Source organism: Leiobunum rupestre, chromosome 3 (assembly GCF_980474605.1).
Source record: "Leiobunum rupestre chromosome 3, qqLeiRupe1.1.hap1, whole genome shotgun sequence".
NCBI classification, from domain to species: domain Eukaryota; kingdom Metazoa; phylum Arthropoda; class Arachnida; order Opiliones; family Sclerosomatidae; genus Leiobunum; species Leiobunum rupestre.
Genome location: NC_143386.1, coordinates 17540604 through 17612692, shown reverse-complemented (window position 1 = coordinate 17612692; position 72089 = coordinate 17540604). Strand labels below are relative to the sequence as shown.

Sequence of the window (72089 nt, the reverse complement as noted above, 5' to 3'; positions counted from 1 at the left end):
CGGTACGGGAAACTATATAGTGTGCGAAAGCCTTTAGTACTCAATGTACTTTCCCGCCATCTTGAAATCTGGTCGCTGTCCTAAGACGGTAAGACAATATAATTAAATAAGCTATAAATCCGATTAAAATGTGGCAACGTCAATACAGATTATTATGTATTAATGCTTAGGGAGGATGACAACCTTGAAACGATTTCTTAGTACAGGAAACTCTTCCCTGCCGAATTTTAGGAGTTTCTTTCGAGGATTTACAGCTTCTTTGGTCCGACTATGGAGAGTGGACCCTTTTTAAAGAGTCCGCTTGAGGGGGTGGGCGTTCAAGCTGGGCAGGATTATAAGGGCGCGCAGATTCCGAAGTGGTATTTTCGGTTTATTCCCAGAAACTTGCCATACCTTAACCACCGGATTCTACGTGGGCAATTTTCGTCTCCAGCTTGTTACAATGATTTTACTTGCGATACAAAAATGGGTATAGACTCTTTTTTTTGGAATTTTGCTGGGCGCGTCCATGTTGAGTTTACCCCCTTAACCCCCATTCTCCATATCCTGGGACCAAAGACCCGAGCCTAGACCCCCCAACGGTGGTTCCAGGTAATGGCCGACTATAGGGGTCGAAAAGACCGCGATAAAGAGTGTATAGGCTTTTAACAAAAACATAAAAATGAATTATTTACAGCATATACATTGAATTATTTATTCTTTACATTTATTTAAAAAAAAACACACACACATATACTAACAACAACTAATTATAATAATTTCAATTATACTAGTAATTTACTGAATTAATAATAATAATATAATAAGCTACGCTAATACCCAAGGCACCACCCTAGGTCTAAGTCATCAAGCGACTTTGAAAGCCATTAATTCAGGTGGCCGAGTTACAATGCGTAGGAGGGTGGTGGCAAGCCCTGCATGCCACGCGAACCAACAGCTCCCTACACTAATTATTACCGTTAACCTCAACAAGTTTGTATTGAAGGGGAAACCGAAGAGCTTGGGGGAAAACCGCTTAAACCAGTGGGGAAAGAACTTGCAAGCTCAACGCAGGAGTTGTTCCGAGTTTTAACCCAGTGCTTCAAGCTGGGAGCGAACCCGGTTCCTCTTGCTGCGAGACGAAAGCGCTTACCACTACGCCACCCCACTTCAATTAATTTTATTCTTATTTAAATTGAAACGCGTTTTTCAACATCCACATTAGAAAATGAAATCAGCCCAGAATCTTATGGGTTCCCAGAAAGTTACCGCTCGCTGGTGACGATTTTTCTTCCCCCTCTAGTGATGGGGGACCACTTTTGGGGATAATAGATCATGGTGCCTGCGGATCATTTTAACATAGGGAATTCTTCCTAAGGAAAAATACAGAACATTCTTATTTCGTGGCTAGATTATTTGAAATAATACCAGATAAAACATATTTACTTGAAAATAACTCTATATTGACTAAATATGACAATCTCTTAAATAAATTAGTCTTCATTTCTTCATATATTTTAAAATCATTCATTTAAAATGTAATAACTAATTTCTACTTAGCAAAAAGTGGCCAATGACTCTTATTGAATCCGATGTCTTTCGTAGCTTATCTCGGAATTTTCTGCACCCATTAGAAAATAACAACGCACACTGAAAGACTGTAACACATTATTTAATAAATACATGTCAGGGTCTAATACACACACTTAATAGAAATATATTTTTTAAATGTTTGAGAGGCACTTAACAAGAGTGAATTTTTGTTTATACCTTGTACATTCATTTTAGACCAATTTATATTATCTTCCGAGTTGTATTATTTTATATGACTGTGGTTACCACACGATTCGAACAACTCATGTTTAAGTCCGTTCTGGGCCGTCATCTTTGCCGTTTATTTGCACTTTCTGGCTATCTTTAAAATATCCCATGATTTGATGAATATAGTAACTTTTCAGCCCAGCCAGTGAAACATTCACAACATCAATACACAAAATTTACCAGGTGTATCTACGAAAAATTTAAAAATGACACTTTTTATGAAAATTAAGGTATTAAAAATTTACTTATTTTTTCTGCTTTTATAGCTTGCGACATTTGTTTTTTTTTTGTAAATATCGCCTTGTTGTTTTTTTTTTTTTACAAATTTAGATTTGAAAATTAGTCGGATACTGCGAAGGTATTTTTTATTACATTATTGACGGAGATCGGGCCACTTGAGCATAGATTTATTTACATTTATTTTTAAATTAAAAATTAAAAATCCAGTATGGTTAAAACCGGTTGTAACCGGTGGTTAAACGACTATTAAAAAATGCTCAAATTGCTTATATCAAGCCCTCATTACTTCGAAAGTGCTAAAATGGACCAATTTCAAAATTACGTTTTTTCGCCGCTTTGCGCGTGACAATACCTTTGCATTGTGAGGTATAGCAGACTTATTTACCTGCTTTTATACCCTAACACGGCGGCGTATTTTCACGTGCAAAATGTATTTTAAGATCCCCAATTGCTTATATCTAGCCCTCATTACTTTCATGAGACGAAAAAATGTGAAGGTTAAGTTTTAGTTTCGTCTTGGAATAAAAAATGCAGAATTTTATATTCTGCATTTTTATTTGAAATAAATAGTATTTAAATTTTCAATATTTCTAATTCATTTCTCAATATTGTATTGATAAACAAGACGTACGACGGTCAGAATACACACAATCCTTCTAATGTTTTAAGTTTGTTTGAGCTATTCACAGCCACCTGCAACGCCGATATCACAACCAAAATATATCCACGGTCACACGTGACACATATATACATATTTACACTTATTTGTTACTTCTAGTCATACTTTGAAAGCATTCCTTCGATCAGTGTCACTCTTATTTTTTACTTCTGATCAAACCTATTTGTTACTAATAGTCAGCCGTTGAGTGTCACACTTATTTCTTCTGGTTAATAATAATAATAATAATAATAATAATAATAATCAGCTAAGCTAATACCCAAGGCACCACCTTAGGCAAAGACTAGTTCGATCAGTTTCATTCTTATTTGTTTATTCTGATCACACTTATTACTTCTGGTCATACTCCGAAGACTAGGTCGATCAGTGTCATACTTAATTGTTACTTCTGGTCATACGTTGAAAGCGCGGCCCACTCTGAACGGCCTTGAAAAACGCCAGAGGGAAACAGGCGAGTGGACCTCTATAAACACGCGGATTTACAATGTTGGAAATTGCGGGGCTCCGTATACGCTGCCCAAAAAACCTTACTTAGAATTAAAATTAAGGAACGTATTTGCCACTCTTGGTTATATGTAAACCACACTTATTTGTTACTTCAGGTCACACGTTGTAAGCATCGCATATTACTCCGATAAGTGTCACACTTATTTGTTACTTCAGGTCATACGTTGGTAAGCGTATTACTCCGATAAGTGTCACACTTATTTGTTACTTCAGGTCATACGTTGGTAAGCGTATTACTCCGATAAGTGTCACACTTATTTGTTACTTCAGGTCACACGTTGTAAGCATCGCGTATTACTCCGATAAGTGTCACACTTATTTGTTACTTCAGGTCATACGTTGGTAAGCGTATTACTCCGATAAGTGTCACACTTATTTGTTACTTCAGGTCATACGTTGTAAGCATCGCGTATTACTCCGATAGGTTTCACACTTATTTGTTACTTTGGGTCATATTAGAACGGCCTTGGAAAATGACACAGATAAATTCGCGTAAAGTCTCTATAACCACACGTATTTCCAATGTTGGAAGTTGAGGGGGGTCCGTATACGCTGTCCAAAAACCTTACTAAGAATTAAAATTAAGCAACGAAATTGCAATTCTAGGATATATGGAAACCACAGCTTGTCAAAAATATAACTTTCATGAAAATCGGACTTAAATTAAGGAACGTTATGTCGACTTTCAGGCGGAAATATAAAACCACGCACATTGGGGTCCCGTAAGTAACCCCGAAAACTATACTTAAATTTAATATTTACTGATATAACCGAAGTTGTAGTTCAAATGAATCCTAACCTCTCCAATAATATTTTTTTATCGTTACTGGACTTAATTTTTAACAAAATATAAACCACACAAAGCCAAACTACCGAAAACGGTAATTTGGACAAATGCCCAACTTTTTGGGCTTCGATTTCAAAACTTTATGAAAGGATCTCTATGGCGATACATGTACATTCGAACGAGATATCATTGGCTCTTGTAGCCTTAACCGTTGAAGAGGTATGCGCGACACGGCGGCATCGGCATCGGCCACACTGTATACGTGAGACTAATACACACAAATCCTTAGGATTGTGTGTAAAAAGTGGTTTCAATCATGGATTTTTTCGGTAGTTCTTGCCCCCCCCCGGGGGGGGGGGGGTGCGCGTAGCTTTCACTAATATCGATTTAGCCCGTAATAAAATTTTACAATGGCTGACAACGATACAATTTATATTTCCTCCTAAAGTACCTAACATGTAATCTAACTTATCTTTAGCAGGGATAATTTCCAAAAATATTTTAGAAATTGAGTGGGCGTTGGGAAGCCTAAGATTGACCGGCTTATATTACGACAATTCCGTAAATGCAAGTTTATTACAACTATATTTAAAAGTTGCGGCATGGCCTTTCAAAGTAAAAAAAAATGATCAAATGAAATCTATCATGACGAAAAAGATCTTATAAGATAGTCTTCTTATCTTGGTTTTCCACGAAAAAGCCCTGTTCCTGTGCCCAAAGACACCTTTTTATAAAGGGTCCCCCTTGGATGATGCTTCCGATCTTAATTGTAATCTGAGCTGGATCCTATAGAGCATTAGGAAGCTTAACCCAGCCCTTAACCCTTTGGGTTTTTCGCCCAAAACCGCGAGAGAACTCTCTGAAGTTAAATACATTTAAAACTGTCAATTCGGTCTGGTGACACTGCTGGTTCCCTTATAATTTCACAAAGATGAAAATACTATTGGCCGATAGATAATTTTGGGTACAGCCTTACATAAACTTCATGCTTTAGCCGGCGTGCCGCTCCCGATTTAAGATTTAAAAAATGACAAATTGGGACCCTTATTTAATCAAATAAAATCAAAATCCCCAAAAAAATTATTAGTGGCTTAAATCATTATATTGTACAAATTTTGTAGGTCTAAGTTAACATAGTGACTTGTGAGCCCTTTGCCTTATTAAGTGTAGATAAAGAAAATTAAACAATTGGTAAACAAAACCAAAAGATTCGCAATACATTGAAAACCAAATTGTCTCAATCGAGGGGCTAACCACTCTTAGAAAGTCTGTACACCGGATTACGCTTAGATTAGCATTACCAAAGGCAGGGACTTCAAAGACTACGCGTAATCCCATTAGTACAGTCAAAGGTACGGCTCTGTACACCTATTACGCGGAGTGATCAGCCCCTTGGTCTCAATAAGCGCAATAATTATGAGTAAAAAAAAATCTACAGAATTTAATATTTTTTTTAATGTACAAAAATGGGGTGACGGAGTGGTTAGCACTTTCATATCGCAGCAAGAGGAGCCGCTTTCGATCTCAGCTTAAGGCACTGGGTGAAAACTCGTAACCACTCCTTCTGTGTTGAGTTTGCAAGTTCTCTCCCCACTGGTTGAAGTGATTTTCCCCTGAGCTCTTTGGTTTCCCCTTCCATAAACTCTTTTGGAGGTTAACGGTAATAGTTAGTGTAAGGAGCTGTTGGCTCGCGTGGCATGAAGGGCTTGATGGCTTAGGCCTAAGCTGGTGCTTTGCTGATTATCATTAAATAAAACATAATAATAAAATTTAGATTTCATTATTGGATAACGTTATTTAAAATTAGCGATTGTAGTTTCCGTTTATAATTATTTTCCATTTCTTCGATATCAATATATTCTGCTGTAGAAATTAGTAGGATGACACCGTTGTAAAAGATTTATGTAAATATCTTGGTTGTTATACTTTTCGGGAGTTTAAAGATACATTTTAATGTAGTATTTACATTTGGGCTGTGGGGTTGGTTATTCGATTTTTACTATTATAGCCTCCGTATAGATGCATAATCATTGTATATTTAAAATATTTCCTTTTATAGAAAAAGATCCTTTGTATAGGCTAAAAATGGCACATTATTTACTCATCTTATAATTCGTTTTTGTAGAACATTAAGTATATTCTTATTATGTGCTGATGTGTTACCCCAGATACTGAGACCATAGCGCACAAGATCTCGTGGTATAATTCTATTAGGATTTTTTGAGACAGTAAATTTTTACATATATATATATGCAGCTACATATTTTTCTAAAAGAGTTGCATAATATTTTAATATGGGAGTTCCAATTCAAATGCTCATCAAATATGATTGCCTGATATTTATATTCATTTACTCCAGTAATTTTTTTATTAATATGTAGGACTATAGAAGTAGTCGTAATCTTTCCTATATTTCTAAGTATAACTTATTCAGTTTTTGCTAAGTTTAAATAAAAGTTATTTCTTTAGCCATATATTTATTTTATCTAATATTGTATTAGTTATTTGGATCACCAAATCAGGACATTTACCACCATGGAGTAATAGGGTATCGTCAGCATAAAGATATAGACAATTATTAATAATAGTAGTTAAATCGTTCATGTACAAGTTGAATAGTAAGGGCGATATAACTGACCCCTGGGGGACACCATTTTGAAGAAATTTTGTATCGGAGAGCCTCGAGACAATTCTAGTTTGACATGGTCAATTACATATGTAACTTCGAATCCAGTCACCTGGTACCCCTCTAATACCCATATCATAATTTTCTTTTACAGATTTTGATGTGGAATGCCTTCTTTAAGTCAAGGAAGACTCCTATACATATTTGGTTTTTGTCCAAGTAGTTTAGAATTCGCTATAGGCTTTATTTTTATTGTTTATTCTAAATTTCTTTAAGTTATTTCTGTTTAAATATCGCGTTTGTAATTTATTGTTTTTTATTGGGGTTTTCCCTCCCGTTAAATATTTAGGGGAGTGATCGATAATGTCCCTGTTGAGGACAGAGGGCTTGGCTTAAACTTTTTTAAATACGTTATCAATACACTTCTTTGACACTCTAGTCGGATCGTTATTTGTACGTGTTAAGTTGTAATAATAATAATAATCAGCTAGGCTAATACCCAAGGCACCACCTTAGGCCAAAGTCATCAAGCGACTTTGGAGCCTTTAGTTCAGGTGGCCGGGTTACTTGCCAATTTGAATACAATAAATATTTCCCCAGACATCTATGCCTTAAAGGGGCTCAAAGGTTCGGTGTCACAGGGGGGTTGAAACTTCATGGAGAGAGGGGAAAGTATACTAATTTTTTTATTTTTATGCGTGGACATCCCGCCCTTTCTTTCCCTTCTGAAGTTTCCCCCCCCCCCTGTTCCATCGAACTTTTGAGCCCATTTAAGGCATAGATCTCTGGGGAAATATTTATTTTATTTAAATTGGCAAGAAGAACGGGAAAATTTCGGTGTGTATTTCTAATATTTGCATAAATAACGTTCATAAAAGAAAATGCTATTTATCAGTTTTTTTAAATCTTTACATTCGACTTCATTTGTTAAGTCATTGTAGGAGTATTTTAGGTTGCCAATTTGAATTACAAAGTTTGATAGAAATTTACCCTGTCCGTTACCATTTTTCTTTAAATACTGCCTTAAGTAGTATCTCGCTTTTTCTTGATTGGGGGTGAAATCTGGTGAAATGAAAATTTTAAATCCCGCTAGTTTATATCATTGTTTTAGGATCCTTTGTTGATTAAGTTTGACAACTATACGCCAGTAGAACCTGTTTTTTTTTATTTGATAGAGCTATACTCGCTTTAACATTGCTAAAGCTTATGTTACGCACTCTTATTCAAGCTGAACTATCCTCCTAACATCTGCTAACGGTTCTGCAATTAGCACAAGTAGGTAGTATAGCGCGTAGGCCATTTTTATTTTGTGTATTCAGTTCCTTTAATTTAATTTATTGTACATTTTGTTCATTTATTTATACCCTTCAAAGTATTATTATTTTGTCTTCTGGTAATGAATAAAAATATTGAATACATATTTTCATTTTACTTAGTTGTATCAAATGTCAGTCTTCTTCCAAGATGGAAACAAAAGTACATTAAGTTAGTTCAGGCTCTTTAACAACGCCGGCGATGATATTAATGCTACGCACTATAGTTTAAAGCAATGCTACGCACTATAGTTTAAAACAAGTGGCGGCTCTATCATGGCCACCTGTATTATGAAAAGGCCCCTGTTATTAGAGATGGCCCTGAATCTATCATATTCTTTAAAACACGCGACTATACTGGAGAGCGTGGTGCCATCTATTTATGGCATAGGAAACTAAAATTCAAAAAGCCAAAAGATACCGTCGTCAGAAAGCAATAGTAGAGCATTGTAGTTAGACAACTTAGTCCACTATTTAGTGGACTTTAATCGGAATTATAAATCCCATGTAACAATTTTGTTTATAATTGCTGTAATTTTTGTTGTTGACCAATTTACAAACGATGAAATAACGCGAGGAGTACCTTTAAGTAACGCCTTTTTCATTTCGACGCTAGCGACATCTATTGAAAAAAATAGCTACTTCAGGTCAAGCCGCCACTTGCTTTAAATATAATCTACTTGTGCTAATTGTAGAACCGTTAGCAGATTCTAGAAAGATAGTTCAGATTGAATAAGAGTGCGTAACATAAACTCTAGCCATGCTAATTAAGCGATTCTCGACTCTATCAAATTAAAAAAAATAGAAGGCTCTTCTAGGTGGCAGCACCTTCCAGCGAATTGAAACGAAAAGCTGGCAATGTGTACTAAAAGAACTGAATACACAAATTTAAAAATGGACCAGAAATGTGTTGTAGAATAGAATGGCACTATACTAATTTAACTTTAACCTAAATTTTACTTAATATATACAAATACCATAAGTAACATCATATACACTAGTTCGAAACTACGTTTTCTCCCAACTCTTAATTATTTAATGATAGTCTGTTTCGTCAATGACCATATACATCATTAACAGGCTAAGGACTCAACTTTCGAATAGTTAAATCGGAAAGTATTATATGCATTCATTTTGTTTATGACGGAACGTATATTCGAATTTGAGATCTAAATATGTTTAGATGTGTATATAATGCCACTAAAGAATCAGCAGTGCCAAATTTCTTTTTCCAAATTCTCAGATTACGCTGCTCATGCAATCTTTTTGTGAAAGAGTGTCATTAACCGATGTCATTCAATATCATACTTATGTTTATTATGTAAATTATGCACATACTGATTAAAAGTAACTAATTTACGTTAACGCCACATTCACCAAACGATTACCAGTAGCGAGGGCACCTGATTTTAGTAAAAACAATTAGAAGGCTCTAGGTGGCAGCACCTTCCAGCGAATTGAAACAAAAATCGAACTAACAACCATGCATTGCTGGCAATGTGTACTAAACGAACTGACTACACATATTGATTAAAAGTAACTGTAATTCATGTTAACGCCACATTCACCAAAAGCTAATCAGTAACGAGGGCACCTGATTTTAGTGGCGAATTGAGTAGCTTGTTTCCAAAGATATTCTAGGGCTAACACTTAGCACATAAATTTAGAGATTTTTACCGCTATTTGATAAGTTATTTAAAGAATCAGGGAGTTGTAAATACAAAATGAATTTGATATGTTGTATATGGAACCCTTTTCTTTCCAGTGGTTATACAGATTTTAGTAATTTTAGTTTCTCACCAACCCGAAATCACAACTAAAGACGGCTTCGATTTTTCGATTTTGCAATTATTGAAAAAGGTCAATAAATCAAGTGTCGTATCTCCAGGGGTAAATTTCAAAGCCGGTATCTCTAGAGCTGTATCAGGAATACAAAAATTTACGAATAATACATGTTTTTTAATCGTTTTCCGAAATATTAACTGGTAAACTTCTTTGTTTACATTTTTTCCCAAAAAAATCAATTTAATCATGGATAATGATTAACCGTTACCGACCTCTACTTTGCTATCTAACCGCGATAGGCACGGCTAGAAGATGTTCGGTGTAAAGAATGTAATTTCCTAATTTACTAATGTTTATGAAGTAGAGTATACGTAATAGACATAACAGGTATTTAAATAACAAAAAAAATAGAAAATATAGAATCGAAAAATTACGTCTACTATTTAGGAATGTCCATTTGAATTACAAAACAAATTTTCTGCACACCATTTCATCGATGGTTATCGTGAAGAAACCGGCTAGTTTTTTTATTTATATTTAAGATGAATGATTAAAGTGAAATGCTTGATCATTTTGACAAACCATTCGTCGTTTTTTATAAAATAATATCAGACCTTAAATTTTACACATACTTTTAAAAACATACGATAGGATAAACAATATTTATTTTTAATTGACTATTCACAAATTTGTGATAAACAACGAGTCTGAACACCGTCTTACCGATATTGATAAAAGTTTAATATTAGGGGACTTAACGAACATCTTCGGTGAGAAAAATAATTCAATTTTAATGGTTTGAAGACGAAGTTATGGTATTTTGGTCACAAAAGCTTTGGGTTCAAAATTTCCGTATGATTAAATCTACCTTTTTCGATTCTCCGCGATCAATTCAAGCCTTATATTGAAAAACAAGATACACAAATGAGAATGGGTACGTCCACTGTTGGAATAATTGTTCTCGACCTTTGTCGAGCTGTTACCGAAAACCTCACCGAAAATTATATTACGCGTTTCGTCATTGGACCATGTATTACCACGTTCAGTCATCGTGAATACGAACAACTCAACCACCGATAAGTTTAATTTGACGACTTTTTATATTATTAAACCACGAGATTGCTTAAAAAACATTCATTTACCTTAAAACATAAACATAAAAAAATGTGCTTAGCACTAGCATTTATAAAGAAATGACCGAGGGTTATTAAAAAATTGTTGTATTATTTAAAAAAATAGCTCGATAACTGATATTTATTTTAGATAAACGTTCACCTTCATACAGTATATTATTATTATATTTAAATATACTTAATTTTAAATTTTTTAATATTTAATTTGTTAGGTAACCAAAAGTCATATATTACTAACGTTATTCGATATAAATATTTTATTTAAAGATTGCAAAAGAAATACTTTTAATAAAATGTTACTGGCACGGCTGGTGCGTCCACACGCACTTTAAAAATGACGGAAAGCGCGCCGAATACGGTTAAACCGGGTCGAGACTACCTCTAAGTGGGTAAACACCATAGAGATAGAAAATAAGTAGAGGCCCAATGAAATCTGAGGGTTTGTTCCGCGTTGCTATCCCCCTTCACGAGCTATGCGTTATAGGGAAGAAAATACGTGGCGCCACAAACGGCCATCTAAGAAACTAAACTCCCTTTGTGGTAACCAGCTGGGCTCTACGACGTCATTGCAAAATGTAAACTACGTCGATACTTCGAGAGAAAAAACGAGGATACTGTATTTGATTAAATTCAATTATCAATCATAATAATATATTTCTGATAGACTGGCATTGCATACAAAATTGTCCTTGGAAAAGGATTATAGTGGTTTTTTTCGAACTGCTTCTTTTGACTATATCGTTGTGTATCTGCTGATTTTTCTTAATCTTATATTTACAAGTATCCTATGGGGACTTTCCAATGGCCGTTGATAGCCACAGCCATAAATACAAGGGCTGGTGTGTCTTGAGTTTTCGAATCCGGAAAATTCATTTCCTGTCCATTCAGTATGTTTCTTGATTGACGTTTCATCAATAGATAATGCTATTAAGAGTTAATGATCTGATTTGTCACTCACATTTTTAATCTAGTTAAAACTTGGAACGATTTTGTATATCCATTCTTGTAGAGGGTTGGGATGTGGTAAACAAAGGTGTTTTCTCAAGAAATCGAATGCTTTCGGAGAATAAAAATGAACTGTCATGGCAAAGCTTCGTAGTAACCGAGGGTATTGCTGATTTTTTATTCTTCAATCCAGTTTGGTGTAAAAATTTAAACAGTTCTATTGAAGTTGGACCAAATCTTTCGTCTAAAATCAATAAAAGCTTTCGTTTTCTCATTTCATGAAGAGTTTTTTTAAAGATGAATCATCTTCAATCTCGTCCATTTCAGATTCAAAATCCATCCATACTGACTACAAATTTTAAATAAGGTAAATCACGGAATATTAATTATTAGGGCAACTATTTTCTTCTGTATATTCTTTATCTGAGGATGACACTTCTAACTCTAGCTGGAGTGTCGAGACCATAGAATGTTTTATATTGGACATCCTAAGACTTTTTGGGAGTTTCAATGCTTCCGTGCAAATAACTAATATTATTAAACCCTTTAAATTGTATACCTTTCTCCCAGTTTTGTTGAATCTCAAGGGAAAATACAATTTGGAACTTCACAAGCTTCAACTATTTTCAGATTTATTTAAATTTACATAAGTACTATAATTAAATTATTATAATTCATTCAAAATTGTATGTAAAACAAATAATATTTCAAACTTCAAAAAAATTTACTTTATTTATGATAATAAAGCATATTACAAGTTGAAGAAACTTCCTTAGAGCCTAAAAAGTTTGGCTTTCAAAAGCTGTAGTTAGTTTCTCACGCCTATTTCGTCGCCTGAAAGCAAAATCCACGTATCTTCTTAAGACTTGTGTATATAGTTACGTGGATTTTGCTTTCAGGCGACGATTTCGAGTTCCTCCAGAACGGTGTGGTGGCGCTACGTGCTTCTTCCCTATAACGCATGCCACTGGGGGGATGAAATTTCCATAACAGAAAGCAGCTCTTTTTTCCCCTGTCTGGGCCTCTACTTATTTTCTATCTCTATGGTAAACACCCACTCTTCAGCTTGCTCAAGCCTACGCTCTCCTTACGTATAAGTATACAAGTCATAATGATATTGGGTAGCTCAGCTTCGTCCGAGCTGAATACATCGAAGGTAATAGATATTGTAAGTGTTTTTGGCGGGGAAACATTGTTTGAATTAAAAAAATATTAAAATGATGTACCTCTTCGCTGTTCCGCGGTGTTATATGCGCCATATATTAAAATTTAAATTTTGATAAAAGTATAGGGTCCTTGTTATTAAATTATATAATTTTGGTAGTGTATTTATTTTAATTATTTTATAGTATATTTATTTTATATATTTTAAAGTATATTTATTTTATGTATTTTAAAGTATATTTATTTTATATATTTTCAAGTTTATTTATTTTAATAATTTTAAAGTATATTTAAGAGGAGCCGGGTTCGATCCCAGCTTGTGCATGAAAACTCGGAACAACTCCTTCTGCGTTGAGTTTGCAAATTCTCTCCCCCCCTGGTTTAAGGGATTTTCCTCCGAGCTCTTCGGTTTCCCCTTCCATAAAAACATGTTGAGGTTAACGGTAATAGTCAGTGTAGGGAGCTGTTGACTCGCGTGGCATGAAGAGCCTGCCACCACCCTCCTACGTGTTGTCACCCAGCCATTTAATGGCTTGATGACTTAGACCTAAGGTGGTGCCTTGGCTAGCTGTTTATTAGTATATATTATTATTTTATTCTATTGTATATTTATTTTAATTATTCTATAGTATATTTATTTTAATTATTCTATAGTATATTTATTTTAATTATTTTATAGTATATTTATTTTAATTATTCTATAGTATATTTATTTTAATTATTCTATAGTATATTTATTTTAATTATTCTATAGTATATTTATTTTAATTATTCTATAGTATATTTATTTTAATTATTCTATAGTATAATTATTTTAATTATTCTATATAGTATATTTATTTTAATTATTCTATATAGTATATTTATTTTAATTATTCTATATAGTATATTTATTTTAATTATTCTATAGTATATTTATTTTAATTATTCTATAGTATATTTATTTTAATTATTCTATAGTATAATTATTTTAATTATTCTATAGTATATTTAATTTAATTATCCTATAATATAATTATTTTAATTATTCTATAGTATAATTATTTTAATTATTCTATAGTATAATTATTTTAATTATTCTATAGTATATTTATTTTAATTATTCTATAGTATATTTATTTTAATTATTCTATATTATATTTATTTTAATTATTTTATAGTATAGTTATTTTAATTATTCTATAGCATATTTATTTTAATTATTCTATAGTATATTTATTTTAATTATTCTATAGTATATTTATTATTTATAGTAAAAGTAATTTCTTTTATAGGTATTTTTTTAAGTAATTTCTTTTATAGTTATTTATTTTATAGTTATTTATTTTAAAGTAATTTATTTTAAAGTTATTTATTTTAAAGTAATTTCTTTTATAGTTATTTATTTTAAAGTAATTTATTTTAAATTAATTTTTTTAAAGTTACTTTTTGACAGTAATTTTTTATAGTTACTTTTTGACACTAATTTCTTTTATAGTAATTTCTTTAATACTATAAAATAATTAAAATAACCCGCCCGATACTTACGCAATTTGAAAAACATTATACTATACCCAATTACAAAAAGAAGGCTACTTTGGAAAAACCTTTTCCCTAATTCTAAGAAACTGTGATTACACTTTAGCCATAAAATGCGTACGTGTTCGCAGCATAGACAAACTCACAGACACACAGACACGGTGATTGTAAAGCCCCTCCAAGGGGACATTTTCCTTAAGATTATTATTCCTTATTTTTGTCGAGCATCCATACAATATTGAATCATTTCTATCATAGAAAATATAGAAGACAATAGCAACGCTAGCTTTAATAAGGCTTTGATATGTATCTCTATTTGAACGAGGTTCTTCCGGTGTTTCTACATGGTGTTTGAAATTGATCGATATAAGCGTTTTTCGCAAAAACATGCATTGTTGAAGTATGAAATTTTCAGGGGGTTAATTCCAACATAGAAACATTTTGGCTAGTTTTTACACACAATCCTAAGGATTTGTGTGTATTAGTCTCACGTACAGTGTAGCCGTTGCCGCCGATGCCGCCGACGGCGCCGTGTCACGCATACCTCTTCAACGGTTAGGGCTAGACGTGTCAATGATATATCGTTCGGATGTACAGACATTACCATTGATAGCCTTTCATAAAGTTTTCAAATCGGAGCCCAAGAAGTTGGGCATTTGCCCAATTTACTATTTTCGGTGATTTTATTTATGTGGTAGATATTTTGTTTAAAATTAAGTCCGATAACGTTAAAAAAAATATTATTGGATAGGTTAGGATTCAGCGGACCTACAACTTCGGTTATATCAGTAAATATTAAATTTAAGTATAGTATTCAGGGTAATTTACGGGACCCCAATTTTGGTGGTTTAATATTTTCGCCTAAAAATCTACATATTTAAGTCCAATTTTCATGAGAGTTATATTTTTGAATAGCTGTGGTTTACACTTAACCTAGAATTGCAAATACGTTCCTTAAATTTAATTCTAAGTAAGGTTTTTTGGGCAGCGTATACGGACCCCCGCAATTTCCAACATTGTAAATCCGCGTGTTTATAGAGGTCTACGCGCCCGTTTCCCTCTGGCGTTTTTCAAGGCCGTTCAGAGTGGGCCGCGCTTTCAACATATGAGCAGAAGTAACAATTAAGTATGACACTGATCGGCCTAGTCTTCGGCGTATGACCAGAAGTAACAAATAAGTTACTAGAAAAAATAAGTGTGATCAGAAGTAACTAATAAGTTACTAGAAGAAATAAGTGTGACACTCAACGGCTGACTAGTAGTAACAAATAAGTGTGATCAGAAGTAAAAAATAAAAGTGACACTGATCGAAGAAATTTTCGATGCTTTCAAAGTATGACTAGAAGTAACAAATAAGTGTAAATATGTTTATATGTGTGACCGTGGATATATTTTGGTTGCGATACCGGCGTTGCAGGTTGCTGTGAATAGCTCAAACAAACTTAACACATTAGAAGGATTGTGTGTATTCCGACCGTCGTACGTCTTGTTTATTAAAATAAATGAAATAAAAAGCTATTGTCTACTACGACCAACTTGTTTTTTACGACCTCATATTTCAGTGTAAAATACGCGGATTTTCACCAAATCAAGTTTATTCTAGCCTATAAGAGTCTGCTTTTTCATCGAATTTCCTCTGAAAATTTCGTACTTCTACTATACATAGTTTTTTTCTTAAATCATAAAGTTAATGGAATATGATAAACCTTAAGTGTACTCCTCTTATATATTTTCTATGGTTTTATTTAAGCTCCTATACCAACTATATCTTCATTGCATATAATCGATTGCAATTAATTAGAACAATAAAAGTACGCGTAAAATCAGATTAAATGCCGTCTACGTATACGCGATAAGATAATGAAAGTTTTATAACTGCCCATTTACAATTAATCATTTTCTAAGTTTAAAAGCTTAACAATTCAAACAGCGGAAACTATGCTGTAGCTTTACTTGGTGTTCTATCGAAATTCATTACGATCGAAAACAATTTCATATCGGAAACAAGTTTGGTAAGTAGTGGTTAATCTTGTATGGAAAATTTTTGGGTCTGTCTGGCGTAGAAACGTTCTTCGCACAATCGAGACTGGAGTGGAGGGCCTCCGATTAAGATTCAATTTGTTGACGAACAAAATTATATGGTTTGTTCAAGCCATTGATTTTATTGCCGCTTAAGCAGTGGTCACTTAAAACCAGTATTTATAGGAAGTTTCTCAAAATTTGATTTATCAAAAAAGTTCACTAAACCGGCGTAAACTTGTTACGTAGAAATTTAAAAAGTTGAAATTAGAATTAGAATTATATAACTATAATCCAGTTTTTGTTATGGACCATTTTTATGAATGATTTGTAAAAACATGTACTTATTTAAATATTGTGACTTTATAGTAAACCAGATTCTCGTCAAAGTTTTCAAATTTAACATGTTGCCCGGATTCAGTACAGATTTGAAATATTTTATTAACAAAAGTGCTCGAGAAACATTTAACTTCCCTAAAATACGATAAAGCTCTTTAACGATCATTAAAGGTTTTAAAATTATTTTGAATTTATATCTATTTTAATTTAGTAACAGTTCATTGTATGTATAAAAGACGTAATCACTTTTTGTTATTCACTAAGTTTACAAAATTTATTTGCATTTCAAAGTCACTTTTCAATAAATAATGAGGGAACCAGAAGAATCTGTAGTTTTAAAATAGGTTATGAATGAAAATCAATATTAGTTTTTAAGTGGCGATATCCCTATTTTGCTTCAAACATGTATCTTCGCAGGCTTACGTTGATTTTCCAAAAATAATTTTAAAACACGCCATACATTGAGTTTCTAAACCTATAGTGCAGAAGACCAAAATTATAATTCAAGGAGTAAATATCCTTAGGCAGTGTAATTTTCATATTACAAATCATTTGGGCAACAAATAAACGGGGAACGATTTCAGCAGTTGTACGGTGTTTGCTTTCCGTTTGGCTGGAACGTAATTTTCATTGAAAACTGCCATGACTCTGCGAAGGTACATTACTAAGGCCTAGGTCAAAGTGCTAAAAATTAAAAGGTCAACTTTTTGAAGATCGACATCACCTTTTTATATAAGATATTAGCATATCTAACATAATTACTCATAAGTATGCCACTGTACCTTTATTCCATTCAAAAATTTGCACTAACGATTTGTTTCACCACGAACCAGTAAAAAGGTGGACTACGTTAGATTTTAACCTTTTTATTAATCCTAGTAATTTTGGGAGTCACTCTATTGGCTAGTATCATATTTATTTAAGCCAATGGAAAACCTCTAAATTGAGAAGGAATTTTTTGCGTCGGAATTTTAGTCAGCCCAATGTAGCTTTATTGAAATTTATAAACTCGCTCGGTTTGTGCGGATAAAGTTAAATTATGAGTAATTTAGAAAAATAAAAGGTTGGGGAAAATGACCAATAAGTGATCGCTTTCCGAAAATGGAACAAGTCGTCGAAGTGGAATATTCCACCAGCGTTATTAAAACCCACATCAAGCCTAGAAGACTTAGGCCTAGGCTCAAAAGAATCTGCACAGACTCCAACGTTGTAGATGCGCCAGAAAAGCTCAACCTGAATTTCAAATATTTTTTTTAATAAACCTGCTTCTTTTATTTGACAATTCAAATTTATTTTAGAACGTGAGTCTCCGATAAATTCATTAATTTGCAAATTAATTACATTAACAGAACTTGACACCATATTGTAGTTCATTTTAGCTCCTAAGCCTTGGTTGTTCAAACCGGTTTGTTTACTAAAATAATGGCCCTCGGTTTATCAGACGTAGAGCTAATTATACGACGGCATTATCGGCATTTGAGATTCGATGACGTCAAATATGACGTCATATATTACGTAGGGTACGGATGATGCAATATCTGTGAAACAAACCGTTAGTGAAGAAATAGAGCTAGTGGCATACCTATGAGTAATTATGTTACATATGATATTAGTATATTTTCACGATAAACATTTTAAAGGTTAAAATTGGGACAAACTAACGATATCTGATAGTACTTAACGTGAAACAATACATACCTTACAGAAACCTTTAAAAAATCGAAACAATTATGCCAAAACATCGCAGTCCAACGAACGTTTATAGCATCAACTCTTATTTAAATACATTGCCAAATATGATGAAGTTAAGCGGACCTCAATTGAGACAGTTTATCAAAAACGTCTTCGACGCCGATCAGCAGAGTTACCACAGTTTGAGACAAGGTCTTCCGGAAGAAGGAGACATCGTGGTGTGGAGCGAGTTCTTCGAATGTACCGAAACTTGTGGTAGGCAGAAATATAAGGTTCGATTCAACACGGACATTCTACCGCAAGACCAGGACTGCGCCATCTCCTCCATTGTCGTTCTTGACGTCTACGACGATGACTTTATTAACAAACCGTTCTCCAAAGTGAAAGAAGGTGGTTTGCACCAAAATAATGTCAAGGTCAAAATATCTTCCAGACCACTCATGGGGTTCGCAATACGGATAGTTATAACTGCCAAGGTTTTCAGAAAAAGAATTTAGTGCTTGTTAGATTATTTTTCGTCTAATTGGTCAAGCGAACTATTTATTAAGTGTTTGTGTGTTTGTCCTGACACGATAACCTAAGCTAGTTCAGGTAAAAATGTATAATGCCATCAATTGGTATATCTTTTTTTGCTGTTTAGTGTTTGGTATAATTCTTTTTTATACGTTTCAAAAACATAAATAACACATTTAAGTGTAACATAAAGTACCTTTAAAATATTTCGTTTCGTTCAAAAAATATTACTTTTTTAATAATAAGATTTAACATGGTATATGAATACGCCTAATACGTTTGGTTCGTGGATTACCAAAGATAAAAATGTAGTACTTTTCGCATCATACCATGTCACGTGCACCAACATAATAAGATCGAATTACCAAATCTCGTTCGTAGATTCAATGAAATCCTAAAATTGATAACAAAAACATTGTTTCAAATAATTATTACTGTAAATATATTTAGGAAACGATCTTATCAAAAATCTTTCAAGATTAAATAAACTACGAGTATTTTCATCTATCAAACTGTTGTATCATGGATTTAAAGTTGATGGTTGCAATGATATTCTATGTACTTTTCCTCTAGTGTATGTTTGAGAAAAAAATAATTCGAATTAACGAAATTAATTTATGTTTTGCATAAATTGTGCTCAAACTTCAAAAATTTAGAATTATCACCACTTACTTGAATATCTTATTTTTCATGTGATTTAATTTACACTTTTATATATGTAAATACCGTGAATAAATGAAAACGCTTTCAAGTTAAGAAATATAAACAAAAAACCTATGAGCTATCTCTCAAAAGGTACACGTGCATATGCGTCTTTCCCAACGAAATGTTTTATCCTTTTAGTAAGTATACTATATTGGCGTCTGTTTATTTAAAAAAAATGTCCTTAATGCCGTTGTGTTAATATCGCTGAGTATAGTTTGAATAGCAAATAGCTGTAACACGATTATATATCTAATCAACCATCTCTTATCAAAATCTCATTAAAAATTCCAATTACATGTAGGCCTATTTCCGCCATTAAAAGTGCTTTTAGTGAACGTTAGACGCTCCGGTATAGCTTAGAAACGTCATAAGTACTTGCCATGGCAGAAGTGGACTTGAAGCTGTCAAAAGACCAAATTGAAGAGTTCGCGGAAGCATTTTCATTCTTTGACCTTGACGACGATGGACTGATACTCCACGATGACGTCGGGAAGGTTATGAGGTCAGTGGGTAAATATCCAACAGACGGTGAATTGCGAGAGCTCATGAAGGTGATGGACGGTAATGAGAAACACGACGTAGATTTCTTGGATTTTCTGACGATGATGGCCAATCAAACGGGGGAAAATTCGAGTGAAGAGGGCCTGAGAGAGGCCTTCCGCGTTTTCGACCAGAACGCGCAGGGCTTTATCAACGCGGTCGAACTTCGTCGCCTGATGACCAACATCGGCGAATCTTTGACGGAAGAAGAAATTGACGAAATGATGAAAGCCGCGAATTTTCTGGATGATGGAAATATTTACTATGAAGATTTAGTTACCCAAATTTCTTCGCTTAAGTAAATTGAAATTGGTTATTCTGGAATTTTGTTTACTTAAAAGAAATTGTTTTGTCAGTATAGTTTTTATTAGGTGTCAGTACATAATTCGGATTCAATTAAAAAATTGCGGTTTTGCAATATTAAATCAGTGGTATAATTGTTTAAGTATAAAGGGACGCAGAATCATTCGAAAAAAACCGGGTCGAATTTCATATAACTCCCCCCTTTCCGTAAATGGTGATTGCAGACACAAGCAATCAAATCTGACATTTTTTATGTTATTTTCCTGAAATTGAATCAACTCTGTGGTCCTTCAACTAATTTGGGTTTTAATCTACTACTACATGAAATTTGAATCACATATTAACCCGGTTTTTTCACAGTATTTTATTTTTGAAGATTTATTTTATGTGGTCAAGATGTCACAAAATTTCCATATGCTTTATACATTGATAAAAGTGTATCATAGCTTAAATTTTTGTAATATTTTAGCTAATTAATAATGCATCTAAAATCTGTTATTTTTGTTATCGTGGATAGATGTATTTATATGCCTGAAAGTAAATTGTATCCCATTTATCTTTTTCTCATTATTTTACTTCTAAAGATAAAACTTATATCGTCCCTTAAAATAAATTTGTTAATTTTATTGGATTTATGAATAGCCTAAAATATGTGAAGAAATTTTATATGCATATATATATTAATATATCTAAAACATTTTTTTCTTTAAGCATAAGACTCATACAATAACCACTTAAAGCTTAAAGTTATGTTAAATAATCTCTTATTAACTATCCGAGGGGACTAATCCCTGGGAATTCGTAAAACGTTTTCTAAAATGCTTTTATTTCTTCTACTGGTTATTGTTTCTTGAAACGGTAAACGTCTCAACGTCCAAAATGCAGGGTTCCATCAAATGTTTACGTTATACGTCTTATTGTTATTTAGCGATAGTAGCGGGCGGGATTCGAACCCAAACTCTCCTGCATGCCAAGTGAGCGTTCTACCATAGAACCATCGATACACGTTACGCTTCTCTGAATATTATAAACTCGGCTTAAGCGTAAGAGTATGTTAATAAAGCCTTACATTTTAACCACTCCGAGGGGTAATACAATCACCGTGTCTGCGTGTCTGTCTACATGGGCTGCGAACGCGTACAAATTTTCGGGGCAAAGTGTAATCACTGCGTTCGCAGTTTCTTGGAATTAGGGAAAAGCTTTTTCCAAAGAGCCCTCTTTTTGACATTGGGTGTAGTATTTAATATAATTTTGAGATATGCCACACTTGTACGACATAAAAAAGGAATGCCTAAATATCCAATTTGAAAGAACGAAATTTTAAAGGTCAAAATCTCCCTTCTCATATTAGTATTTTTATTACAATATTTAAAAATATACTCGTGAAAAAACATTCTGAAGGTTGAGATCAACATTTGGAAGGATATGATATAAATTTCGAATTTATTAAATACTACCCATGTTGGCACTCCTGAAATAAACCAATTAAGCATCTTTCTTACAAAGTTAAACCAAAGTTATTTAGTAAATCTTTCAAATTAGAGTTCATTTAACAATAAAGGGTTTTTGTATAATATAATTTAAATACTATTATTAACTCAGTTGAAATACTCTATAATGGGTTGTTTTCAGTCTTTTATACAGTTTTACTAAAGTATGGATTATTTGCTTTTCGTGGAGCTAGAGTCATGGGTACGGTGTAAGCCACGCATAATAATTCTTCTTTTTCCAGAGTGTTTACCCAATAGCATGAGCAGTCGGATTGCGAATTACGGTAAGTCGATCTGGGGCAAACGCGAAAATAATATATTTCGTTTACGCTAATGACTTCAAAGCTGGCGTGACAGTTTTCAGAATTTGGTAGCTGAATTGCGTATTCGTAGGTTTTGTGGTGAACGTACACTTTCTCTTGGCCTATATGGCACTCATTCCATTCTTCTCGCGACCACACTCTTCCACACGCTATATCCAGAGGAAATAAGACGTTGGGTAAATACAAGTAGTTCACCGGAAAACGACCCTTTTTCAGTCGAGAAGGTGCCAGAGGGATACGGTTTGTTGATGGAAATGGTGAGGAATTAGTATAAGCTTCAGTTTTCTTTAATTCGAACAAACGAAAATTGGCATAGTCAACGTCATTGGTTGGATCCGAGAAAGATCTGAAAAATACACTTAAATGAAACGATTGATATTTTCACTTGCTGTGTTTAAAAATCTGCCAAAATAGGCATATGTATTTTCACAGTTGCACCTTCTTATACGTTTTCATATTTAATTAATTGAACTTTATTGAAGACCCCAAATTTATTTTAGATCTTACAAGTTGTTTTGTCGGTTCATAAATTAAATGTAAAATTATCTGTAATTTACTTCTGACGCAATTACAAACTGAAAGAGACCTATTCAACGAAACACATTATTTGTTTAAAAAATAAATTTAGTTAAGACTACTTTCTCATTATGTTCTATATATAAATAGATGCTTTGATCTGCTGTGGTTCAGTGTTAGGCACCGCTCATCTATTTGTGAGCGGGTTTGTTATTATGAGCGAAAATGAGCGGTAAAATATCTTTCTAAAAGAGCGCAAAACAAAACAATTTTACCGCTCAAGAAAAGAGCGGAAAGAGAGGATCGAAAATTATAGCGCTCAAAAACGAGTGGAAAGAGTGGAGTGAAAAATTTACCGCTCAAAAAAGAGCGGAAAGAGAGGAGCGAAAATTTTACCGCTCTAAAAGACGAAAATGCCCAACACTGCTGTGGTTGGGTCTCAAGGGGCATTTCTGGAAATCATGTATCGACGCTCAAATCTATCATTAGTCGGTGGCGTCCCCTATCTTTCAAAGAAAATATAAATTTTTAAACACCGTCAACCCCCCCCCCCCCCTTCCTTCCACTGCTTATACTCTGTTCACGCTAGATGACACCACCAACAAATGATAACTGTTTCGGTTCGTACGTGATTGGTAAAAAAATCCCCCAGTCTTCAAATTAAAATTTTGGCTCTAGAAGTGCTATATTCCCAACTCAATGGTTTTGATCGATTTGGTCAGCTTCTAAGCCTCATGCAATTAGCTAAATTAGTTTTCTAATTAGTTTTGATTTTCGATTCTACCGAGATGGATTTTTTAAACCAGTCAATACTGGGCACAACAGAAAATTCTTAAGTACACTGGCTTAATTAACTCTTTCATGACCTGGACCCCCTAAAGCTAAATCTTGTGTACATAAATTTTATGTATTTTAAATAACCAAGCCCAAGAGAAAATCTAAAGTAAAACGATAAATTACTTTTCCTTATACAACTGGCTCGGGAGTAAAATCATAAGTTAACCGGATTATTTACTCTTTCTGATGAACCTCCCCAAAGAGTAGAATCTAAAATACAAAGGATTACATACTCTCTTTTGATGTGCCAACACTTTCGTAGACAGAAACAAAGCGCTAACATTAAACAAACTGGTAACAATTTCATGACGATCAAAATTCGAATTATACTAACGCTATTTATAGCGCAAATCGGTCGAAGGTATCTTTAAGGGATTCTTGAGAAAGCACTGTCTACCTCTGAAGGTTCCCCAATTCTAGGTCGAGTCTCTTCTTATGCAGGAGTTTATATAGGTCTACCGTATCTCTGTCATTGGCTGACCTCTGAAATTTCTCACCGACAGGGACAAAAAAAAAGTCATCAATGAACCGTCGTACGCCTTTTACGAAACTCATTAATTTATTAATCTGTACGTTGCGGAGACTTATTGAATTAAAATTTATCTTTCCGACAAGCAATCGTTTTATATATTCCACCCACACAGCCTTCAATGAGAATTTTATCCAAGTTGGCTTCAATTATGAGACAAACTAAGCACGATCAAACCCTGGAGATACAATGACCATGAAGGTCACAGTTTAAAGAAATCTGCCCAATGCAGACCGTTTTAAACGACATCTGCGATGTATGGACAGTTTGTTCCATTATGGACTGCTTTGGACGAAATCTCTGAACTGTCGCTGCAGCTCTTGCTAAACATGAGTGAATTATTCCGAGAGATTTAGCTAAAATTTCTGAATTATCGGGACAGTTTTAATCAAATTTCCGTATTATCCAGATAGTAAAGCAAAAATCTGTGATTTTCACATGAGTAAGGTCGGTTGGAGTAGTGATTAGCACTTCCGCCTAGTAGAGTTGGCAAGCTCTCTCCTCACTGGTTAAAGACGTTTTGCCCCGAGTTCTTCGGTTTCCCCTTCCATAAAAACTTGTTGAGGTTAACGGTAATAGTAAGTGCAGGGAGGTGTTGACTCGTGTGGCATGAAGAGCTTGCCACCACCTTCACCTTCCTACGCAATTTCTCCCAGCCACCTGAGTTAAGGCAATAAAAGTCTCTAGATGACTTGGGCCTAGGGTGGGCCCTTGGGTATAAGCTTAGCTGATTACTATGAAAAGAAGTTATAGTCTAAATCTGTTAATTATATCTACAGTTTTAGCCAAAATCTGTGAATTATCTCGACAATTTTTGAAAGACTTTTATTATTTATAACCAGTCTTTATTAACTCAACTATTTAGGGAAAAATCTTAGGTGGAGTATATAGCGTCAATATCAAACACAAATTTCGTTAAAAATGTGCTTTCGGTCGAGTAGCAGGTAAACCAATGTCTAGGGAAGCTTTCCCATGTTCCCAAACCGTCTTACATTTTTAAGGGTCACATAAATGTCTAAGCAGAATGTTTTTTCTGAACAAATACAGCACACGTCATTTATAATTAGAGGGAGTGAGTTTCCATGTTTTCGGTGGTTCAACGAATTTCACATTACTGCCTCCCCGTGTAACAGAAGTTGGAGATAATTGGCGCTAGTTACGTTAAAAACAAACCATAGCGAGTTTTACAACATATTTTGTTTATTTATTTCATACCCTATTTAACACTGCAGCAAGTGAACAAAAATCTTCGTACTAATTAACCGAGGAAAAGCGATCAATTTGGTTCGAATAACAATCTGTGTTTCATAGCTTTACTGAGAAAACGGATGGTCAAACCTTAAATCTGAAGACCACAAGTAACAAAAATTTTGTCGTTTTTGTTTTAAGGAGTTATTTTCATTTTTTAAATTCTTCTTAGTCCAGTAACTTTAGGATTTATCTTAGGCTAAATTTTAAATACACAAATATTTACTCCCCATCACTTACTTGTAAGAAGAACATTTAAACCAAGATTGTAAAAAATCAATCGTTGCTTGGATACTTTTGCATAGGCCCTTACCGTAAATTTTGTAATAGGTTAAAAAGGTCTAAATTCAATATAAACGTAGATATAATCTAAAAAAAATGTGCTTACAATCTAATGATAAATACTTTTGACACATTATGTATTATATCTTAAGAAAGGAGCATGCAAAAATTCCGCCCGGTTGCAATTTTTCCGACGCGACGTTTTGTCAAACGTTATTGAACTATATATCAAATATAATGCTAGGCCTAGGTCAAACCATTATGCCTAGATCAACCCATTATTCCTTGGTCAGCCCATTATACATACTGTAGATCAGCCCATTAAACCTGTATAATAAGTCATTCATCGGGAAAAACGACTCCTCCAGAAGAATAGTGACCAAAGAGCAGCGTGACGTCAAACCACAAACCGGTGTCAACGAGAAGAGGTAATGAGCCCCAGTGGTACGTTCAGTAACTCAATCGTCCGAAAAGTGGCTTAAGACACATGAAACTGTGTTTTCAAATAACGATCAATTTATAGGATTCAAAGGTCGTACCTAAATATCTTGTAGTTTCCTCTCGCCAAAAACGTGGGTTTTTACCGCGCCATATCAGCCGTGTTTGAAGTGGGTAAAGTTTTGTGTTGATTTTCCTATTCCCCGAATCTGAGTCTCAGGCAATACATCTCGCTTCTAGAAAAACTCCTTAATCAGAAGTTTATAATACATCTTTTTCGGAAGAAGTGTCCCTTATAAATTATACACCCGCCAAATCACCGATGTGTACACCGCTTCATAGCTCAATATTAATCGCTAGTTTTATTTGTTCTAATCAGGCAAAATGTCTTACATGAGAATATGTAATAATTAATTAATAATTTGCTTTGGGTAATTGTTTTAAAAACTCGCTAAATGTTTTCTTCTCCAAAAGGCATTTCTAAAAATCACCGTGAGTGTAATAAGGCGCGTGTAAATATTTCAAGCCAATAACATTAGTAATATAAGAAAATTAATATTTCTGCTTATTTGCAGTTTTGTGGTACGCGTTATCACTCTTAGAAAGAACTCAAGGCCATTTTGTTTAATATCCGTAAACACGTTAAACGTTAGTTATTTTTTCGTAAATGAACGTGTTATACAAATTAATTTCATTTCTATTAGACGGGAATTTATATTGGGAAAGTTGAATACAGAGCTAGAATAAAAAAAATGTCTATTTTATCTAGGATACGCGAGCGTCAATTTGATTACGAGAGATAACAACTTTTGACAACGAGATAATGAAAGATAATTCCACTAACAGCAGCATTTCTAGTAAACGTATTTTCTCTATCGCCTTCGCTTCGACTGTTGCAGTTTATAGAGCGACGTGTTCAAAGTGTAACGTGGATAGTTTTCGGCTGGCGTAGTCGATAATCGAGGACTTAAATTGGCAAATTGCTAAAGACGTATTGTAAAATTAATTATTAATCGCAGACTGAAGTGATCGCGGTTGAATCTAATAAAATGTCTAATAAGTTACGAGTGGCCGTGTTGGGCGGGGGAGTAATTGGAGTGACGTCGGCCTTGCGTATCATTGAGAGCGTGCGCGACGTAGAGGTAACGCTGATGTCGCACGAATTTTCTCCCAACACGACGGGCGACGGCAGTGCCGGACTGTGGCTGCCTTACGCTCTGGGAAGTGCCGTTTCCGAAGATAAATTAAAGTAAGCCTTTCCCTTTTTTACATTAAGCACACGTTAGTTAACTATTACAGATTACAACAACTCTAGAAAACAAGCGCGAGAACGATAAACCTACACGAGGTGCGGGTTGAATACTTGTGTAGTCGAGATTCAAAATCGCAACGTTATTTGGGAAATAGAATTAGTTTTCAGGTTTTAAGTTTGATTTTAGTGTTCATGACTGATTTTTAGATTTTAAAGTAGGGTTTTACATATCAAAATTTTAATTTAGCGTAGAATTTCTTATTATTGAAGGACTGCTTTCGACTTCACATTTTGGGTGTTTTTTTATGAGTGTGAATGGTATTTAGACGAATATACAGACCCTCAACAAAAAAAGAACTATATGTTAAATTCAAAATTTTAAAGGATATTTATGCAACTAAAATTATCAATTTATAGGATTATTATACGACCAAAATAGTTTTAAAAACCTGATCGAAATTCACGTGGGGAGCTAGATAGAATCTTTTACACATTTTTTAACTAGTATTTATGAGAAATTATCTATTTTTTAATTTCTTGTATAAAAACGAATTATTTTTAACATTTGAATAATAAAATTCGTTTGAGCATATTTTTATTGTAAATTATAATATAATTAAATTTTTGCTATAAATTGGTACATTTTCAATAATACGGCGGTGTCCAAATTTTCAGTTCTAAAGATGGCCCAATTTATTGTAGTATTTTTTAACAGTTAAAAACAAACCCACATTTTTGAGAGAAAGATTTCCAAGATTGAGATCGCCCAATAATATTATTTTGAGTTGGTTTTCGAGAAATACTTATTTATAAAATTTAAAATTATTTTCTATTTCAAAAATTAAGGTTATTTATTCAACCTTTTTCTTCTAGAAAACTAATTATAAAAGCCAAAAACCAGTTCTAAATTACATTCTAGTTTACAATAATTGATAGTTTAGATTCGGGTATAAAACTAAAGTATCTGACGTAACATTTGAGCTCCTACCAAATCTTTAACATCTGGTAACGATTTTAAATAGCCTCCTAACCCCTTACTCGCTAAAGAAATTTGTGAACGGCCCCAAAATATGTTTTATCTTAAAAGGTCTAATATCACACACGGTGTTTCTTTCCTAACGGATAAACAATGATATTAAGATATAATTCTAAAACTAAATATTCCCATACTGTAAATTTAATTTCGAATCTGTATTGTTAAGCACTTGGCTAAAGATTTCGGGAATGAAAGTTATATTTTTCAACAAACAAAACGATGTTAAGTCAACAAATTAGTTAAATTGACTTTGATCAGTTTACATCCCTCTTGTGAAACCTAGGAGCAACAAACCCACTGCCCCCCTCACAAGGAGAACGCAGCTAGAATTTATACCCGCTGACGCACTGTTGCGAAAAAAATTAATTTGACGAGCCTTACCGCTGAGCGTTTTACTGAAAGGGGAAGACAATTTCCTAATTTTCCAAATCCAACGGTAGCAGTTTCTTTAGCGGCTAACCAATGAAAACTGTACCCAATAAAATGTACGCCTTTGACGCAGGGTTGTCAGATACCAAGCGCTGGAGTATCGTACCGAGTTTCGATTTGGATCGCACTAGGTTAAGAAGGATAGTACGGCTGAAAAAAAGTCAATTAAACCCAAAAGATATTTAAAAATAAAAAGAAGTTTGTTTAACCTATTATGACGTAAAATTTAGCTCTTTTTTATGTACGAAAAAACACGTGAGAAAATATATTTTGAATATATCCGATTCGTGGCGACAATTATCACGCCCCCACCAAACCGCAATACGTGTTTGGAAGTGGGAGTCGGGAATCTGGGAGATAACCTTTGTTTAAGATGCAATATTTCAAGATATATAAAGGTTTCCGCTCTAAAGAAAACATCTTTTACACGGATCGTATTTTCTCGTAAGATCGTATTTTTGCCGTACGATCCAGCCTTCGGATCGTATATTGTACCACGGGTTCAATTATCGTACAAATACGATCCGGATCGTACATCTGGCAACTCTGCTTTGACGAGTTGCGTTCCCCTTGTGTGGGGTGCTGTGCTTCTTGCTCCTAGCTGAAACACTCTTTTGAAGAGTGTCGTGAAAAATTGAAAGTTGATGAACTTTTGCTTCGAAGTATGCCAGGGTTAAAAATCCTTAAATCGTTCTTGGTATTATTTTATTATTTCATCTCTGAACTTATTTACTCTTTGTTGGTTTCGTTTAGCACTTGGTGTGAAGAATCTCTGAACTTTTTCCTGAAAATTGCCAAATCGCCGCATTCTCGAAAATATGGAGTTGGTATTATGGCGATTCACTACATCGCCGAAAAACAGTCTGTGAGTTTCTCTTCAATAATTATAATAATACTATAATATAATATAAATAAATTTAAAGGCGCTATAGCTTCAGCAAGCTAGGTCGAGCTTCCGTCCTTGCTCCCTCATGGCGCGGCTGTCTAGTATGCAGCTGTTATAGATATTTTAAATCACTTCGCGGTAGTATAGGAAATGGAATTTTTCTACGACGTTCTAGACTGGTCACGACAATAGTTAATATGACGGAGCCTGGCCTTGCCTGCTGGAGTAATATTACCTTGAATATTTAAAGTATAATTTCAGTAATTCTAATATTAATTCTATATTTAACATTAATACATTTTAATATTTTTTCATATGGAAACTTTCCATTTCCACCAATTTTTTTTGGCGTCGTCTAGTTTTCTTTTCCTTTAAGAGAAAATGAGCAAAATTTTAAAAAATCAAATTAAATTTAAGTTTGGTTCGTATAACATTAAAGAGGTTGAATTGAACGAAATAAATTATTTAATGTAGCATAAATAACAAAATAGTTGGTAGACTAATTATTGTGCCAAGAAAAATATTATTTGGGCAGTCGGTATTGCAACTTCAAATTGAAATTCCATCTTAAAACATAATTATTTCTCCAAACTCGTTAGGTAAATAGGTTTTTGGACACCTATAAGTTTCAGTACGTTTTAAATAAAAACACACGTTCAATAAGTAAAGGGATGCTGCAGAATATAAAACAAATCAAAGTCCGTGATTAAACGTATATACCCAGGAAGAAAAACCAAAATCCAAGTCTCTTATCATCAAATGTTGTAAATGAAACAAGTCGATTCCGCCCAAAAAAAATTAAATCATTGCTTACTATTCGCATGTGCTATTTTTTTCTGGAGAGACATTCAGCAGCGTGACTTGGTTAAGGCGGAAGTAAATGATTTTGTAGTTCAAACGTTTGAATGTAGATGGCTCTGAATTTCACTCAGTCGGTGAAGGGGGGGACCATATTTTTCCCCTTAGTGACTCCTCCCAAATTTGGTTATTGACCAATGCTCTGTAAGCTTACTTGCTATAGGCTTTCGCACAAATCAAAGAAGAAGAAACTACCTCCAACAATAACCTTCAATGACAAAAGAATGTCTTTTTACTGCTGAAAGCTAATAAAAGAAAAAATATACACGTGGAAACGAAGTAACCTTGCACCTTACAACGTTCGAAAGGTTTGAAAAACACATGAATGTTTCTCAAACATTTTCTGTAAACGTTGGATGAATCAAACACAACCACAAAATATTTTATTATTCAAATTCAAATGGAAAGATTTACCACAATAGTTTTAGAATTTAGAAAATATTCCGGTAAGGTAGAAGTACAAATTCAAAGTTGATGATTATAACACGATAGAGTTGGATTATAAAAATTTGATTCAAGTCAAGGAGGTAGTTTGAATAAAAATGGTATTTGGTTATTATAATAACTGACACCTGTTGGCATCCGTTCGAAGACAATGTTATTACTAATAAACCGTTCGGGATTACGTAACGAGAGCGGAATTATAAAAAATGCTGGTTTCAAGGCGGCGTCCGTTCGAAGACAATGTTATTACTAATAAACAGTTCGGGATAACGTAACGAGAGAGCGGGATTACGTAACGAGAGCGGAATTATAAAAAATGCTGATTTCAAGGCGGCGTCCGTTCGAAGACAATGTTATTACTAATAAACAGTTCGGGATTACGTAACGAGAGCGGAATTATAAAAAATGCTGATTTCAAGGCGGCGTCCGTTCGAAGACAATGTTATTACTAATAAACAGTTCGGGATTACGTAACGAGAGAGCGGGATTACGTAACGAGAGAGCGGGATTACGTAACGAGAGAGCGGGATTACGTAACGAGAGCGGAATTATAAAAAATGCTGATTTCAAGGCGGCGTTAGTTCGAAGACAATGTTATTACTAATAAACAGTTCGGGATTACGTAACGAGAGAGCGGGATTACGTAACGAGAGCGGAATTATAAAAAATGCTGATTTCAAGGCGGCGTCCGTTCGAAGACAATGTTATTACTAATAAACAGTTCGGGATTACGTAACGAGAGCGGAATTATAAAAAATGCTGATTTCAAGGCGGCGTTAGTTCGAAGACAATGTTATTACTAATAAACAGTTCGGGATTACGTAACGAGAGAGCGGGATTACGTAACGAGAGAGCGGGATTACGTAACGAGAGCGGAATTATAAAAAATGCTGGTTTCAAGGCGGCGTCCGTTCGAAGACAATGTTATTACTAATAAACAGTTCGGGATTACGTAACGAGAGCGGAATTATAAAAAATGCTGATTTCAAGGCGGCGTTAGTTCGAAGACAATGTTATTATAAACAGTTCGGGATTACGTAACGAGAGAGCGGGATTACGTAACGAGAGCGGAATTATAAAAAATGCTGATTTCAAGGCGGCGTCCGTTCGAAGACAATGTTATTACTAATAAACAGTTCGGGATTACGTAACGAGAGAGCGGGATTACGTAACGAGAGAGCGGGATTACGTAACGAGAGCGGAATTATAAAAAATGCTGATTTCAAGGCGGCGTTAGTTCGAAGACAATGTTATTACTAATAAACAGTTCGGGATTACGTAACGAGAGAGCGGGATTACGTAACGAGAGCGGAATTATAAAAAATGCTGATTTCAAGTTCGGGAGTAGATATTGAAAGAGCCTACTTGTAATAGAATAGTTGTTGACCGCTGAAATATTGTAAATAGAGAGCAGATTTGTAACAAAATAGTTGAAATTCATGAACGGTTGTAAATCTTATTATAATTTTATAATTATTGGCCAGATTTGGAATTGGGGAGTTTTCTTTTTTTACTAGTTGGTGGAAGCTCTTTGGTGAAATTTATGGTTTTTCTTTTCTTGGGGGGGTTTTGGGGGATGGTGATTTCCGTATTTTTTGGTTCTCTTATGGGCATTGATCTTGAGTGTCTTGGATCGGCAAGTTCGGGCAGCATGCAAAGTTCAAAGAAATATTTTAATTTTGGAAAAACCTTTTGCCAAAAAGCAGAATCTTTGAAAATTCTTTGGCATTCAAACCCCAAAGGTGTCCATACGATAAAATCGCAATAATTTCTTTGCGTTATATGCAGCTGCCCTTGAATTTGGTAGTAGTAGTCGTGGGTTTTTTTTAGAACCAGAGAGCCATTTACGAGTTTAGAGCAAAAGTTTTTTAATTTCGCTGGGGCTTCTAGAGGGTGAATATACCTGGCGGAGAAGGGACATTTGATTTCCAGGATTCCGTCCGAAGCGACTAACCCATCAGGAGAGGCACCTAGGAATCCGTACTCAGTGTCAATAAATAGCCCCGATTTTTTCACCACGACTCCTTCGACTTCCTTTTCGGCTTTATATTCTTCGAAAGCTTCTGTCTCTTTTTTTTTGCTGTAGGCGCAAGCTATATTTGAAAATCTTTTGGGGTAAAGGAAGTTTTGGACCAGTTTTGCAAACCCGGTTTGGGGTTTGCGTTTCGCTATTACCCCAAAATTTGAAGCGGTTATTCTTTTGGCTCTCTGTAAATGCCACTCTTCGCATTCGGACTGCTCCACGGTTCTTTTCTGGATAGCTTCTTGCTCTGAGAGATCCACCTTCAGCTCCTTCAATACCTCATCTTTCCTTCTGTTCATTTCTTCAGGATCCATATCTGGCTTGTTGCAATTTTCCCCATAATTAGCCACGTCCCTCTTGTTTTTTTCACTTTTATTTAATTCGTCGAAACGATTGTTGAGACAGGTTTTTTTATATCTTTTTTGGACGGCTGAGTTCAACGCGTGCTTTTTTATGGCTTGGCTCGGTGTTTCTGCCGAGTAGGCTCTGATTAATTTTACGTGCCACGAACGACCAAGTACTTGCTGAAGCCTAGCTGCCGTGCATCTTGTAGAGTAAGAATTTCTCCGGCTAAAAGAGACTTGCTTGCCGCCTACGGCTTTAGCCACCAGTGACATATAGTTCTCCGCCAGGTTATTAGTCTCGTTACACAAGAGAGAGGGAGCTAAGTTTTGCACGCGTTGGGACGCTTCGGCCAACTTCATTTCTAGCGGCTTAGTCAGAAGGCAAATTTGGCTTGGACCCGATTTATCACAAAAATAATCACGGCAAGAAGTGTGTCGACCAAACACGTGATAGGGGACGTTTTTTATATCTTTCCGTAGCCTTTCGGCGTACTTTTTATGAATGCTAATTAGATTGTTGTTTGAAGTTTCCGTCACTTCGGATAGTTCTTTGTCCATTTGATCCGCCACGTGCGAAATTGCCGCTCTCACCCCCTTGCCCATTCTGGTCACTTTGGCAGCGGTTAGAGAACCCTTGTAGGATTTCATTAGACCGTATAGCTTGGAACGATAATTTCTAACAACGTGGTTGGCACATTCGTTTTTTTCAATTTTTGTTCCATAGCTGACCATTTTTTGTAAGTTGGTATGAACAGACGAATCGCCATCCCCGATAATCTTTTTGTAATGAACGCCATGCATTGTCAGACTTTCGCTAAACCCTTCTATTAGAATATCCGACTCCATGGCGGGAGATGAGCCGGTCCAGTTGAGGAAGCACTTGTGCTCTCTCGTTTTTTCACCAGGCCTGGTCATAGCGCAAATACAGCAGTATTTGTTTCGTATGCCAATAAACAAAAGTTTTTTGGTTTTTGCACCGATAATGCATGCCACGCCACTTTTTGCCGAATATCGGTGGCCGTGGCTTCTATGCGACCATCCACCATCAACAATGACGCTTATGAATGGGATGCCACCCTCCACGTCCCCTCTTTCTTCGGCCAGTTCCTTCTCTATTCGCCCTGCCACAGCCATTTCTTCCGCTAAGGACTTCATCCACAACTAAAAATATAAATATAAATTTATAATTTACCCTTTCTTTGGAATGGAAAATTTCAATAAATTAGATGACTTTTAGTTATCACGTACTCTAAATAACTTTATACCAGTTACGTAATTAGCCCGGGCCCCCCTGACCCATGGGGTCACCCCTAATAATTAAAATTTCGATAATATTCGGTTTTGAAACCTGTGAGTTTTCGAGGCCCATTTATATAAAGCGAACATTGTTACCCCGAAGCTATAATGAAACTCGACATACAAGCTCATCATATAAAATTCGATGATTTGTGTCCTAATGAACCATTCGCGAAATAAAATCGATATTTTCTCGATACGAAGTCGATTTTATTATAGGCTTATTTTGATTATCTATTTTCCAAATGCCAGGTCGACCGATTCTAGACGTATAAAGAATCCTAACTTTCACAATACGGGGGTCTAAAATTTTTTCATTGAAAGGAAAGAAAAGTTTGGGAATGTCCATTCCAGGAAATAAGTCGCCACGCTTAGTCGTCCAAACCCGAACAATAGGCCTTTACTGTACTTTTAGGTAAAGGTGTTTGTGACGGTTATTTTCGCGCTCATGGATGGAAATACTAATAACCCTTCCGAAACATTTCCAAGGGCAAGGTCGCGCCACGATTCCCCAGCTAGGTGCTTTCAATGAAAGAGATAGAAATTTTGTAAGCCGTGACCTTGGGGGGGGGGGGGGGAGAAGACAGCGCGGGTAGAACCCCTTTGAATTTTACTTCAGCAAACAGCCCCCTAAGGGCCCTAAATGCATAAAATACTTCATATTGTCAATTTCACTCCCCATCATTAATTATTATTAATAATAATAATACTAATAATAATTAATTTTGACTCGGGACAATTTTGCGTAAAATTTTTATTTTCATTTCCCGCGGCACTAAAAGCGGTTGAATATTGTAAAAGCTACTTACTTCTCCAATTTCTTGTTCCTTTTTCAAATATGTGAGCTTGCACATATTCGGAATGCCAAGGACTGATAAGGCTTCGTCCATATTGGCGAAGCCGCTCCCGATGGAAACAAAGCCCCATACAGCCAGGTGGTTCAATGCTAAGGGCTTTTCTCCCTCCCTTTCACTTTTCCCGTGAATTCTTGGGCGCCCAGCACACGCGCTTCGTATTGGAGCCGACGACACGGTTTTGTTTTTGTGGCACTGTTTACATTTGAAAACCAGTTCGAATTCCAAGCCACTACGGTTTTCTTTTTGGTATTCAAATCTTCCATTAGCGGCACATTTATGGTCATCTAGCTGGCGCATTTGCTTGACAAACCACTTTATGTCCACTACGCGATTTCCACTTAGGCTCCCGAAGTTATCCGTAAAGGGCCGCTCAATAATCAAAGGTGGAAAATTTATTTCGCGCTCTCCATAATTTTTGGCTAGCTGGTCTTCCAACCAACTGTTTGATGATAACAATTGAGTTGTATCGCTGACCAAACTCGAAGTTTCGGAGGTTTTCACTGAAGATGAACGAGTTGACTTCGGCGTTTGATCAAGCATTACGGCGTCCATCGAAGAACCTCTGGAAAATACGTCAAAGGGTTTTTTCCTTGGTGTTGAGACCAGCGGCGTTTCAGACAAATTCTCGACTGGAAATCGACCACCGTTTACCCTCGTAAGTTCTACTTCGGCTGAAGAAAAACTTCCAGATTCTTCATTTATGGCAGAATTACTATAATATATTTTATAATTAGATTTATATTATTAATATTAAATATACAGCCACTAGCTTACCGTTTTGTTTGTCTTCTCATTCTATAATTTTTTTTTCTAGACGGTCCTTTTTTGGACGCGTAACGTTTGGTAGAGCCCATTTCGGATGTTTATATCACGAAAAGAGCTGAAATCGCTTATTTATAAAATCGCAGATCTATATAGATCGAAAAGAAACTCGGTTTGACAACTTAGCATTAGCCTCGTTGGAAACGGAATGAATCTTTTTGAAGATTGGAATGTAAAAAGGAAAAATTTCGCAACTCTCTCCCAAAAGCTCTTTACAGTGTTGTTGGTAACTAATAGGCCTACCCTTTCATCGCGTGTATTCATTTTGAATTCATACTGCGTGGTATGACACAGCCGAAGGCTTCCACCTTTGATAACTCTCTTATTTCTCCTTGAAACTGTCATCGCTTGTTCTCTCCAGTGGCGATAATTTGGCCCGGGGGTCGGGGGTTCATCACAGTGGGTCACCGAAATAGAAAGCGGGCCGGTAGCGAAGTAAAGACCACACCTCTAAAAGGAGTTTTCGTAGAAAAATGGAAAACTGAGCCAAGGGCGTGAATGGAGACATCTACCGTTTACTCTTCGAATCACTGACCAAAAATGTTTTTATTTATTTTTAAAACAACGGTTAAAGAAGGATTTACGAATTTAAATCCAGCTGTAGCTATGTATTCAACGCGTCGTTTGCAGTTTAAATTGTGAAAATCGATCCACTAGAATTGAAAAATCGATGGAATTACGTTTTAAAAACTACCCTTCAATAAAGTATTTTTAATTAATTAATGGAAGTATGCTTGACCCTCAAATTAAATCAGGCTGTAGCCAAAATTTTCAAGATATTATGCACCAAATTTTGACTTTCTATCTTTAATAGATTTGAAAAATCTATGGAAGTCCCAAGCGTAATATTTTGATAAAATCACTTACTTCCCCCTTAAGAACGGGGAAGCTGTTGATGTATAACCGTATGTCACCTATAGAGGATAAGTGAGACTTTCACCATTATAAATTTATTCTCTCTTTGAAAAGGCTATTCTCAAAAGTATGGACTTTGTTTCGCTTCAAAACATGAGCGCCTCCATTGCCCCTCACTAATCACTATTTCCACCATTATCAGTCACCTCGCAGTTATTTTAGGAAGTAATTTCTTCAGTCATCTTACGTACTTTTGGTAGACTGCTTTCTCCGTTTTCTGTATGAAGGGTCGAATAATTTTTAAATATGTAGGCATGATTTTGAGGCCTACAGATTTAATGGCTCACGTTTCTAAACCCGTGAAAAATTTCACGATTTTCCACAAATTTCTCCCCCGAGAGAGTACATACTGAAAATTTCACATTTCTAGAAAGTATAGTTTTTGAGAAAAATGCCTGGGCCGATCAAATGAAGACACCCTGTAGGCTTATAGGAAAGTTAAGTAAAGCACTCTGGAATATTGAACAACAATGATATTTCGTAAAATAATTAAAAGTAGTTTAATTTTATTCTGTATTTGGCACTACCATTAAACGAAATTTTTCCCGATAAACGTCAATTAGCTAGTATGTATAGGTGAAACAGAATGTAGAAAAACGTCGTACATAAAAAAAGGATAAGTCTCTCTAGCGATATAAATATGCAACTTCTGTCCCTGCACGCGCTCGCTACGACGACGAGGCAAAGAACACATTTTAGGCCTCACCAATAAACTCTCCAGCCCAACAAAAATGTGTGACCATTTTAATATAATTAAAGGAATTAACAAGTTGAAGATAAGGAACTGACATATTTATGTGAAACGTACCCTCTAGCACGTTCATTAAAGGAGTTCTTTCTGTTGTAGGATATTCCAGTTTACATGGACAAGATAATGGGAGCACGGGAAATGTCACCTGAGGAACTATCGATTTATCCTTCCAGATACAAGTAAGCGATTTTAATATCCAAGAAAATAATACTTTTTCGATTTTTTTTTGTCAAGAACCGAGTTACCTAAGGGAGGACTTAAGAACAGCTGGTTTTTCGTTTCTATGTAGATCTCGGTTTTATTTAATTTTGAGCGATACAAAGGCCGCTATTTTTTGACCGAAATTGAAAATGTTAATAAAACAATTTCCACTGATACCAAATATTTGCAAATTTTAACTGCTTCTAAATATACTTCTTGGGAAATACTTTAACTATAATGTGAAAAGTATAAAAATCTCTAACACAGTTCATTTCAGATATGGAAAGTGCGGGACTACCATCTACGCAGAGTGCAAGAAATTACTTCCAAAACTTTCAGAAAGGTAATCAAATTAACGTTTTCTTAGTTTCAATAGGCAAGCTACAACCATGACCAAATAAGCAACCAAATTCTTAGTTTTATGGCGAAAACGCGTTTATAATATTCATCGTTTAGTTCGTAATCATTTTTCCATGTTTGGATTCTTCACCTCACCGTGATCACTATGGTTAACTTAAATAGGGTCCTCTGTGGTTCATTTAAAATCAAGGGATCTCAACAAGCGCGTGATATGGTTTATTAAAACAGCGCGCGTCAGTATTGAGCCTTGAAAGATGGTTTTTGCACCTTCCGTCTAGTGGCTCTGCGGGTGGGTATCCGAACGTATTCCTATTAAAATAAAATGGCGCCGGTTTTATAGTTTCTCAGATTAGTACTGTACCTCGTAATTAGATGAAAGTGGTTTCTAGAATTAAGTCGATATTTGGAAAAGCTTAGAGCTTCCCATTTAACTTTGTTAAATAATAGAAGTTGAATTTTTTCTGCGCGGTCAAAATCGTTAAAATTAAAAACGGTGTTCATTAAAAATGTTAATGTAAAAAAATCTTCAATTTAAAACTATTTTATTTTCAGTTATTTATAAATTCCAGTCATTTTTGGTTTTTCCCAGATTTCACGCCTTGGGAGGATTGATCACCAGAAGAAAAATTCACAAACTGAATGAGGTGCGTATGTAAATTTTTATCGAACAAACATGAAATTTCATTCCTGCATAAGAAAGGTAAAAGAGGTCAAGGGGCATCATGTGATATAACTAATGAGCACTTGGTCGCTATAAGCTTCATAACCGGGAGTACTCCAATTTAAAAGGTGTCTATCGCATGGGTCTACCATAATTGATCGGAATTTTTTACGGCGAGGGATGACTGGACTAATTGGAGAATGCATTTTATAGGTGAACTTTACCGAGGACGTCATATCGTTGAACATTGAATTAGCTTGACATCCATATTTATTCCACTATAAAGTCAACACAACCTATCGTGACTCGTATTCGCCGAAAAGGGTCTGATCGAAAATAGCATTCACGAAAATATCTGGTACCTATAGAAAGAATTCTCTGATTAGTTGTTCACCCATTTGTCGCATCCCTCATTTTGCTTAGTACGAATCATACTCTTGTAGTAGACCCTTATTCTAAACACGTTTGACGATACTTGGCGACATCGTTAAAAACTAAATTCTAAGTAAAGAAGTCGGCTACGATACCAACTTGTCTATGGGTAAATTTCATTATTAAAAATTCAAGATTATATAATATTCAAAGCCCAAATAGCCCTTTACCTTGTTTATATTTCAATTTTCTTTGGCTGACGTACGTTTAACGGTTACCATTTCGTTCCGGCTTTGCACGATAGGTAGCGCCATGGCAAAGGGTGGCTTGTATTTTCATTTTTATATTTATTTTTAGTTAATTGGTGAGTACGATATGGTGGTCAATTGTACTGGACTGCAGTCAGCATTCTTGGTACCTGATCCCGATCTTTATCCCATTCGTGGGCAAGTAATTAAGGTAAATAATTTTCAATTATTAAACTTAATTTATTTTAATTGGTGTTAAATTCTTTTTTGATCGAGTGGAAATTAAAAATCGTTTGACAAATATATTTTCCTTCTCGAAGGTAAATGCCCCTTGGATCAAGCATTGCGTCATGGAAAAAGAATTGTACATCATACCTAAGTATTTTTTTAATTGAATATACTCAAATGACACGAAATTGACGATAGTGCCTTAAATTGAGACTGATAGTGGCGGTTTTAGAAAATAATTCATCAGCGACTGTATTGGTTTCCCAGAGCGTTTCGGCCGTTTCCTGGAATTTGAAAAAAAATTAATGATTAACTATTTTTAATAAATTAAAATTGAGCCCTCTAAACTTCAAAACATTTGGGAAATAATATAATAAAATTTTGGGCCAGTTTAACCACTAATTTGTAGTGAAAATATTGAATTTGTTTAAGTTTAGGTTATCGTAATACTTTTAATAAAATATCATGGACAAAATACATAAAAAGCGGGTTTCCAAAGAGGTTCACCTATTTTTCAGGTAGTGTGAGCCCCTCAGTTAGATATATAGAGTTAAAAGATGTAAATATTCTAGTTTAAGTCCATAAACCTACAAATGACCGCGACTAGGTTTACGGGGACGATGAGATTAATAAAAGCAAATTTCTTACATCCCCTTTAAAGATAATACTCAGCTAGGCTTATACCCAAGGCACTACCTTAGGCCTAAGTCATCAAGCGACTTTTATAGCCATTAATTCAGGTGGCCGGTTTACAATACGTAGGAGGGTGGTGGCAAGCCCTTCATGCCACGCGAGTCAACAGCGCCCTACACTAATTATTACCGGTAACCTCAAGTTTTTATGGAAGAGCTCGGGGGAAAACCCCTTAAACTAGTGGGGAGAGAACTTTCAAACTCAACGCAGAAGGGGTTGTTCCGAGTTTTCACTGGGTGCGACAAGTTGGGTTTGAACCCAGCTCCTCTTGCTGCGAGACGAAAGTGCTAACCACTCCGCCACCCCACCCTTAGGGTTAGTGATAACGACAAACCTCAACTAAGACCGCTCGGTTTATGTTTTTGGAATGCAGGGCCACATAATCCTGGCTGACTTGGCTGAAGCCTATATTGACCTAAAACGGTAAGGTAGATGTGACCTTCTCACGCAATTTATTTATAGGCAATACAAGTCTCTAAATGCCTTGGGTATTAGCCTAGCTGATAATTAATTTTTATTTATGAACCACTGGGGGCAGGCGGTTGTGGAGGGGCCAAAGAAACTAAGCCTAGGGGGCCTGCTATTAGTTAATTCGGCAAAGGGGAAATGACTGGAGTCTTGGCCCAGTGGCTGGCGTCCGAAGAACGAACCAGCCCACCGTTTAATAGGAGTGATATTTTTGTGTTGGATGCGACAATATAATACCACGAAGCGCGTCTAAGACTGGTCATATATCAAGTATTTGTCAACGTTATAATGTAGAAAAGCTGTGATGACCGAGGGTTTAATAACTTAATGATATTTTTTCGGTTTTTTTTCGCTATAAATTAGTGGTTTTGGCCATTTTGAGGATATTAATTGGAATTAACTGTGTTAAATTATCTAAAGTTATTTTTTTTAAGCTTCATGAAAAGTCCGCAAAAGTTAGGAAAACTAAAACCGTTGTTAATAAATTATACTCTGCCCAAATCTTCCAAACCTCGCCACCGGAAGTCGTAATCTAAGGCAAAATCATCATTACTCTTTGTAACTAAGTAATTTCGAGAGAAACGTCATATTTGCACTGAAACCCCAAGTATTGAACAGCTTTGTCTATCAAACAGGTTTTTCCAGGTTAGACAATGAACTGAAGTGAGCAATATATAAACTCAAAATCTTGCAATTGCGAATCGGATCACTGTAGTATTGCGAACTTTAAAGGCAGTAGAATACGTTGATCATAGTGTATAATTGAAATTATCATGGCTTTAAAATCACACTGAACTTCTTTTTAAATTGTCTCTTTGGTTTAAAAACTCCTAGCAAGACGTTAGATATAAATTTAATCAAGATAACGTTTTAGTCGTAGTTTTGAAGCTTTTCAGGATAGTAATAATCAGCTACGCTAATACCAAAGGCACCACCTTAAGCCTAAGTCATCAAGCGACTTTTGAAGCCATTAATTCCTTATAAGAAATCGTTTATGAAATTTTCAATTTAAAAGTAGTTACAATGAATAGCCTTAATGTACACAATGTTATTTGGTACTTGTTTAAGATTGTGAATGTAAAGTATTTATTTGAATATAAGAAAAAATAAATTTAAAAATATTTTATAGCCATATGTTTATAAAGGGGCCCCTATTCACAATATCAAAGAAGAAAAATGTTGTAATTAATAAGAAAGTTACGTAAAAACCATTTAAAATTAAACAAAGGTGTCGTATTCAATGATATTATAGTTTTAGATTTGAGGATGAGCAAAAGTGTCTTGAGTTATACTTGGGATAATAACTATTTTGATAAATATTAAATCCCTTTTGGCCTAGAAAAGTAAGCTCTTTCTCCTTAAAACAACTTGCCAGTCATCTCGTTGGTTTCCTGCGAATTTGTCTTTCAATTAGATTGAAACACATGCCAATGACTTTTTCCTGACTATAATGGCAGCTTATCGACCCGGCATAGACACTCTCCCATAATAATTAGTAAATACGTTCTTGGTATGAGGTTGATGCTTTCGTGAAACTTCCTTCTAAAATTGTATTTTGCCATGAACATAGCACGGACGTCATCACTTTGGGTGGAACGCGCCAGAAGGAAGACTGGAACACTAGTGTCGACAACGATGACAAGAAAACTATATTGGAAGGAACTGCCGATATCCTTCCTAGTCTTCAGGTAAAGTGCATCCCACTATGCGTTGTATTCCTGTTCTTTATTTGGCGTATCAAGTTTCGTATTGAGGGTCCATTCAAATTTCTGCTCCAGGTTAATTATGAGCTGGGGGCGATTGACACTAGTTACGTTAAAAACCAGTCATAACGCGTGTAATCTGACTATTTTTAAATTTAGTTGCTACATTATCTAAGGGATAATGATAACTTCACTTGATCTTACCGTGAAGTCAGAATGAGAAAAAGGGGTAACATCTTAAAATACATTACAGTCCTTTCTGAAAATAGTGGTGCATAATTTATAGTGGGGTGGCTGAGTAGTTAGCACTTTCACCTCGCAGCAAGAGGAGCCGGGTTCGATCCCAGCTTGTGGCACTGGGTGCAAACTCGAAACAGCTCCTTCTGCGTTGAGTTTGCAAAACTTGTTGAGGTTAACGGTAATAGTAAGTTTAGGGAACTTTTGGCTCGCGTGGCATGAAGGGCTGGCCACCACCCTCCTACGCATAGTAACCCGGCCACCTATTTAAGGCATTATAAGTCGCTAGATGACTTAAGCCTAAGGGTATTAGCCTAGCTGATTATTATTATTATTATTATTATTATTTTTATTCACTTATATAAATATGAAGATTTTAATGAAGAATATTCTCGTAAGATATATTTCTTCGTAAAGTCCATTAAAGTGAAACGCACTTTCGCAGATTTCTCATTGGCACCCTAATTTCTCGTTTATCCCCATTCGACCGAAATCCCATTCGACCGAAAGAATTTTAAAATGTAGCCCAATTGGCGGGGTGATTTGGTATTTTATTTATAAGGTATGTACTATCGAAGATCCAAGGTTAGGTTAGGTTAGGTTGGGTTAGGTTAGAGTTGGTTAAGTTTACTATTTAAGTTTTGGTTCAGTTACTTTTCTTGACTAGGTGAAGATAAAAGCCAATTTATATAGCAGCGTTCGGTCGAATGGGACACATAAAAGCGTTCGGTCGAATGGGACACATAAAAACCGCACGTTTCGGCGGAATTCGGTCGAATGGGACACCTCAAAAACCGCCTTCGGTCGAATGGGACTAAAGCTAATTTCTCGCAAAGTCGCCAAAGCAAACGACATATCACGGCTTAAAATTTAATACCTGTATTACTCCGCCTAGTAATGTAAAATGTTATTACACTGCGTCAAAACCATATTTTGACGTGACGTATTTCGCCAAACTATTTTCTCTTCCGAAGTATAGTTGGATAAATCAGCAGGAACCTCCAAATTAACCAGAAGAGGGATAAAATATTGAATTTAAAAGATATTTTATTTTCCAGGAAGCGGATCTGATTGGTGATTGGGTGGGTTTGAGACCAGGCAGGGACTCGCCGAGAGTAGAAAGAGATCTCTTGCGCAGAAATTCAACGCTTTTACACGTACGAATTTTTTTTAAATATTTTTGAAATACCAACTCACCACCTTATTTCATACACACTAACTAAAAGAAACTTACCAGGCTGGAAACTATGATATTCAATCAATAACAACCATTGCACAATTTTTTTTAAATCGAAAATTGTTAGAAATCGGAAGCGCTAATACGGTGGATAAAAATTATTCAGCCTCATTTCGACAAAATTATTCACTTTTTTATCGAGACTAGCCCTTTGATTTTAATTTAATATTTTAATGTAACCTTGCAATATTTGTGTGATTGAGTTGAATTACGACGTATTAATGCAAGAACGTATTTATTTATACTCCAAGGGAATGACCGTCTTTGTCTCAACAAATTAAGGCATTCTTCTTAAGTGTAATCAAATACCGTTTTCATTTAAAATAATTGAAGCATTTTTTGTATTTCTTGACTTCTTTTTAGGTAGTTCACAATTACGGGCACGGAGGATCGGGTGTGACCCTGTCCTGGGGCTGCGCTGGCGATGTGGTCAATTTCATTAAAGACATTATGAAGGAGATGAATATTTCGAGCCGACTATAAGTTTAACTGTTTTTATTGTGTATTTTGTTTAATAGGTTTTCCAAACAATTTTATTAACTTCTTTCTTTTTAAACCCCATTTTAATAAATTGTTTTCAATAACTTTTACAATCTCCTTAAAATTAATAATAAAGCTATTTTGGGAAATCCTCAAATTATTACAGTTTTATTTCGTTCCGTTTTTACCTAAAATTTTAAATTCTCAGTTTTAAGGTAAAGAATAACAACACATTTAAGGATAATGCAATTGCGATTGGGCCGTATCCAAGAAAGGCATCAAAGCCCCCCCCCCCACAAATGAAATTTTCAAGTGGTCTACAGTGCCAACCATTCAAAAATAACTTTTGCCCTTAAATGTTTAAGATTATCCTTTCTATTGTCTATTCATCGTTAATTCCTATTCCTTTATTTATTAAAAAATGGTGTTTAAAAACATTTAGGTTTTGAGCACCTTAAATTAAGCTAGAACAAGTGAGTTAAGAAAATTATATATTCCGGAACAACTTCAGTGAGACAGTAATTGAGTTTCTGGCCAGGTAGCAAAATTTCGTTGATAGCCCGTTGAAAACCGGTTGATGAATAGTTGATAATTAAACGTTATTGACTCGTTGATCATGTCCGGCTGAGGAGCGTGCTAAAAAACGGCTGATAAAACGTTCCTATAAACTAAATTCTAACCCATTATAAACGTTTATTTCAATAACGTAAATTGAAGACGTAAATTTGAGACGTATTTTAAACATTTTATTAATAATTTTAAAACCATTTTAGTTCTCGTTGATAAACCGTTGAAACACGGTTGATAAATAGTTAATGATTAAACGTTATCGACTCGTTGATCATGTCCGGCTAAACGTGTTAAAAACTGTTGTTAAATCGTTTCTATAAACTAAATTCTAACCAATTTTGAACATTTATTAGAGTAACGTAAAATATTCGTTATTTTAAACGTTAATTTAACTATTTTAAAACCATTATATTAACGTTTAAATTGTTTTAATATCAGGTACATAGATACAAAATACAAATGAGCTTTAATTCGGGTACTTTTGGAAATTGTATAGGATTTAGAGCTCGCATCTTCAAATTGAAGTATAAAACCTCTTGCTGAAACTGCATGACTTCTTGTTTTAACGATTTGAGATATCAAATTCTCAATTTTCCAATCTATGATACCATTAAAGCCTAAAATAATATAAAACCAATTAAATTTAAATTAAGTTCCATATAAGTGGAAATTATGTTTGGTTCAGAATCTGGTTCATTTTGAGATTCAATTAACTCTTGCATATTTAAGTTCATTGCTAATTTAGCTGCAGGTCTACTTTGTGATGTATTAAGCTATAAATTTTCTACGATCAACACTAAAGTTTAAAAATAGGCCAATTAAATTTAAATGAAATACCCTATATATTTTTCAAGAGCTGATAACAGACTAATGCCAAGTGGTTTTATGGTTCTAGTATAAAAAAAAATCATTTTTTTCAATCTCTTAGTTAGGTAAACATTTCAAATAAAAATAATTATAGTTGAAATCCTGATAAAATGTCATATGTAGGCCTAATTTTCTTGAATTATTACTACCTAAAAAGAAGCAGACATGGCTGTTTTGGACATTATAAGCCAATACAATTATAGCAACATCTTCAAAAAACATTTCTAGAACAGGTTATTCTACCTTCCCTGGTGATAACATTAAAATATTGTAAAATCACCCCATAAGTTAAGAATATTATCCTATATCTGACCAAATTTAAATGAAGTGCCCTAAATGTTCCTCAAGAGCTGTAAAGACTAAAACCAAGTGTTATTATAATTCTAGTTTAAAAAAATATTTTTACCAGTGCATTATAAAGGCGATATAATTCAAATCTCTGAAAAATTAAAATTTCACCGTTTAAATTCAATAGTGGCCTTAATTTTCAATAATCCATTACCTTCAAATTTCTAAATATCTTATTACTTTTAACAGAATAGGAAAAGAGTATCTGGAAATACAATGAAAAATGCCATGAGCATGAGCATTATTTTAAAATGTAAGCTTCAGTCTAAGCGTCACGATTTTGTAAAAAAAAGACATTTAATAGAGTATCCCTAAACTGTATAATAGCATAATTTGTTGTATTTTCAAAACTTTTGTTGATAATTGCAGCCCAATGCAAATCTTTACCGGTAAACCTTTGGCGCGATCGGAAGTCTTTGAGCTACGAATGAACGATTCTGATTTCTTAACTGCAGTGCTGCACTTTCAGTAGTAATAATTAGGGCTACGCGATGTCTCGGTGTTTAATCAGTTAGTTTCTAATAAAGTTTGTCTTATTTTCTAGTATTAAAAACCTATTATGGAACTTTAAGTTTTATAAACATTTAAAAAACTTTTTCACTTGTAAACATGCTTATATTAAAACGTAAGGAAAACAATATTTAAACGTTCATTTGTTAATATTCTTTATCATTATTAGATGTTATAATACCAAGGACGTATTTATGTTATTGGTTTTATATCATTATTAGATGTTATAATACCAAAGACGTATTTATGTTATTGGTTTTATATCATTATTAGATGTTATAATACCAAAGACGTATTTATGTTATTGGTTTTATATCATTATTAGATGTTATAATACCAAGAACGTATTTATTTTATTGGTTTTATATCATTATTAGATGTTATAATATCAAGAACGTATTTATGTTATTATCTTCATAGTTCTAACGAATAAAAGATATGAACTATAGAAATTAACAAATTGTTTATGAAGTTTAATATTTTTTTTGAATCAATCACTTTTAAGTTTAATTTCACATTAGTTCTTGCCTAGGTGGCGCAGCGACATTGAAGAAAATGTTGATGCCCAAGAAAAACGGGAGTTATTATTTAAGATTATCTGTTTTAGTTTAAGAATAAGGATGTGTTCGATATTTTAACGCTTTTTTTATTCCGACGATTATTGACTAGATAACAAATATTGTTTTTAATATGGCATATAAATATAAATCATTAGTTGAATTAATCAGTGTTCGTTTGAATTTGTTAAAAGTTCCACGTAATAAACTCTCATTTTAAATTACATCTCGTCTCCGTCTTATTAATGGTCTTAAGTGGTTCTGAACCAGTATGCCTTTACTATCAACCTTTTAAATCGGTCCGTCGAGTTTTCGTCTAACCAACCATCAACAACTTGGTCCTCAAAATTTTGGTCCGTCGAGCCTAATGTATTCACAAATGGACACCTTAGTAAGAAAGCGAGGAGCGATCAAGGGAGCTGTTATAAGAATTCAATCGTACCTCACTCACAATTGTCAGTCTGCAGCATGGAAATTCCAGTTGGAATTGCGTTTCAAAAATCTTGAAGAGCAATGGAGTCAATTCCAGACCGTGCAACAAGGAATAGAAGCGTTATGCAAAGATGATAATTCCGTTAGTTTACAAGAACCTGAATGTGAGGGCTTTGAAACCAAGTTCTATCAAATTTATTCGGACATTAAGTGTCTTATTGAGAATCTTACTAAACAAACAATCCAGTAAATTTAAATATCAAGTTGCCTCCTTTAGATTTACCAGTATTCTCCGGAAACTATCAGGACTGGCTGTCCTTTCGAGATCTCTTTCTCGCCGCAATTCATCAAAATTCATCACTGACAAATGGTCAACGGCTGCTGTATTTGAAGACGTCATTAAAAGGAGAGGCAGCGTCCCTAATTCGTTCGTTCTTCGTCACCGACGGTAATTATGAAGAAGCCTGGTCACTGCTGAAGGATCGATACAATAACGATCGTTATATCATCCAGTCGCATTTGGATAAATTATTTGGACAGAAATCATTGCGACATGAATCTGCGGCTAATCTACGTAAGTGGCGGAGTGGTTAGCACTTTCGCCTCGCAGCAAGAGGAGCTGGGTTCGATCCCAGCTTGTGGCACTGGGTGAAAACTCGGAATAACTCCTTCTGCGTTGAGTTTGCAAGTTCTCTCCCCACTGGTTTAAGGGGTTTCCCTCGAGCTCTTCGGTTTCCCCTTCCATAAAAACTTGTTGAGGTTAACGGTAATAGTTAGTGTAGGGAGCTGTTGGCTCGGTCGCGTGGCATGCAGGGCTTGTCACCACCCTCCTACGCATTGTAACCCGGCCACCTGAATTAATGGCTTCAAAAGTCGCTTGATGACTTAGGCCTTAGGTGGTGCCTTGTGTATTAGCCTAGCTGATTATTTAAATAAAATTACTGTAGAAGTTATTTGGTCTTTAACAGAATTGGGGCAAAAAACGGAACATTGGGACCCGTTACTTGTATATCTTGTTACCAGCAAATTCGATCCAGATTCTCCTCGGCAGTGGCAGTTGGAATCTCCGAAGAATGAGCTACGTACGTTTAAGACGTTAACCGATTTTATAGAGAAGCGTTGCCGAGCCTTTGAAGCCATGTCCACTGCGAAAGGAAACCCTCAGCAGTCAAAATCTAGCAACAGAGTTAACTTTACTCACCAGAAGCAAGCTATTATCGGATACCATTCAAGCAGTCCAACAACATTTCGTTGTTCATTTTGCGGTGAGACACACTCAACGTATAGTTTCCCGAAGTTCATCAAATTACCAGTACATGATCGATCGTGAATGGTCCGTCAAAAGTCTTTGTTTCAACTGCCTTCGAGAGGGCCATACCTCAAACGATTGTCGGTCCTCGTCGTGCAAGGAGTGTCGAGGTCGACATCACAGTTACTCCACCGATCAACTCAAGCTCCTAAGGAAGATGCGAATATCCAACGGATGTCCTCGATGTTGACCGACGCTACGAGTTCATTTAACGCCACTTGTTCCGAGCTAGTCAATGGTCATGTCTCCCATGGTTGCGATGGACAAGTACTACTTTCGACGGCACTAATAAAGGTTACCGACGGCAACGGATCACAACAACTATGCAGAGCTGTAATTGACGGAGGCTCGCAAGCAAGTTTTATTTCTGGTTCCTGCGTGGGGTGTCTCGGGCTAAAGCGGAAGCATGCGAGAATTGCTGTCAGTGGGCTATCAGGCTGTATTGCCGGCACGACTACAGGTATTGTCCACCTCCATATCACGTCATGCACTGGACAGTTCACTATGGAAGTCTCAGCATTTATCCTTCACCGATCGACGAAGATGTTACCGACGCAGCCTATGAAAGCTAATAATTGGAATCACCTCAAGACGTTAATCTTGGCAGGTCCTGCATTTCATAAGCCAGGTGAAATAGATATTATTTTTGGAGCAGATGTCATGGCAGATCTCTTGGTCGAGGGGTTAATCAAGGGTCCGAAAGGCTCACCATTATGTCAGAACTCTCGACTGGGTTGGCTTCTATCTGGAAGAATAATGTCACCATCATTACAAGCAAGTACGACATTTGAAATTAACAGTAACAACGGTTTTATTGATATCGATAGCACGCTGAAGAGATTCTGGGAACTCGAGGCCATGACAACTACGAGTAGATACACGGATGAAGAGAAACAAGCTGAAGTACATTTCACCAATACTCACCAGCGTTATCCAGAAGGTAGATACGTCGTCGAACTTCCATTTAAGAAAGATCAAGTAATACTCGGCAACACTAACAATTGTAAGAACACAGCATTACAATGACTATTTCAAATTGAACGTAAATTGGGAACCCACCCGATTGTAAAACAATGCTACAAAGAGTTCATGAGGCATATCTCGATATGGGACTTATGAAAGAAATTCCTATGGCGCAGCTTCAGAAATCCGATAAAGATTGCTTCTACCTACCACATCATGGCGTTGAAAAGGAGGCAAGTTCTACGATAAAGCTCAGAGTCGTATTCGACGCCTCTCGTAAGTCTACGACGGGGATTTCGTTGAATCAACAGTTACTTGTTGGACCAACAATTCAAAAGGATTTGTTATCAATCCTTTAGCGGTTTCGGTTGCACCGAATCGGATTATCAGCCGATATAGCCAAGATGTACAGACAGATCTTGGTGAAGCCTGAAAATCATGACTTCCAGAGAATTCTATGGCGAGAAGGCACTAATCAGCCGGTCAAAGAATATCGTTTAACTACAGTGACGTATGGTACGGCCCCTGCGCCGTATCTGGCAACAAAGGTCTTGCAACAACTTAGTATTGATGAGGGTGACAGATTCCCATTGGCAGCGCCCGTCATCAGAGATGATTTCTACATGGATGATTGTCTATCTGGAGCACCTGACGAAGTTACTGGGCTTGAATTGCAACGACAACTTATCCAATCGCTTAAGGCTGGTGGTCTATAACTTAGAAAATGGTCATCGAACAACAGCGCTATATTGTCGGCGGTTCCGGAAACAGATCGGGAATATCAATTACCATTAGAAATCAACAGCCAAGACGTAGTTAAGGCGCTTCGACTTTTGTGGAATCCAGCAACCGATGAGTCACGCTTTTCACTTGCTTTGCCTCCAGTTAAAGACTCCGTTACAAAAAGAAGTCTACTCTCAGACGTCTCTCGTATTGTCGACCCATTGGGTTGGCTGGCGCCAACAATTATCATTGCCAAAGTAATGTTCCAACAACTGTCGCTACGAAAGCTAAACTGGAAAGAACGGTTACCAGAAGATATTAAACGAAGCTGGTCCAAGAACCAAGATGATCTTGCTTTGCTACAGACAATCAAAAGTAATCGATGGATCAACTTCACACCAGATGGAGGTAATTATCAGCAATGGTATCATTTGGTGAAGAACTGGAGAGTCTGGGTAACCAAAAACTTATGTCGTCTAAGTCGCGTCTCCTGTCATTGTATCCATTTTTGTACGTCACCGGCGTGATACGAGTTGGAGGTCGAATAAGTCAGTCCGATGTTCCATATAACCAAAAGCATCCCATAGTCTTGACGAGCACCAGTTCCCTCGGTAAACTGATTGTACAACAAGCACACTTGGACAACCTTCACGAAGGTGCGCTGCTTCTAACTACGACTATACAACAAGAATTCTGGATACTGGGTCTTCGAAATCTAGCTCGCCACATTGTTCATAAGTGCTGCATCTGCTATCGCGAGAGGGCACGTTCAATACCGCAACTGATGGGAAATTTACCGTCATTTCGGCTACAACCAGCTCGAGCATTCCTAAATAGCGGAATAGACTACGCCGGTCCAGTCACAGTCCGTGAATCAAGATTAAGAGGCCAGCGGAGAATTTCTAAGGGTTATATTGCGGTCTTCATATGTAAGGGGACAAAGGCCTTCCATCTGGAACTGGTAAGTTATCTTAACACGCAAGCCTTTAAAGCCGCTTTTAAGCGATTCACAGCCAGACGAGGAAAGTGTGCTGACCTGTACTCCTCAGTAACGAAGTAAAAGGTAGTCTCGGTTTCCCTCTTTTCCGCGGGTCGCTTTCTCTTCGCCGGCCCGCCTTCGCCTTCTTTTCTGACTAACCAAAAGCTCGAACGATGACGACGACGACGAAGTGGTTTTTATAATATAGATACGTTCTTAACGAAACCGATCTAACGAAACCCATACTAGACTTGGATAAACGCGTAACAAAGAGATTTTAACCATACTCCCGCTCTTGTATTTTTGGCCTTTTTTTAAAAGGCTTCAACCCCATCGGAGCCAATAGAAACGCCGGAAAATACGGGCGGGGAGCAGTTTACTTCAAACGCTCAGTTAATCCTTAGCGTTGTCTGTTATTTCTTTCTTGGAAACAGCGGTAATTTGCTAGTTACCAGTAATTTTACTATATATAATACATTTTATTTATATATTTAAAATATGTTTATTAACATTTGTTTGTATAAATTATGTACATTTACTGTTCATAAACGTGAAATTGTTTTAAAAATGGGGAAAGCGAAGAAGCAGAGCAAAAGGCTAAGAACTTTAACCGAGGTTGAACGAAAGAGAAAAGGAAGCAATTGTTGCTGGGCTTGAAGCTAGAATGGGTTTGGTCAACAAAGTTATTGGAATAGAGGAAGCTTACGAAAACGTAGGAAAAGCGTGGAAAGAGATTGCAAAGGAAGGGTCAGCCGTCAGTATGGGGACAAATAAGGACAGAATCGTCTGATTATAAAAGCACAGAAAAAACCCAAAATATCATAAGGATCAGAAAAGCGACTAGGGGTGGCCCACCACGAGCCAGAACAAGTGGTGTTCCTATTGGTACATAAAGTGCGGTGTGTTTTCACATTATTCCTATAAATACTCCACCAAGCGTGGCTGGAAGTGCTCCCTTTAAATTCGGCTTCAAAGAGACGTGGTAAAACATTTCTAGAAAGAAGACGGCATCATTATTTAAATGAAATTTAATTCAGCTTCCCATATTGATGTCAACACAATGAAATAAAACCAAGATTGACGATGCAAGATATTGTCCGTAAAATGGGTATATTTAGAAACACTCAGTTTAGATAGATTTCTTACTAGCAGATATAGCTCTGTTGCATTTTTAAATAGACGCAAGGGCTGATAACCTCTTTCCAGATACGCCTAGGCCAACGATAGAATAAAAATCCAAAAGTGGTACATGTATTGTTAACTTTTTTACATTCTATTACGACACTTACGTTCAGTGGGTGGAGGGGCGGAAATGTGAAAGGAGGGAAGATCCAAAAAGTTCCAATAGAAACTATATTAATCTGACCCACGTACGAAGTCGAGGTAAATTTCAATACTGATTTCTCCGTGCCGTATGTATCTAATTTATTTGTTCGGGATCCTTAGAGTCGGAATTGTCACAAGCGTAGGTAAATGAAATCAAGTTTAGTTATGCAAAATTGGATAATTTATTTCTTGTTTTGAACTTCGTGGTATTACACTCAATTATGATAATTATATAAACATTGGTAATTCATCTTAGCTAACTTGAGATTTTTAATACTTTGAGGCTATGGTGGGCTTTTTAGGGTTTACAATAAGAATAACAGAAGATAATAAGGCTCACTATGGTGTTTTTTAATTTAAGTATACATAGAGATCGGCTTTGGTTGGCAAAATCTTATTAACAATGAAATAGTTAACTCTTAACCATACTATTAACTTAATTATGGGAATTTGGAAGGTTCTTATACTAGGATGGGCTGGATTAAGTTTTAACGTGGTAAATCAAACAGAGAAGATAAAACCAAAGAAAGAATCTACGGGGTTCCTAATTTAAGATACAGGGTGCTAGATAATTATCTGCTTAAAACGCAGGAAATTAGGTCGGGACATAGGGGCTTAAATTTATACAATACACTTTAAACAAAAAAATGAAAAAGACAAAAATGTTTAAAAATACTCCAATTAACAGTCCTTTAACCAAGGAACGAACAGCACATAATTCTTTATACCAAGAATTATCACGAAAAACCACGAATCCAACGCGAAATACCTTATCTCATCAGGTTATGTAAACTAAAACAAACTACGGGGCTTCCAGAATAGACCAGAAAAATCAAACTAAAAACCATAATACTATGAGCTGGCCCCTAGATGGCTATATGGAGGAAAGAAGATCGAAAAAAAAGCGAAAAAACAAAGTGATCACTCCCCGAAAGTAAACGGGTCGTGACCAGAGGTGGGCGCGCTCTGAGCTCCAAAGAGTGCGAAAGCTATTTTTGAGCACAAGCTGCACTCTCCTGCAAAAAATAGAAGAGCGCGAGCGTGAGCTGCACTCTCGGGCAAAAACGAGACGAGCGCGAGCGGAGCTCCACTCTCGGGCAAAAAAGAGAAGAGCGTGAGTGCGAGCTCCTTTCTCGGGCATACAAAGAGAAGAGCGCGAGCGTGACCTCGGAAAATTCGGTTTTTGCCCATCTCGGGTCGTGACAATTCCGTGAAAAACAGATTTAAATAAATTTACATCTAAGTAATAAAAAAAACCACCAAAAAACATCATACATTACCGGTGTTCTCAAAACATATTGCTAGTAGCAGAGCCGAAACATTGGACTGTTGCCCTGTCAGCAGAGATGGGCAAAAAATCATTTGGCGAATAACGAATAAATTTTTTCTTGTCAGTTGTTATTTATAAATAACGTTACAATTAATTTATTTAGAGAAAAATATTTTAAATAAATGTAGGAAAATATTTTTTAATAAAATAAGTTTATAAATAAAAAGGTCAAAATATCTGTTTTATTAAATCATTTGAAATAAATGTATTTTGCAAATAAAGAAGACTGAAATATTTTGTCATCAGATATTTCGGGTTAGCGTAGTTTACAAATAGATCGTCAAAAATAGCTTCCGTTTATTTTTTATTTTGTAGATAACGAATTATTTTTATTTGACAGGGCTAGACTCAAGGAAAATAAATGAATATATGGCCAATTTGTAAGAAAATGCAATACAAATTCCAAAGACTTAAAGTTAATTCTGGTGTCAGAGACGAAATACAATTGTCGACACCATTTTTATTTTAACAAAGAGTATCAATATTACCCAGCAATGGTGGTCACTATTTAATGGCACAGCGAAGGTACAGCAGACCGGTCGGAGGGGAGGCAGCGACATGTGAGCGAGGCCCCTTCTCACAACACACATGTTTTGCGAAGGAATAAATTAGAGGCCCGAATAAGTGCCGCAAAGTACGGGAACCCCAAAAAGTGCCGGACCTCAATAAGTGCCGCTAAGTAAGGGGACCCCTAAAAGTTCCCTTAGGTGTGGGGACCACAAAACGTGTCGCTAAGTGCGAGGCCCTAGACGCTCGCCTCGCTCGCCTGTTCTAGCGCCGGCCCTATAGCTACGCCACTGTAGCTATTAATTAATTATTTAATTAATGCTACTAATTTTTACTTGAAAGCATCATTTGCCTTTACTATATACACAAACCTTACGAAGATACGTGAATTTGGTTTTCACGCGATAATATGACATTCCAAGATTGAAATTCGTAGATCACGAGAAAAGGATTGTAGCAGTGGCGGAATAAGGGGGAGGACTGACCGCCCCGGGTGCCAGGGTAGCTAGGGGTATCATTTACCCAAGGCAAAAAGTACGGAAGGGCAGTAAATTAATAAAAACATTAATCTAATACCACCGACCCCATAATTTCCGTAGCATCGTTAAAACAGTGGCGTAACTAAGGACCTGCAGACCCCGCGAACGCGGGGGGGGGGGCGGGTTTCATTTTCACAAACTAGGGGGCCCTTTCGTTTTAAGTATTTTTACAAGAAAAACTTGTAAAAATGGAGAAAAATGGGTTACGGGACGAACAAAAGACAGGCTTTAACTAATACTGAAATTCAATCTCACTCAATATCCTACGGTAGAAATCGTAAAAAAATATCTAAAGGTAGCTTTTGAATATAATATTTTAATTTTCAAATTTTAATAAATGAAATTCGCGGTTTTTAATTTAAATAGATATATTATATATTGCATTCCATTTACTACGACACTACTAATACTTTATAACAAATACATTTTTTTTATAAAGGGGCCTTTTGATATCCTGCGGGGGCTCGAAATTTTTCATTACGCCACTGCGTCCAAAGCTTCTAACTGGAGGTGCTTTGTCGGTGGCATTAGCGTTAAAAGTTGCCATTATCAAGAAGTCAAATATCCCGCAACAGTTTACTCCTTATAGTGCGATAAGCATTTTTTTAACCTCGCGTTTACTCGATTAACTAAAATCCTTATTCGTTATTTAAATTAAAGAAAATATTTCCATTTTTTATTTCGCGAAATAAATGACTGAAAATATTTTGTAAAAAAACAATTTACCAAATGAATGTCCATGAAATATTCGTAAAATATTATTTTCCAGATAATAATCGAAAATATTATGTTTTAAATTATTTATCAAATAAGACCACGGCAAAATATTTGTTTAATTGCCAAATAACTATACCTAAAATATTTAGCCCTGTCAATCGACGAATAAATATGATCAGATATTTTATTATTTAGTAATTTATTCGTTATTCGCCAAATGATTTTTTGCCCATCTCTGCCTGTCAGTATATACACTCTTTTTCGCGGTATTTTCCTGGGTGCGTCCTTGTTTGGTTTCCCCCTTTCAGCCCCATCCTTCATTACGGGAGCCCAAACAGTGGATGCTAGACTCCCCGCTGAGGGCAGAGGCAATGGCCGACGAGCGGTAGGCAAGTAAGAGGGGTCAAATAAAGGCGCGAAAAAGAGTGTATAGTAAATAATTAAGAACGATTGAACGGGCTTTAGGAAACGATTTTTTAACGAAATGATAGCCTAAAATGCGCCAATTTCTCTCGCCTTTTCGAGTCATTTCGACAATACCAATAAAATTCTTGTGGCCATACACAACTCTCTTGTTCGGGCTGAAAAGGAAGTTGAAAATTTTATTTGGTCAGTGATCTAGCCTTATAATCGAATAATTAATAACCCTGAGACATATTTACATTCACCAGCAGTATGTCTACTCCATTAAAATAAATTAAATGAATATCACTCATTAACTTTTATCTAGCTTTCACATGTAGAACTTCGCACGACAGTGAAACTTATTTATTTATTATTGTCAGTTGACCAAAGTTTTTGTTAATTTCCAGAGGAGCTGTCTCCATCTTTATGCTTGTTTTTCTTTTAATATCAGTTTGGTGGTAGATGTGAAATTCATTTAGATACTTTCAAATGTGGTTATCGCTTTCGTGTAATTTTTCACCTATTATAGTAGTTTGGGGCTCAATAAACATTTCATTAGTATATTTGGGAGTTTTTTATCATTGGCTATCTGGTCAAAACGGAGATGCGACCCCTTTTTCTTTAAATGATAGCTACAATAATAAATAATTACTTATATTTGAGGAATTGAAATCCTTTTTTATAGTCTAGGAATTGTAAAAAAACCAAGGTGTTATACAAAACAAATGATTGTTGATGTTGTGTATGATTCGACAAACACCCAGCTGTATGGTTTTGAGTCGATAATAATTCGCCATCTTTCGAAAACAAATACGGCATATGATTATGAGGATCTATAGCAAGATAAAAATTTGCTCCAATAGGGATATTTTACGATATCAAAACGAAAAGATCGTTCTTTCTTCGTTCTTCTTTTTGTTTTATTATAGTGGTTGAGGATCTCTAACCTACGTAGCAAAATCTATGGGGTGTCTTCAATCCGAGTCTTGGCCATTCCCTTTTGTAGCTCAATAAACGCGGTTTCAGGTAAATGTTTGATTGGTAGTGCCAAAATTTCATTTTTATATAATCAATTCATAGTATGTGGACCCTCACGATACATTATTTTCAGCGGAACATTTGTTTCGATATTGTTTACACCTTGTTTTATCACTTTAGCTCGAAGAAACTCCACCGCCATTTTTCAATATTTTCGCCTCCGAACGCATAAACTTTTGTTTCGTTAAAATGTCTCTGAAAAGCGTTTTTGAAAAAGTTTCGTTAAATATCGAAACACGCCCCATTTTTTATTATTTAACGAAACTTTTTCGTCTCTGGAACGGGCCCTAAATGTCCCAAGTTAAACGTCGTATCACAAAATAGAAGAATTGAAAATATTTCAAGTTTCAAAACTTCCTTAAATCAGGTCCTAGAAATGATACCCACTGTTTTTAGTGTATGCGAATCCTATTCAAAGGACGGTCGATTAAATCAAAATCACACATTTAATATTTACAAATATGTTTACAACGTCCTACTTGCGGACACGGGTTTCCCCGCACTATCCTAAAAAGGAAAGATTCTCGGAACATGGTATGATATAGAGGAATATATTTTTACACACAGAGTGAGGAATAAGGGACAGCACATTAGACAGTTGATAATGATCGCTTTCTAAATTAGAACGATATATCGACTTTACTTTGCTGGTTCAGAGTCTTTAAAAATGGTGGTAAAAGCGAACGTTTGTGAATTCTAAAGGTGATATAGAATCGATAATGTCAAATGATATTTTGTCCTACGGGCTTCCGTTTCGATGTTGTGAAACCATTCCTGTATGAATGCTCTATATAAGCAACGTAACTAACAAATTACTACATCAATGATATTATTTCATTCCTAACTCTTGGCACGCGAGAATAAACTTCGCTTCTTGTAAAGAAAACAATCTCGCACTTCCTTTTACAATACAATTTTTTAGTGTGGTGGACTTTACGTTCTGGTAACCAACACATTCAAAACAATTGCATATCCAGATAATAATTAAGTTTTTCAAACTAAAATAAAAATTCAACTCAGCACAGAGGGAGCTGGTCGGAGTTGGCATCCAGTGCTGGGATCGGATCCGGCTCCACTTAATGCGAGGTGAAAGTGCTAGATCGTTCTTAATGCGCCGTTTATATTTTTTCCAGCACAGTATAATTAAGCAATTATATGGTTCGGGATCCAGCACTCCCCGGTGGACTCCAAAAGGCGAGAAAGCAAGGGCCACGAAACCTAATATGGAGACCCACCACCACGCAGATGGAAATCAGATCTTCCGAAATGCGTGGACCCTCTCCGTTAACCTGAACCATAACCCAGTTTCCGGTCCCTACCTGACTAAAGTTGAAGGTTGAGATAGGACCATTTAAACACGGCTAACAATATCCCAGTACGCCAGCGCATTTATGGGTTCAAAGAGCCGGACTCTGACTCCTCTAGCGGCCAAATAGTTCGTTCACTAAAAAGCGCTGCCACAAAGACGAGGGAGAGTACCCGAACGAGTGAATTATTTTTTTAAAGCTGACGGATCTCTTTCACGGTGAGCGACCGGATGGTTTGCTCGACCACAACCGCTCACTCGTCGGGGGGCCTACACTTCCAAATACTTGTTTTTTTATCATCAGAACTTGTTTTTTATCATCAGAACTTGTTTTTTATCATCAGAACTTGTTTTTTATCATCATAACTTGTTTTTTTATCATCATAACTTATTGTTTTAATCATGCAGTGACAGTATGAATATATTTTTTTAATTTCTCATCGATAAGTGTGATCTAAAATTTAAAAAGAAAGCGAAACAGAGGGTGCACACAATACTAACTGCAGAAATTAATAATTATTAAGAGTAATATAAAAAAAATAAACAGCAAACCAGGTATAGAACCCATATAACAAGATTTTCATATCTATATTTCACCATATTTATTATGAAAATGTATTATCCGTCGAGATATTGAACGATGAAGCCCCTTCCAGATTGAAGGTTACCGCTGTAATAACAGGTCCATCGAAATCTGGGGTGCTCGGTTGCTGCAAACATTTTTATCTCGATATTAATTAATTCTGATGTTAAGTATCGTTTAATGCTTGGAAAATGGTGAAATAAGTTGTATTGCGAAGGTGGAAAAATATTTCACTTTTTAATCATTCCGCCTGGTACGTCACATGACCGTTTTAGAAACCAAATTTTTGTTCGAACAGTGTTTTATTGTCTACGGATGTAGACAATTTTCTAGGGACATATTCTGAAGACTTTCTACAAGTTCTTTAGAATGTTTTACTGCATAGGTATTACAATCTAAATATAACTTGTCGAGGTTAACTGTAATAGTTAGTGTAGGGAGCTGTTGGCTCGCGTGGAATGAAGGGCTTACCACCACCCTCCTACGCATTGTAACCCGATCACCTGTTTAAAGGCATTAAGATAACTTGAACCTATAGGTGGTGCTGATTATTATTATTATTATTATTATTAGTTCGTAGTTGGGACTACCTATATTAGAATTTATACGTGTGAAAGAGAGGGTCGGCTTATGCAACTTAGGGAGGTCATAGAACCTGGGCAGGTTACAAATAGAATTTATGACGGTTTTTTTTTGTCTGCCTCGGACAAATAATTACTCAATTCAGCTTCTCATACGTTGCTGGATCGCTGATTAAATTAGTAATACCTTCATTGTACTGTGCTTTCGTATATACCACTATTATCCCCCCTTTATCAGCTTTAGTGATTATAAGATCTTTATTTTTACTAAGTTCCGAAATTGCCTTCCTAGATTTAAATGGAAGGTTATATCGTGGTTTTTTAAGATTTTCAAGTAGCTATGGAAATGTATTTATTCATCTTTTTAAGTTTTTTTGCATGATTGTGTTTATATTGAGCCTTTTATTCTCTTGATAATGGAACGTCGGTTTTTCCGAAACAAGTAGTGATTTTGTATATATGTATTTTAAATTGTTTATAAAGTAATTGATTCATGCATATAATGAAAGAGTTTTTATTTTTCAAATAACGTATCTTAAGTAAATATCTTTATGTATTTTCAAACCATGAGTTAAGTCATTACGAGTTATATTTTTTACATTAGTAGTAAATAAAACTTTTCTGTTATCTGGTGCCGCTTCCGTAGCGAGCTGATTTCGGCAGCCCTATTGAAAGGGTGGTCCATGGATTTAGAAGTTATTCTATGGTCCCTTTATTATTCAGCCCTCCCCCTTCCCTAGGAGGGGTTATACAATCACCGTGTCTGTCTGTCGGTCTGTGAGTCTGTTGTCAGGCCTGCGAACGCGTTCGCATTTTCGGGGCAAAGGGTAATCACTGCGTACGCAGTTTCTTGGCTCACTGCGTTCGCAGTTTCGCGAAGGGTTGGCAAAACCACCGTGTGACGGTGAGTGTTAACGGATTGATTTGCGGTTGGTTGGTGTTTTTTCGTCGACTTTGGGACGGAACGAGTGCTGAGTGTTTTGCAACCTCTCAACTTCCAAAGGCAGGGTTTCCACCAATTGTACACGGTATTCATCTTAGTTTTTTTGGCGCCGGCCAGGAATCGGACCCGGGTTTGCCTCGTGCAAGAGATTTACTAACCACTCAGCCACCAACGCTTGTTAATTTAAGGTGTTTTTTAAAAAAAAACAGCTTTGTCGAATGTCCTTTACAAAGTTATAACGTTAGGTACTATAATTTATTCTACATCATTTTAAATATTTATAAATTATATTAATCTTATACTTATAAATTATATTAATCTTATACTTATAAATTATATTAATCTTATACTTATAAATTATATTAATCTTATACTTATAAATTATATTAATCTTATACTTATAAATTATATTAATCTTATACTTATAAATTATATTAATCTTATACTTATAAATTATATTAATCTTATACTTATAAATTATATTAATCTTATACTTATAAATTATATTAATCTTATACTTATAAATTATATTAATCTTATACTTATAAATTATATTAATCTTATACTTATAAATTATATTAATCTTATACTTATAAATTATATTAATCTTATACTTATAAATTATATTAATCTTATACTTATAAATTATATTAATCTTATACTTATAAATTATATTAATCTTATACTTATAAATTATATTAATCTTATACTTGTAAATTATATTAATCTTATACTTATAAATTATATTAATCTTATACTTATAAATTATATTAATCTTATTAATGTTATATTAATTATTTAATTAAATATTTATTTAATTATTTAATTAAATATTTATAAAATATATTAATCATATATTTAATTAAATATTTATAAATTATATTAATATTATATTTAATTAAATATTTATAAATTAAATTATTCTTATATTTAATTAAATATTTATAAATTAAATTAATCTTATATTTAATTAAATATTTATAAATTAAATTAATCTTATATTTAATTAAATATTTATAAATTATATTAATATTATATTTAATTAAATATTTAATTATTTTATTGTAAAATTTGATCGTGATCAGGAATTGAACTCGGCGAGCCATAGACTTCCTTTGGGAAAATTAAAAAGTAAAGGAACCATTATGATAAGGCGGGTTTTTTTACTAAACGGATTAATACAATATCTGTATATATTGTTTATGGAACTTTGTTTTTTAATTTTTGTTAACTTGTTAAAGTCTAAATATTTTACGTATGCAAATTTAAAGGTCAAATCTTGTTTTAGCGCAGTCAGCAGATAAGATAAAGGGTAGAATCTGTTAGTTTTTTTGTTATTTATTTCGTTTTTTCAGTCTTTTTTTATCTAGTGTATTTAAACTCGGTCGTCATTACTTCTCAATTTCTTTTAAACATTTTCTCGACTGATTAAGGGGGAAGTAAGTGATTTTATCAAAATATTACGCTTGGGACTTCCATAGATTTTTCAAATCTATTAAAGATAGAAAGTCAAAATTTGGTGCATAATATCTTGAAAATTTTGGCTACAGCCTGATTTAATTTGAGGGTCAAGCATACTTCCATTAATTAATTAAAAATACTTTATTGAAGGGTAGTTTTTAAAACGTAATTCCATCGATTTTTCAATTCTAGTGGATCGATTTTCACAATTTAAACTGCAAACGACGCGTTGAATACATAGCTACAGCTGGATTTAAATTCGTAAATCCTTCTTTAACCGTTGTTTTAAAAATAAATAAAAACATTTTTGGTCAGTGATTCGAAGAGTAAACGGTAGATGTCTCCATTCACGCCCTTGGCTCAGTTTTCCATTTTTCTACGAAAACTCCTTTTAGAGGTGTGGTCTTTACTTCGCTACCGGCCCTCTTTCTATTTCGGGGACCCACTGTGATGAACCCCCGACCCCCGGGTCAAATTATCGCCACTGGAGAGAACAAGCGATGACAGTTTCAAGGAGAAATAAGAGAGCTATCAAAGGTGGAAGCCTTCGGCTGTGTCATACCACGCAGTATGAATTCAAAATGAATACACGCGATGAAAGGGTAGGCCTATTAGTTACCAACAACACTGTAAAGAGCTTTTGGGAGAGAGTTGCGAAATTTTTCCTTTTTACATTCCAATCTTCAAAAAGATTCATTCCGTTTCCAACGACGCTAATGCTAAGTTGTCAAACCGAGTTTCTTTTCGATCTATATAGATCTGCGATTTTATAAATAAGCGATTTCAGCTCTTTTCGTGATATAAACATCCGAAATGGGCTCTACCAAACGTTACGCGTCCAAAAAAGGACCGTCTAGAAAAAAAAATTATAGAATGAGAAGACAAACAAAACGGTAAGCTAGTGGCTGTATATTTAATATTAATAATATAAATCTAATTATAAAATATATTATAGTAATTGTGCCATAAATGAAGAATCTGGAAGTTTTTCTTCAGCCGAAGTAGAACTTACGAGGGAAAACGGTGGTCGATTTCCAGTCGAGAATTTGTCTGAAACGCCGCTGGTCTCAACACCAAGGAAAAAACCCTTTGACGTATTTTCCAGAGGTTCTTCGGTGGAAGCCGTAATGCTTGATCAAACGCCGAAGTCAACTCGTTCATCTTCAGTGAAAACCTCGGAAACTTCGAGTTTGGTCAGCGATACAACTCAATTGTTATCATCAAACAGTTGGTTGGAAGACCAGCTAGCCAAAAATTATGGAGAGCGCGAAATAAATTTTCCACCTTTGATTATTGAGCGGTCCTTTACGGATAATTTCGGGAGCCTAAGTGGAAATCGCGTAGTGGACATAAAGTGGTTTGTCAAGCAAATGCGCCAGCTAGATGACCATAAATGTGCCGCTAATGGAAGATTTGAATACCAAAAAGAAAACCGTAATGGCTTGGAATTCGAACTGGTTTTCAAATGTAAACAGTGCCACAAAAACAAAACCGTGTCGTCGGCTCCAATACGAAGCGCGTGTGCTGGGCGCCCAAGAATTCGCGGGAAAAGTGAAAGGGAGGGAGAAAAGCCCTTAGCATTGAACCACCTGGCTGTATGGGGCTTTGTTTCCATCGGGAGCGGCTTCGCCAATATGGACGAAGCCTTATCAGTCCTTGGCATTCCGAATATGTGCAAGCTCAAATATTTGAAAAAGGAACAAGAAATTGGAGAAGTAAGTAGCTTTTACAATATTCAACCGCTTATTAGTGCCGCGGTAAATAAAAATAAAAATTTTACGCAAAATTGTCCCGAGTCAAAATTAATTATTATTAGTATTATTATTATTAATAATAATTAATGATGGGGAGTGAAATTGACAATATGAAGTATTTTATGCATTTAGGGCCCTTAGGGGGCTGTTTGCTGAAGTAAAATTCAAAGGGGTTCTACCCGCGCTGTCTTCTCCCCCCCCCCCAAGGTCACGGCTTACAAAATTTCTATCTCTTTCATTGAAAGCACCTAGCTGGGGAATCGTGGCGCGACCTTGCCCTTGGAAATGTTTCGGAAGGGTTATTAGTATTTCCATCCATGAGCGCGAAAATAACCGTCACAAACACCTTTACCTAAAAGTACAGTAAAGGCCTATTGTTCGGGTTTGGACGACTAAGCGTGGCGACTTATTTCCTGGAATGGACATTCCCAAACTTTTCTTTCCTTTCAATGAAAAAATTTTAGACCCCCGTATTGTGAAAGTTAGGATTCTTTATACGTCTAGAATCGGTCGACCTGGCATTTGGAAAATAGATAATCAAAATAAGCCTATAATAAAATCGACTTCGTATCGAGAAAATATCGATTTTATTTCGCGAATGGTTCATTAGGACACAAATCATCGAATTTTATATGATGAGCTTGTATGTCGAGTTTCATTATACACTGAGAGAAAAAACCGTAGTTTTAACAGAACATTTTTACATGAAAATATGATGCAACACGTTGACAGAATAGTCCTGTAAATATTACCGGGTTTTGGTATTTTTTAAAGATAATATTTACAGGAATAACGTGTATTCTTTAAGAAAAGTATTTACCGTAAAAAGTACCGAAGAGGTACGTAAAAACCTTTAGCACACTTTAAATCTGTATAAATTACAGGGAAAATGTCTGTGAAATGGTCAGTGCATATTGCAAAATTAACATAAATATAATGCTTTCGCTCAGTAAGTTAGCTTACGTTAAAAGTACAGTTTGATGTCGTAAATACGTTTTATGTAATTGAAAACTGTATGTTTTACATATATGGGAAGCTAAAATATACATGTTTGAAGGGAAAAATTCACAAGTTCATAACGAGAACTTTTAATGAAAAATAAATTTTAAATATTTTAGACCACATTTATTACATAACACCATAAGTTTATTTTAATGACAGTATGATTTTCTAATAAAAATTTATTTTAAAGGTAAAAGTATTCTCTTACTTTTACCAAATAATAATAAACTATTCAGTTGGAACCAGTGGCGTAGTTAGGGGGGCACAGGTGGCACGTGTATATACAATTTATGTATTTTATTTGTTTCCATTGTGTGCCCCCTCCGAAATTAAATCCCGGCTACGCTACTGGGTGGAACGTTACATTTATTATTATAAGCGCTCACTTAAATCCCAAAATCATCTGCTAAAACTCGTTCTTAGGTAACTAGCACCAAACACTCCTAGCTTTGTTAAACCTGGTGGTAGATATGCGGAACTCGTTGATCCACCATAAACATGGAACTACGTACTCCCTTTAAGGTACTAATTTTTATCTCTCCGAGGGTACATTCCTGTTACGCAGTATAAAAAAATCTCTAATATTTTATTCAATGACGTTTTCGTCACTCTTTAATCATCAATATTTGAATTATTGCTGTGATACGCTAATGTTTTAAGTTGCTGAATTCCAGGCAAAAGAAGGAACTTATTGTACTTTTGTTGACCTTTTTGTACTGATCGACATAACGATTAATTTTCGTTTATTTTCGGCGTCGGACTCTACCGCATACGATGGTCGACGTTTGTTCTGCACTTCAGCAGTGCTACTACTGGCGCCTCTAACGGCTGGTCAGAAGCTTCTCCCGTGTTTCTAATGGGGTAACAATTTTTTTGTAGGGCAACGTCTGCCTAGTTAGCGAAGCGTATTAATAGTCTTTGCAGGAAAAATGTAGAATATTAGATCGTAGAACTTCGTTTCTTCAAACTCTCGAACAATGTTGCCACTCCTTGGCATTTATCCAGGATCTTGGCATTTTGAGGTCGATCTTGCCATCAGGGTATATATTTTCAACACTTTGGCATTACAAATTGGGATTTTACTATAATTTAACCTATTTAAGTTGGGCTTCTAGGTCACTACGAGGCCGTGCGAACAGGGTTGGCAACCTTGCGTACGAAGTATAAGTCAAACTATAACCATAGAAATCAGAAAGTAACTACATGTAGAACGATTTTTGCAAAGGCGGAATGCCCACCGATTAGAACCGTAGCTTTGTCTTTACTAAAACAGTAAGTTTCTTCCAACTGTATATTTTACACATTCTTTAATATAATAAACATGAGTACCCGTGAATTATACAATACTTCCAACTGTATATTTCACACATTCTGCAATATAATAAACATGACTACCCGTCAAATATGCAATACTTCCAACTGTATATGTTACATATTGTTAAGATAAAAATAACATTTAGACTTTTTACCTGTAAATATAAATAACCTTTGTAAATATATTTTTTAATATATTGTGTGCCCTGTTCCGACCCCCCGCTGCGCTCTCACTCGATATAAATAGCCAGTGTAAATGGCGATAGGGCGGAGAGTACCGACGCCTTCGTGCGATTCAATCCCTAGAGACAGGGCCTGATGTCCATGCCTAGGGTTGTTGATTAGTTTCACGGGTACGAGTGCGGTTGGGAACAAGATCACAGGGTTCTTCACAGTTAAACTTAGACACCATCTCATCATTTCTTAACAATATTCTGCAATGTAATAAACGTGACTACCCGTCAAATATGCAGTACTTCAAACTGTATATTTTACATATTCTTCTATGTAATAAACGTGTCTACCCGTAAATTATACAGCACTTCCAACTGTATATTTTACACATTCTTCAATATAATACACATAAGAACCTGTAAATTATACAATACTTAAAACTGTATATTTCACACATTCTGCAATGTAATAAACATGACTACCCGTCAAATATGCAGTACTTCAAACTGTATATTTTAAATATTCTTCAATGTAATAAACGTGACTACCCGTAAATTATACAATACTTCCCACTGTATATTTTACACATTCTTCAATATAATACACATACGTACCCGTAAAATATAATATATATTTCACATATTCCTCGATATATTAAATATATCTTACTGTACAATATACGGTAATTTGAGCTGTATATTTTACAAATTCTTCAATATAATAAACATAACTTACGGTAAAATATACAGTATTTCAGACTGTATATTTCACATAATTTTTCTATAAAATACAAATAACTGTAAAATATACTGAGGGGCGAACTGTAGTTTAAACATTTTTAGCTAGAAACTGTACTATAGTGTATGTAAAATGTATAGAGTTACCTACTGTTATGTTTACATATTGTCCTGTAACAACAAAAACCTCTACCGTAAACTTTTAAATGTAAAATCTACATTTTGTTTATGTACATAAATTTCACGAAAAGATCCAGTTCAATCTACAGTAACGACATGGACACCCGTGGGTCCAAAATATACCTGTAAATTCGACAGCATATCTTTATCTCAGTGTAGCTTCGGGGTAACAATGTCCGCTTTATATAAATGGGCCTCGAAAACTCACAGGTTTCAAAACCGAATATTATCGAAATTTTAATTATTAGGGGTGACCCCATGGATCAGGGGGGCCCGGGCTAATTACGTAACTGGTATAAAGTTATTTAGAGTACGTGATAACTAAAAGTCATCTAATTTATTGAAATTTTCCATTCCAAAGAAAGGGTAAATTATAAATTTATATTTATATTTTTAGTTGTGGATGAAGTCCTTAGCGGAAGAAATGGCTGTGGCATGGCGAATAGAGAAGGAACTGGCCGAAGAAAGAGGGGACGTGGAGGGTGGCATCCCATTCATAAGCGTCATTGTTGATGGTGGATGGTCGAAACCCCTCTTCAGGCGTTCTGTTTACAATGTAAACAGAACGCCTGAAGAGGGGTTTCGACCCGAAAGCTAGCGTAAACCTTTAATTTTAATAAAATATTGAACCATGAAGTATCCGTCGTGCAATAATTTTGTAAATTTAGTATAGTAATAACATTGTCTTCGAACGGGCGCCGCCTTGAAATCAGCATTTTTTATAATTCCGCTCTCGTTACGTAATCCCGCTCTCTCGTTACGTTATCCCGAACTGTTTATTAGTAATAACATTGTCTTCGAACGGACGCCGCCTTGAAATCAGCATTTTTTATAATTCCGCTCTCGTTACGTAATCCCGAACGGTTTATTAGTAATAACATTGTCTTCGAACGGATGCCAACAGGTGTCAGTTATTATAATAACCAAATACAATTTTTATTCAAACTACCTCCTTGACTTGAATAAAATTTTTATAATCCAACTCTATCGTGTTATAATCATCAACTTTGAATTTGTACTTCTACCTTACCGGAATATTTTCTAAATTCTAAAACTATTGTGGTAAATCTTTCCATTTGAATTTGAATAATAAAATATTTTGTGGTTGTGTTTGATTCATCCAACGTTTACAGAAAATGTTTGAGAAACATTCATGAGTTTTTCAAACCTTTCGAACGTTGTAAGGTGCAAGGTTACTTCGTTTCCACGTGTATATTTTTTCTTTTATTAGCTTTCAGCAGTAAAAAGACATTCTTTTGTCATTGAAGGTTATTGTTGGAGGTAGTTTCTTCTTCTTTGATTTGTGCGAAAGCCTATAGCAAGTAAGCTTACAGAGCATTGGTCAATAACCAAATTTGGGAGGAGTCACTAAGGGGAAAAATATGGTCCCCCCTTCACCGACTTAGTGAAATTCAGAGCCATCTACATTCAAACGTTTGAACTTCAAAATCATTTACTTCCGCCTTAAGATGTTTAATGCAGTTCATCAATTTGGTTCGTTTGTGTTTGTTTATAAAGAGCCCTAACTATTGCGTCTTCGGTCATTTATTGATAAATCAGCTTTCTGTGCTTCGTGAATGGTAAGTTTTTCGCTTCTTGTTAATTCATTTTGTATTGGTGTGGATATTTGGACATCTAAGATTCCTAATGCAGTCATTGATTTCCTGGGTGTGCGAGTCATTATATGATTTTGAAAATTGGACGGTATTGGTCTTTTTCATGTGGTATGTGTCACAACGTCAACAGGAAGTGAACGAGTCGTCCACTACCAGATATCTACGGTATCTTCATCAAGGGCGAGTGTTGAAATAAAATGAGCGTTAAAGATGCGGCAAGTATTTCGTAAGCGAGAAAATTACAAAAAGCCTCTGTAGATATTTCTTTCATTAAAATTTGCTTCGTATTATATTTAACTGATAAACTTGTTCTGTAAAAAGGGTTTAATTCAATTGTGCATTATTATAGTACGTCTAACTCACTGTTGTAACTACTTAACTTATGCTATTCTGAATAAATTAAAATTGGTCGTTTCGTCTCAATTATTTTAATTATAATTAAAATTTTATACCGGGCGGGATAGAACTGGGATTACATTTTTAACAAATAATTCTAAATTGCGGAGATAGATCTTTAAGGGTTATCTCGAGAAATTAATACCACTAGGGACAATTCTACCGAGGAGAGGTATATTTTGGCTTGCCAACTTGTTTTAAATTAAAATAATTTCTGTTTGTTACTAAGCCCCCATAATTGCCTACGAAATAAGAAAAATACTGTACAACTTACTTGCTTTATAAGGATCAAACAAAGTAGGAATAGACCTTAAATTACAGTTTTAAATATATTGAGCTATCACTACGTGTACATGCAAGCAACAGCCTTTGAGGGTTAAGATTTATATTATCTAAGTTTTTGACGTCATCCAGAAAGACATGAATTGTTAGCTTACTTGAAAGTTTGTAAGATGGTCCTTATACAATAATAGTTTTGCATTTTAAATTTAAATATCACCATTTTTTAAGTAAGAATCGACATATTCAAGATCAAGACATAACATCTGGAACAATCATATTATATTGGTTGAAAGAGATCTTTATTCGCCTATTGAGGTCTTAAAATGCCAAACATTTAGTAAAAATGCATAACTCCTTAGTGTCTGGTGAAATACAGGGTGTTTCAATTTGCTCGATTAGGGCTTTTAGTGTATTTTGAAGTGTTATGAAATTTTCAGGGTATATTTTTTCGGTATAGAAGGCTTTGCTTACTAAATTTCAGAAAAATCAAATGATTTTTCGCGGTTTTGGAAAATTAATTTTTTCAATGGAAAGATTGTAGAGCACAGTCGAATTTTTTTTTTAAGTCGATTGCGACGTGTGGGACAATTCAGTCCTCTCGTCCATTTGATTAATCAGGGCGAGTTATGTGTAACGGCCACGCCAACATGAGGATACGTGGGGACAAGGGTAGGGACACCCGTGGCGGAAGTATTCCGACCACTCGTTGTGGGATTGATGGTCTTCTGCAAACGGCCATCCACAAACTCTGCCTCCGAGACGCTTGGGATTACAAGAGTACGCCACTACTCCCGGCTCAGTCGAATATTTAAAAATAAATCAAGACTCGGTCGAAAAAGACCTATTTTGCACTGCGTTTGGAGGTCATGAAAAAAAACAAGTCGTACTCGAAGCCAATAGCCTTTTCAGTAATACATTTTAGAAAATAAAAAAATTATAATTAGCTAAAGTGACAAATGTTTATTAATAACTTATACAAACTGTATTCAAAAATTCTGCCTTCTGACGCAATGCACAAATGTGCACTGCGTTGCAAAATTTGAAATGACCCCGAACCATTTCCGAAGTGATGTGACGACATGCTTCGATGATTCATTGTCTTAAGTCTTCAACGCCCCTCACAGGTGTTCGGTAAACGTATTCCTTTATGAAAAAGTCGGGTGGTGTTAGATACGGTAACCCTGCAGGTAAATGAACAGGACCTTTTTTCGATTCATCTTCCAGGAAACTCGTCGTTAAGATAAGCAACCACATCACGATGCTGGTGAGCTGGCGAACCATCTTGCTGGAACCAGATACTTCTGTACTCGGCCAGAGGAATGTTGTTCAACTCATTCCATGAACACTCGTAGGACATCAGTATTTGAGCATGAATATTCCGGAGTTCGTCAGCCATAAAGCAAAACCAGTTGCAGAATTCGAATCGGTCATGCACTGCTTGGTGGAGTGTCGCTCGGTAAAGGATGAAAACGGTGTCTGTTTAGTGATTTCCAAACGTCGTTTCGATCCAACCAAAAGTCGTAGCTGGCAGTCTGACGCGCACTCGAGGATAGGCGACGAAGTATGCG

At 35.4% G+C, this 72089-nt stretch overlaps 3 protein-coding genes and 1 pseudogene across 3 annotated transcripts; all 4 read left to right on the top strand.

Annotated features, from left to right (window-relative positions):
• The first annotated feature begins 20145 nt into the window (after positions 1–20145).
• Positions 20146–20607, top strand: LOC149949722 (neo-calmodulin pseudogene; annotated as a pseudogene).
• A 6445-nt stretch (positions 20608–27052) lies between these two features.
• On the top strand, positions 27053–45229 carry LOC149949721 (D-amino acid oxidase-like). Its single transcript, XM_090167894.1, has 10 exons — positions 27053–27520; positions 29742–29853; positions 38281–38363; positions 38663–38728; positions 39335–39389; positions 40136–40237; positions 40347–40405; positions 42986–43103; positions 44414–44512; positions 44956–45229. Exons 1-10 carry the CDS (start codon positions 27321–27323, stop codon positions 45073–45075), a joined length of 1014 nt encoding a protein of 337 aa, XP_090024020.1. The 5' UTR covers positions 27053–27320; the 3' UTR covers positions 45076–45229.
• A 3074-nt stretch (positions 45230–48303) lies between these two features.
• LOC149949720 (uncharacterized) lies at positions 48304–49686 on the top strand. The gene is made up of 3 exons (XM_090169465.1): positions 48304–48520; positions 48634–48930; positions 49325–49686. Exons 1-3 carry the CDS (start codon positions 48304–48306, stop codon positions 49684–49686), a joined length of 876 nt encoding a protein of 291 aa, XP_090025591.1.
• Positions 49687–50738: 1052 nt separating this feature from the next.
• Positions 50739–59532, top strand: LOC149949719 (uncharacterized). Its single transcript, XM_090169464.1, has 5 exons — positions 50739–50861; positions 50988–51336; positions 51400–51726; positions 51771–52312; positions 59326–59532. The coding sequence occupies exons 1-5, from the start codon at positions 50739–50741 to the stop codon at positions 59530–59532; spliced, it is 1548 nt and encodes a 515-aa protein (XP_090025590.1).
• Positions 59533–72089: the final 12557 nt, after the last annotated feature.

Excerpts from the sequence above, each read along its gene's own strand:
- LOC149949720 (XM_090169465.1), top strand. The coding sequence starts at position 48,304 with ATGGACACCTTAGTAAGAAAGCGAGGAGCGATCAAGGGAGCTGTTATA. Across the intron at positions 48,521-48,633 it reads TAGTTTACAAGAACCTGAAT|ATTTACCAGTATTCTCCGGA; the intron begins GTGAGGGCTTTG and ends TGCCTCCTTTAG. Across the intron at positions 48,931-49,324 it reads TGAATCTGCGGCTAATCTAC|AATTGGGGCAAAAAACGGAA; the intron begins GTAAGTGGCGGA and ends GGTCTTTAACAG.
- LOC149949719 (XM_090169464.1), top strand. The coding sequence starts at position 50,739 with ATGCTACAAAGAGTTCATGAGGCATATCTCGATATGGGACTTATGAAA. Across the intron at positions 50,862-50,987 it reads ATCATGGCGTTGAAAAGGAG|CGGTTTCGGTTGCACCGAAT; the intron begins GCAAGTTCTACG and ends TCAATCCTTTAG. Across the intron at positions 51,337-51,399 it reads CCAATCGCTTAAGGCTGGTG|ATCGGGAATATCAATTACCA; the intron begins GTCTATAACTTA and ends TTCCGGAAACAG.
- LOC149949721 (XM_090167894.1), top strand. The coding sequence starts at position 27,321 with ATGTCTAATAAGTTACGAGTGGCCGTGTTGGGCGGGGGAGTAATTGGA. Across the intron at positions 38,729-39,334 it reads CTTCCAAAACTTTCAGAAAG|ATTTCACGCCTTGGGAGGAT; the intron begins GTAATCAAATTA and ends GGTTTTTCCCAG. Across the intron at positions 40,238-40,346 it reads TTCGTGGGCAAGTAATTAAG|GTAAATGCCCCTTGGATCAA; the intron begins GTAAATAATTTT and ends TCCTTCTCGAAG.